General features: G+C 41.4%; 4 protein-coding genes and 1 long non-coding RNA gene across 8 annotated transcripts; all 5 read left to right on the top strand.

Annotated features, from left to right (window-relative positions):
- The first annotated feature begins 28,116 nt into the window (after nt 1-28,116).
- LOC115574379 (uncharacterized) lies at nt 28,117-33,373 on the top strand. Its single transcript, XM_030405871.1, has 2 exons — nt 28,117-28,318; nt 31,131-33,373. The coding sequence occupies exon 2, from the start codon at nt 31,193-31,195 to the stop codon at nt 31,601-31,603; it is 411 nt and encodes a 136-aa protein (XP_030261731.1). The 5' UTR covers nt 28,117-28,318; nt 31,131-31,192; the 3' UTR covers nt 31,604-33,373.
- Nucleotides 33,374-33,714: 341 nt separating this feature from the next.
- Nucleotides 33,715-39,903, top strand: paplnb (papilin b, proteoglycan-like sulfated glycoprotein). Of its 2 annotated transcripts, none has more exons than XM_030405869.1 (13): nt 33,715-33,800; nt 33,970-34,049; nt 34,416-34,525; nt 34,914-34,974; nt 35,086-35,188; nt 35,477-35,607; nt 35,823-36,140; nt 36,574-36,750; nt 36,834-36,984; nt 37,065-37,145; nt 37,594-37,750; nt 37,871-37,958; nt 38,543-39,903. In XM_030405869.1, the coding sequence occupies exons 2-13, from the start codon at nt 33,996-33,998 to the stop codon at nt 38,825-38,827; spliced, it is 1,716 nt and encodes a 571-aa protein (XP_030261729.1). In that variant the 5' UTR covers nt 33,715-33,800; nt 33,970-33,995; the 3' UTR covers nt 38,828-39,903. The 2 variants fall into 2 exon arrangements, with proteins under 2 accessions (XP_030261729.1, XP_030261730.1); XM_030405870.1 differs by having other exon boundaries at nt 33,732-33,800; nt 33,973-34,049.
- A 400-nt stretch (nt 39,904-40,303) lies between these two features.
- Nucleotides 40,304-42,209, top strand: erh (ERH mRNA splicing and mitosis factor). The gene is made up of 4 exons (XM_030404938.1): nt 40,304-40,459; nt 40,862-40,949; nt 41,293-41,413; nt 41,509-42,209. The coding sequence occupies exons 1-4, from the start codon at nt 40,457-40,459 to the stop codon at nt 41,609-41,611; spliced, it is 315 nt and encodes a 104-aa protein (XP_030260798.1). The 5' UTR covers nt 40,304-40,456; the 3' UTR covers nt 41,612-42,209.
- A 138-nt stretch (nt 42,210-42,347) lies between these two features.
- On the top strand, nt 42,348-57,122 carry smek1 (SMEK homolog 1, suppressor of mek1 (Dictyostelium)). 3 transcript variants are annotated; one of them, XM_030404935.1, is made up of 15 exons: nt 42,348-43,685; nt 43,913-43,968; nt 44,074-44,172; nt 44,306-44,923; nt 45,889-45,966; nt 46,056-46,172; nt 47,337-47,453; nt 47,540-47,671; nt 50,476-50,578; nt 50,693-50,851; nt 50,981-51,150; nt 52,930-53,069; nt 53,526-53,734; nt 54,620-54,831; nt 55,935-57,122. In XM_030404935.1, the coding sequence occupies exons 1-15, from the start codon at nt 43,544-43,546 to the stop codon at nt 56,055-56,057; spliced, it is 2,475 nt and encodes an 824-aa protein (XP_030260795.1). In that variant the 5' UTR covers nt 42,348-43,543; the 3' UTR covers nt 56,058-57,122. The 3 variants fall into 3 exon arrangements, with proteins under 3 accessions (XP_030260795.1, XP_030260796.1, XP_030260794.1); XM_030404936.1 differs by having other exon boundaries at nt 52,927-53,069; nt 53,544-53,734; XM_030404934.1 differs by having other exon boundaries at nt 52,927-53,069.
- A 12,523-nt stretch (nt 57,123-69,645) lies between these two features.
- On the top strand, nt 69,646-71,349 carry LOC115574402 (uncharacterized). Its single transcript, XR_003982481.1, has 3 exons — nt 69,646-69,767; nt 70,836-70,915; nt 71,004-71,349. It is a non-coding gene; the product is annotated as an uncharacterized LOC115574402 (long non-coding RNA).
- The last annotated feature ends 39 nt before the right edge of the window (nt 71,350-71,388 follow it).

Below are 71,388 nucleotides of genomic sequence, written 5' to 3'. Positions count from 1 at the left end.
GAGGCTGCGTCATAAATTTACAAGACAATATATCATCATTCCACAGACCCAACACGTTTTTACAGCCTGATGTTGGTTGCCTGACAAACCAATGAAGTATGCAAGCTAGCAGGTATGCAGCAAGGTGCACTTCATACACCCCTCCAAGCACGGACAGTTGGTCTGACCCACAGGTCACACGCCTGATGTTTGAGTTGGTACAACCTCAAATACAGCTGCTCGCTCCACTCAGCCTGCCGCAATAAAACACCAGTCAGCAAATAAAAAGAGTGGAAAACAGATTTGCAACCCGAGGCGCAAAACAGATTTTATTTGGGATATTTTCGGTCCCATGAGGCAAGCTGGTTTAACTCTATTTTAGAACAGAAGCTAAAAAAAGGGTTGTTAATCGCATTTTCGCCCCCACATCCTCACCACAGCGTTTTATTTTTGTTAGAATTTAACAGCCTGCCCCGACTCTCATCTGCTCCTACCCTCTGTATACTCTTCTTCTCCTGCCCTGTGCCTCTTTCACATGTACGTTAAAATGAATGGATGCCAGAAATAGTGCAGTGCATTCGGAGGGGCAGTAGACATAACAAAATCAGGGAGGAAAGAAGCCAGCCATATATACGGGGCCTTGGGGAGTACACTGGGAGGAGGGAGGGAAGCACTGCGGCCAACAATGGCACACATTCACATTCTGGTTCAACCTACAAGTTTCTGGTGGCCTCGTTATTTAGTTGACCTAAGTGGAACAGCGCTCGCTGTAAGGATTCAAATCTGTTATTTAAATAATTGAAAAGGTTATTGCCTACTTTTCTCTTGTATTTCAAAATGCATCCTCACTGAAATCAAGATAATTGGGTCGTATCGACAAATGATCAGACACAACAAACTGCATCCAGTGTTCTTCTTTGCAAATAAGACAGTTCTTCTGAGATCAGAGACGATAAAAACAAAACAAACTACGTTGCCTCTCTTACCAGGAAATGTAACAAGTTTGGCATGTTTACATTTAACAGACTTTTGTTAGTTATGAGTAAATGAAACAGAAAGGATAATCTCCAAACAAAATCCCCCTTGTCACTCCCATACTTCAATCTTCAGTCATCAGAATTTAATCTGTTTTATTTATACCTGATGACATCTCAGGTTTGGGGTGACCCGCCCTGGCTGATGGGAATACAAGGGGAATTCATAACTTGTTCTACTAGGTAAACATTGGAAAGTGGAGGGAGCTTAAATGAAATTGTTCAGGTAAGATACTGACAAGAGAAATCTGAAAAAAAAAAGGTGACTATAAACATTATCAGATGCAGAAAAACTAACAGCAGGTTTTCACAGTGAATTCTGACTGTAGAGAAAAGTAAAAACATACAACGTATATAACAAGGAAATCTATATTAGGGTCATGTATGAAGGGGAACAGCACAGTCATTTAGCACTAAGATATTGTAGTTTTACATAAAGCTACACTAACATGCTAACATGCTAAAAGGCTAACAACAAGCTAAAAGGCCAACATGCTCACACCAGGCTAACAGGCCTACAAGTGGTCCAACAAGATAGGCATGCTAACTGGCAGACAGGCTAAAATGCTTACAAGCAATATGGTAGGTTTATCATAAAAACACAGTAAATCATATTACTGTACATGTACTGTAAATGTGTATATTTACATAACTACAGATGCTTATCACTGCATCATAATATAATTTTACATTTGTATTTTCACAGCACAGTTCTGTCTTTAGAAACACAATATGTTATTATGAAAACATTATGGTGAACTGCTGGGAATTTACTGCAATTATTATCCAGTATTTACTTTAAAATTACAGCATCATTTTCACAGTGAGAAAATCAGTTTATTCCAAACTAGATTAAATATATAAACGTGCAAAGAATGAAGGGACAACCCATCATTCTCAGGGGGACAGTCTTCATGACTTCCTCGCCCTCGCACTTCATCATTCAACAGCAGATTCCCACTGCCGATCCAGGGCTGAGGGGATATTTAAATAAAACCAGAGGAATGTCTTTCCCACCGCAACATTCAACTCCACATAGTTTCCCACTTCAGAGTTCACCAACCTGATAAACTTAGCAAGGAATCCACCCGACTGGCATAAAAATGTCACTTGTTGTCATGGGACATTCACTGGCTATAGTGAGTGGTGACCCCTGACCCATCCTGGCATCCTCCTTCTACGTCTTCTTCCTCTTCATGTCCGTCCCGCCGGTAGGAAACATTCAGTGGATCAGTACAGTTCTATTACACTGATTGACATGATAATGAGAGTCAAAGAAAAGCCCTGTGAGGATCACTTCTCAATTTGGAGCTTGGGAACTTGGCCTAAAGTGGCTCTATCGCGGTTATTGCATTATAATGACTTTACTTGGAGAGAAGACAGACCAGTGAGCGATGTGAAGCTGTGGTGAGGTGGTCATCAAATATAGGCCATATTCACATGGCGGCCATTTTCCTCAGACATCACACTCTCACATCACACATCACATTGCTTTCGTTTCACACAATTTCCTTCCTGATTACTTAGTCACGACAAGACAATGGATAATTTAAATCCAGACATTGTACCATATTTCAAGGTATTAAATTGACCTCTAGCAGCATGGTTAACTGCAGCTATAGTTAACAGCAGTTAGTTTGCAGTTGTGTAGAGTATGAATTCAACAGGTGGCCAATTCTTACATACTGCAACTTTAAAAGTAAATTAATGAAGTTATACTTAAAAGTCCAGTGTGTTGGATTTAGCGTCTCGTGGTATAGTAGTTTATTACAAGTATATAATTATATGTTTAATGCTGTTTTATGTACGGCCTGAATAAGTCTTTGATCCAAGTTATCTTCTCCAATCAGTGTTGGTTGATTTGAATGGAAACTCTGTAATGTCCACAACTCTGTGGATGAAGGAACTGAACTTAGAAACACCAGCAGGGAAAAGCAGACGCATATATAACAACAAACACACACACAGAAAGGACAAAGGGCCACATTTAGCCACTCGATAAGCAGGTGTGTTTACATGTCCTTATTATACAGAATCAACTCTCCATTGTACGGAGCACGGAGCCATCATAGGCCGAATGTTTACAGTCCTCAGTGAGTCCACAGCCACTGTACAATAAGTGAGTGCGTCAACCGACCTGCGCGCCCCATATATAACCACTACTATTAGGATTCCTTTCATACTATCTGGGATTAGCCTGACGCTTTCAAAGCAGGAGTATTTCAGTCTCACCCTGCCCCCTGACCTCCGACCTTTTAGCCTTTAATTTACACGGCCGCAACCTGCAGGTAGCTGAGAGAGCCAAGTGCACGTGCAAAACACTTTTCAAGGCGCCTCGTCTCCTCTCGTATAAGGTCTCCGGTGCAGAACATACCACATATTTCACTTCAGGGTATCAAGTTAAGAGAGAGGTACGTTGTGGTCTTCAAACATTTTTTTTAAAAAATCATCAAAACTGGAGGAGAATGCAGGAAAACAAATGTAATGTATATGTACAGACATCACGTTAAAAGCTTTGCACATTCTGACACTGCTTTAAACATATCTGCCCTGTGAGCATTGTGATTTACAACAATATAAATCTTCGCAGGGCAGCACTAATCTAATTACAAGTAACTCCACAATCTCGGTAATCCCTCAGCTCTTGTTCCACCAGGTGGGTATTAAATTGAGTCTGAGAGCATGCATTAAAATATTTTCTAAGGTTAGCATTTTCGAGCGCTACAGTGAGCGGGGCGAACTTTCCCCTCGCCTCGCCACACACCTTGTAATTAGGTGGAACATGTTTTTACAGCAGATCTCTAAAGTACTTCAAGTAGCGGTTAGTCGTATAGACAGAGATCGAGAAACACACGCGCACTTAAATCGCAGCCTATAGGTACGTCTGCCGGAATGCTTTTACAAATACAGACAGCGTGTTATCAGATGCACAGGGTGGGGTGGGACATATAGTACACATGCACTTATATGCCCGCACACGCTTCACTTCACATGTGAGGTAGGTGACTGAAGTGTGTTTGGGTGTGTGAGGAACAGGCATGTGTCAAATCAGCGGGTTTGACAGCTCAGGTCAAATCCATTGTGCCCTCAGTAATCCAAATGTCTCATCTCATCTGAGACATGTTCACTGATTCAAAGCAGACACACACACTCTAGCAAACTGTTACACATACACACACACACACCTACACACACACACACACACACCAGCACAGACCTAAAAACCTTGGTTGACCTGAGTCATTTCTGCACTGAGCCTGAAAATGACATCAGATTGAAATGCTGCCATCGGCTGCATGAAGTGGTCTATATCTAAGCTATTTTAAATGTTTAAGTCTTTTCTATGTTGTGTGTTTCTATGAATGACAAACAACAGTTGATTTAATAGAACACCTTTTTTGTTCATTCCAGTATGAAGTACAAAGATGAAATGATATTTTACTCAGAAAGGGGAAGTAATGATAGAAAACTATGCAACTCAGGGAAAAACAGTAACCAGAAAAGCATCCTGATGTCAACACAAGCATCAAATGGCATCAAATCATGTTACAGATTTTAAAAAGAAAAACAAGAAAAGAAACTAGAATTACCACGTCATGGCTGTCTGCCTCCGTGCACTGGTCAGGTTACTATTCCTGAGCTGTATCGCTGAATAACAGCCAGATATTTTACAGAATATTATGATTCCAGTTTATTTAACCTCTGACCTTCTGGATATCAAATGTCATGACTTCATAATTTTATCCTATTAGACATATGCATGTCCAATTTTATCATAACTATCGCGTAAATCCCTGAGTCATGGCCCAAAGTGTGTTTTGTATGGTCAAAGTGACCTTGACCTTAAACCTTTGGCCACCTAATTCTGATCAGTTCATCCACGAGTCACATTGGACATTTTGAAGAAATACCCTCGAGGCTTTCTTGAGATATCACATTCCGAAGAATGAGACGGACGTACAGACAACCTGAAAACATAAATGCTTCAGCCATAGCATGGAGGCGTAAGTACCGAAACATGGAGGACGACTGTAGGAAATGTTTTAAATTGTGCTGAGGAGACCTGAAACAAAAGCAGAGTTTGCTGGGTTCGCTGCAGTGCTGCCAAGGTTATTACCATGGAAACAAAACTCATTCATATCTATTCATATTCATCACAACTCTTTCGTTGGTTCGTTATAGCATCTCTTGTATCAGAACTGCAGAATTTATTTAATTGAAAGAATAGCAAATATCGGCACAGAAGGCTTTTTCTCGACTTATTTACTAACAGACTGCACAGGTGGCGCTTTCCTTCTGTTGATCCGATTGGTTAAAGTTAGCCCATGATAGGCTGTGACAAACAGATGGTTCGTCCAATCACCTGCAAAATGCCGTTTTCAAAACGGTTTCTAGCAGCTCGGTTCCAGATGCTGAATACGTAACGTCAGGTCAGAGACTTATATTTTAGGGCTTAAAATGAGGCGTTAGGCGTAACTGATCTTAGTTCATGATCAATAATTAATCCATAGGAGATGAGTATTCTATGACTGTGTCAGCACTAAACTATTGCTTCCTGGCTATATGATCACCTCTGTGTATGTTCAAGTGCGTTTGATGATTCAGTGTGTGTCTGTACTGTAGATCAGGTCAAGGTTCTCTATGTGGGTTATCTGTATTTAGTCCCAAGGTAAGGAGGTCGGGTCAGCTTAACATCTAGATCAAGTCTCCTCTTTCGCTTCAAGAGAATATTTACTCCTCGAATCTGCTTCCCTGCAGGTGTGGGGTCATAACCGCGTGGTTTTATATTTATACGCCATGAATAGAAAGTTACCATCCAGCCTACAAGAAAAAAAAATATCATTTGGTTTTGAAAAGGAAGTTCCTCCAACAGCCTGCCTCTCCGTAACACAACAGTCCAAAAATATCTCTGTGCAGCGCGGAGCAGGTCTCTGCATGTCCGTCTGCTGCTCCAGTCTGGGCCACGGAAATATGGGCTGGACCTGGAGACACACGAGCGACCGCAAACGTGCACGCACACACACGCACGCACACCTGAGTGCAACAGGAAACACATGGCGATCGGCATCAACCTTTTGTCCTCTGACATGCACACACGCTGACATCCACACAGGTGATGACAAACTGTGAAATTTGGAAATTATAACAGGAAGCAGCAGTCGCAGCCGCGCGAGCTCGTCCATCACAACAACAGGGCGTCATTATTAAGAAATATTATATCAGAATATACCAAAAATTACACCACCTGGCATGTTTAACTAAAAAAATCTGAATTAAAAATGTACAAATCTACAGCTTGTGACATAGGTTAATAAATTGAACTCGAATGATGCTGAAACTCTCTGTGACTCATCTTTACTACAACATTTTTTACCAGCGACACCCGGCTGCATCTTGTGGGGCGGCCACACAGCTTTGCATGTGGAAGGGCACACTTTGCATGACAGCCCAGATTGGCAGTATTTGCATCTTCACTCACGGCAAGTAGCATTTAAACGATTGGTGTTTTATTCTCTGCAGGCGGCAGTATGTGTCCTAAAGCTGACATTGCTATGTGGAGGTGAAAAGCTTTTAACCCGGTGAAAACAGACCTACTGGCTGCAAGAGATTGTTGTTTGCATGACCCATTTTAAAATTAGTCTGAAATGTAAACCATAACAGCTAAAGAATTCATTGTTTTTGCAAAAGGAAGCGAAGACTTTCATCTTCCGCCTAATCACGTTGTAGCTGTGTGATGATGTCATGACATGACATAAAACGTGGTGAGGACGTGCGGCGGCAGCAGGGAACCCGGGCGGGGAGCAGGGAGGCAGTTTGATGGCTGTCAGAGAGACATAGTGGTTTTAATCGTAGTGTATTTTGTAGTCGTGGGCATATTGAGCAATTTCAATACTTTTATCATTTATTATTGTTTATCGACTGTCATAACCTTTAAGCTGAGGTGGCAAAGATTTCAGATGACATCACAATAATCTAAAAAAAACACCACAGTGGCACTGGCAGATAATTTCTATTGCAGAGTTCAAATGTTTAACAGGACGATGGCTCTAAGGCTTAAGAATTAACATTTTTCACTAAAGGTTAACAACACTATCACGCTTCACACAATGCAGGCATTTTGTGGAAGAGTGTGCAACCTGCGTGCACCTCTGAAGAAGCTAAATTTAAAGCTGGATGCTCGGCTTGTTAGCACAGCTCATTTCCTTTTCCTGTATGACGGGCAGGAAAGGTCATTCAGCTGCGCAGCTGAAGCCAGCGTTGTCCGGCTGAAACAAAGCTACTCGATGATAGATGTGCGATGATGTGGTGTCTTTTCTCTGGACTGCAAGACCATCGCATTTCGGCTCATCTTACTAGGATCACAGCATTGTGGCATTTCAGACGACTTTGCTTCCATGACCTGTAAACTCTTCCTACACTCACCGGGAACTTTATTAGATGTGTACAATCTAATCCTACACAACTGCTCTGCAACTAACGATAACTTTCACTATCAAAAAATGCTTGTCGCAATTCCCCACAGCCCAAAATAATGTGTTCAAAATGCTCTTTTGTCCAACCACCTGTCCGAAACTGAAAGACTCATAAATGAGAAAAGACTAGTAGAATATTCTTACATTTAAGAAGCTGGAACCAGTAAATCTTTGACATTTTTGCTGGTTATCAGAATAACTGGAAATTCAAGTGTTTCCAACACATGAAGCTCAGTGTAAGTTCAGACAATGACTCTCTCTCCGATTCTGATTGGCTTCATAATCAACAGCTTCCTCCACACGTGGCCCACCTGCTGTTAAGGCAACGGAATCACAGGTGAAAGTTACTAAAGTTCATAAAAAACGTATTGCTGAGGGAGAAAACAAATGACGTCACTGGTAGAGAGAAACAGAAAGACAAGGCAAGCCAATGTGCATGCACGGAGGTGGACGATTAAAGCAACACTATGTAGAACTAATGTCGGCAAACTCTCCCTCCTGCAGAAAGTTGATTTTTGACCCTCATCCTCACGTTGTCAGGTAAAGGTACAACAGCACAGTGATATCTACAATATTTGTGTGTTTCTATTAAATTCTTCCTCTGCCATCTCTCTTCCCATCCTCCTTTGCTGCTCCTCCCTCCCTCCCTTGTCGACTCCTTCACGCCTCAGCTCCTACATGTGACCTCCCAGCAGGGAAGACTGCCAGCAGCAGGTGAAAGATCGTGACCCCCCACACAAAGAATCACTGCCCTCCTCCCGCGGGCAGCTCCAGCCTCGAGCACAGATTAGGAAACACAGGGGGATATCACGTCCATCAACACTAACGGCTTATCAGGGAGGATTTTAAAATACTAACGAAAGCAAGCCCTGTCTAGAAAGTGGAGTTTCAGCAGATCCCACAATCAAACTGCCTTGATACAGCTACAATTCAGGCATGAAGAGCTGATAAGAAAACAATAGAGAGAATCCGGTTTGTTTCTTAAAATAAATCTAACCCTTAATTACTTTCTCATGAACTCTGCTTCTAATCTGTTGTTCTTCTAGTATCAGCCTCCCAAAGAGTACTGTAACTGCTCCGGTCATATAATATGCCCCAGATATGTATCGTGCCTCCTATGGAAGCTCAGTGGGTCTCTTCCGCCTGCAGTTCGTTTGAACTCCACATGCCATCTGGAATTGCTTTAGGCAGGACAGAGATAAAAGTGTTGGATCACACTGGACATCAGGGTAGCAGGTATACAATCATTGAACACGTACGCGCACTCATACACACACACACAACTGTTTTTCCAATAAACCATCAAACACACTGGCGCTGCACACTTGCACATACACACACACACCACCTGGACCTCGGTATAAATAGGGCAGGTTGTGGAGTGATTTAAGATAATCTTCAAGGCAGAGAAACGTGATACAGCGCGGGACCAGAGACATCCTGCGGAGCCATCCGTCTGAAAGACCTCCAGTAAAAACATCAATCAGGAGACACGCAGAGAAAAAGCTACTTGACAGCTGCAGCGCATCATAAACTTGACCGGCCGTCACTATGACGGGTTTGTTTCCATGTGACAAAGAGGAGTACAGTAGGCCCGACAATGGCCTTTTGAGGCGATGAGCAACAAGATATGATCAGAAAATATTTGGATGCATTTGACTAATTCTTTTTGTATTTTCTACTCTTATCATAGTAAGTTAGAGCACAAACACTTAAAGTGGCAATGATCAGGCAAAATGAAACGATTATGTGAAAAGAAAGGGACAATGTGTAAGGTGTCATTCATAATGATAAATCTATGGACATTTATCACTCTGAAGGGGTTAGTTAATAGTTCAAGCTCATTGTTTAGCTGTCCGCGCCAACAATTTTAGTGTTTTTGTTCAGTCTGAAGCAGGCTCATCATATTGTTTTCATTTCATTTTCGTTTTCGTTTTCAGACATTATTAGCAACAGTGGTGTACTCAGGAAGTCTAAGGGGCAGGGGCAAACAAAATAAAAGGGCACCACATGTGTGGGGGGGGCATAATGTAGGCATGTTTTGTCCCTAGAGGGCACTTTCCCATGTTTGAACTACCACAGGAGCATAAAAGAAGACAGGTATGGGACCATTTAGATACTTTAGCAGCAGTCAGATAGAGAGAGACTTAATCAATCAATCAATCAATCAAACACAACTTGTAATTAATGCTTACGTTGCTCTGTAAAAGGAACCAACAAAGGTAAGGTAGTTCTTCATCTGGGGACCATGAATGCCTTCACAAATGTCCATGACAATCCATCCACTAGTTGCTGAGGTATTTTAGTCTGGAAAAAATGTGCGGAGACAGATTCACCAGTGTTACTATCTCTAGAGCCATACTGCCGGCGTGGATAAAAAGCCCCTACAGCCACATGCTAAATAAACCCGGGGCCACAATGTCATTAGAAAACGAGCGGAAGGCAGTAAATCACCACGACCAAACCACTGACAGGACATGAGAGGAGAGGGTCTGTTCTGGGTTAACATTACAGGGTGGCACACAGGTCATCCAATCTCCGATTACATTCTCACGAGACTCAGAAAGGAAGAGGAACACCTGCCATCTTTCTACAGCCAACCTCCTCTCTCTGATCAGGGATGAAGCAGAATAAACACACAAAGCTTAGACTAAGATTTAAAGATAAACAAATCATTTTCTCATAATAGTATGATTGTATATAGACTATATTCACATGGCGGCCAATTTTCACCGACGTCTGGAAAGCTCAGCTGTGTTCCAGACTGCAAGCTGTATAAACATCGGCAGTCTGACAAATCATTATCCTTTCAGTGTTTTCAGATTGATCTGCAACTGAAAAGACAATGGATGCTGAATATCTTGAGGGGCATTAGGTTGTTTTTCAAGGTAAAACTACATATTAGACATTAGTGTTCAACCACTTCCTAGCTAACATTACTGTTTGATAGTGTAACACGATATGATAGCACAGCCATATAGCAGTTCTAAATTATCAACACACATCTTGGACACATTTCGTTAAGTCTAAGAGTGAAACACAGCGGACCTAATCAAACAGTAACGTTAGCTAGGAGGTGGTCGAATGGTAACATTAGCTAATGGGTTATCACATATGTTGTTTTACCATCAAACATGGACCAATTTCCCTCAAGATTTTCATTGTACAGTAACTTTTCAGTTGCTACTCAACCAGCAAGTGTTGAAATGTTAACAGTTTGTCAGATTCACTGTGTTTATATGACCTGCAACACAGCAGCACAGCATTATCCCAGCATTCAAGCAAACAAGAGTGGCGTCAGAGAAAAATGGCCGCCTTGTTACTTCAAAGACAGTTTTCGTAGGGGCAAAACCGTGTGATAACATCGCCACATGATGCACTGGGAATCCAAAAAGACTTCGCAAGCCAACATTGTGAAAGATGCATCTGTAAAATGGTGGATACATTTTTTGGGAGCGTCACAACCCCTGTGAAATAACTCTTTTCACTGTCATGATTTAATCCCCTTGTCAAATAAAATTGGAATGTCTAGAAACGCTGCAGGATTTAATTATTTTATCCCCATTTAAGCTAGCCAAACACTAGACTGGAAGTTAGCCTTTGTTTTATGCATTTCTGATTCATGATGGTTTTATAATTGTAAAACTTACCTCAAGCTGAGAAAAGCAAATTCAAAAATCTGTGACATCCTCACAATATAAAGTCTACGGGCCGAGCGGGAGAAACTCTACTGCACATATGAGATGGGCTGCATACTTTTTTGTACATACACAAGCAATTCCCATTGGTTTGAATGGCCGCCATCTTTCCATCTGGTATCTAGTTTCTTCTATATAAATCTATGGTTCAATGCCAGGCCAATCTGACTGGCTGCAGGCTGCAGCTTCATATACTGTAGGGTATTAATATCAATCTTCTGACGAGGAATACTTCTAAAAATGTCTAACCATGTCTTTAAGTCAGCAGCAACAGCAGGAGCGGATGTGACAGTGATAAAAGGGGCCTTGTCGATCATATATGCAAAACTTCATATGTCACAAAGGGCCACGTTAAAACTTAATCATCACTCATGAAAGCCGAAGTGATTCAGTGTGAAAGTCACCTGTGAAGGGCCAAAAAACTTCACAGTTCCACCCACTTCTTCCATCTGCTGCTCTTACATAACACCCCGATGTCTGTCCAAGTGGAAAAAACATCATCAATGTCTGATCTGAAAGTGTCAGTGTTTGACGTACTGCTCAGTCCAGAGAACAACATCAATCTCAAAGCTGGACGGCTCTTTTGTAAGATCCACTTACGTAAGATCAGTTTGAACAGAAAAAAAAACAAAAAAAAAAAACAGGGTAGGTGTCACAGTTCACCAGGGCTTCATGTTCCTCCTGTCCATCACACACATCTCATAATCAAGGCTGCATCTCACAGCCCCCCTGGTCTTCATTATTCCTCCCTCTTATGCAACCTGTTCCACCGTCAGTCTCTCTATTATCATCTCTCTCCTCCCAGGCTGCAGTCTGGCCTGCAGGCTGCTCTACAGGTAGCACCTGCTCCTGTGGATCACCAGTGTGTTTAACCTGCCTGTGGGCTAAAACCATTACACACATAGAGAGAGAGAGAGAGAGAGAGGGAAAGGGGCTCGGTGTCAGACGACGTTCACTCACCTCTTCTCTTTGGAGATGTCTTTCTTGCAGAGAGCACATGCGCAAATCTTCGGTTTCCTGCTTCGGGCTTCATTTAAAGCGGTTTAAAGGTCTCACACCGGGCAGCTTTCACCTGTTGACACACTCGGCAGGTTCGCCCGCTCACGCACCGGTGTCCTCATACGTCCGTCGGTACAACGTCAATGACGTCACGCGCGTCCCTGTAGCGTTGCGTCCCTACCTCTGACCATCAGCTGACGAAATAGCAGATTCAACTGAGTGGTCTGAAGTTTTAGGTAAAAAAGTATCCTAAGTAAAGATAAGATAAATATTACTTTGGTAATAGTGAAAGTCACCCATATGATTAGTACTTGTGTCAAAGCCTTAAAATATCAAAGTAAAAGTAACTTCACACATATTTGGCTCTGACGTAATAGCATGTAATCTTAACGTAACTCGTAACTAAAGTAATCCATCAGATGTAGTGGAGTAGAAGTATAAAGCAGCAGGGGATGGAAAGTAAATAACTGCTTAAAAATTGTTGTTAGATACAGTACGTGAGTGAAATCTACTCAGTTACACTCCATCAGTGGAAACAGCGACCACTATCACTACATTATCATCATTTATCAGTATCTTTATTCTGCATAGTACATTTAATACTAGTACTGTACAGGTACGAATTCAAGGTGCCTGACTTGAGTATTTTCATTCGATGGAACTTTTTACTTCTACTCCACTACATCTCAGAGTGCAATATTGTACTTTTTACTCCACTACATTTAGTTACTAGTTACTTTTCAGATGACTCTTCCTGCCCAGTGAAAACCACGTCTCTCCAGTTGTGTTGATGTTGAAAGATAAACTTGTGGTGTTGTAAAAAGTTCACAACCGACAGACGCAGGTAAAAGTCTCAGATCATCCAAAGTTAAATGTACTTAAGTATCAAAAGTATTAAATTATATTTTACATGTATGTATATACTGTATACTCTGGGTCAACTGATTATCAGAATGAATCAGAAAAAAAAAAAAAAAAAAAAATGTTGAGTTTGGCTCTTATGCAGTCTGCAAAGTAACCAGTAACTAAAGCATGAGATGTGTGTGATGGACAGGAGGAACAGAACTGAACGTCCTTAGTTTGTGTTGGAAAACAAGTCCGAACACAAATATGGCAGGTATGAGTGGAACTTACTCTTTCGAAAAATGGCACCACGAACGTTTAGCCAACAAACACACATTCTTACATTTTCTTAAAAAACGATCCCCAAAGGATTTGTAAAACATAGAAAACGGTTACCGATGAATGTACCTGTGCGTGCCTGCGCACTGGGCCTATAAAACATGTTGTTTTATGTTTTTAGCTCCTCAGTTTTGTTCTCTTCAGCAGCTGGCTTCAGGCAATCTCAGTCCCCGAAGGTACTTGTAGGATTTACAGACGGTAGCAGAGGTCACATTGTTTTAGTTTATGACAGGTCTGCTGTTTTTTGTTTTTTTTTACCTCTTTGGAGAATTTCTGTGCAAAGCAGTAGTTCGTTTGTTACTCTGTAACTTTTTCATGTGAGCTCAGAGAATAATGAAGAAATGGATATTATTCCCTTTGTTTCTAGACATTTTCTTTAGTTGTACATATATTACTAGTCCCTTCTCATTGCCAGATGAGACAGTGATTTACAGATGAATATTTTCGCCTACGTTGCCGCTTGTAACTTAGAGATCGGAGAAACTGGAACTTTGAACTGCCCACACTCTCATTGGTCTGATAAAGTTTCTTTAAAGTATGTTTGTTTTTTTAACAACTAGATCACATATCTCTGCAGGGATCACGTTGCTTTAAGTGCAAGACCTTGGACGCCAGTTAATACTTTTTTGTTACGTTGACATTTACAGTAGCAGTAATTGATTCCAGCTACTTCCCTGCATGCAGACAGAGTGTAAAGGAAACCCAAAACCAAATTCGGAACCTTTCCTCTGTATTAATAGTCTATCGTTAGGGCACAAAAACACAGCGCTGGGGCAGAACGTGGCTGTGATCACTGAATGGAAACTGGGTCATTGTGAGGAACCCATGGGGAATGAGCAGCACGGTCTGTGTACCTTATTCCTCACATCGCTGCTCCTCCTTCTTATTGAATTCACTGTAATCCATGAGAGGTGCTGAATTAAAACGGATGTTTGCAACTTTTTCTTCAGAGAGAGACACTCTGTCTGGACAGCATTGTTATTAAAAACGACCCTTCCTTCACACTGTGATCTATGCGTCTTGCGCGTTCTGCCGACTGGTGAGTAATACCTCTGGCGCTGGTGAGGTCGTGACCTAAATGGCTTGTCCCAGAAGGGGATAGGCTGCATACAGTATCATCTTTCTCATGGCAAGATGACTTCATTGTCAACTGAAACCGCTGAAATCCTGAAAGTGATAAGGATTTCCCCTCAGGTAGCAGCTGAACAGACACACAGTGCTGTCCCTCTCAACATGTCACTGTCTAGTCCTCCAGTGAAAGAAATTATAGGTTGCTAACAACTGTTTTTCCCCCCCGCACATGTGTCGGCATGCATGGCCATTTTCAGTTAAGTGGAAGTCCCATAGTCCAAATAGTTTTGAGTTCAAGTTAGAAGGTTGCGGTCATGAACTTAGGACGGATTGAAAACAATTTCAATTATACCCGTTTTGACATGTGTTGATGCCTGTTTGATTTTATCATTTGATGGTGAATTCCAAGGAAATTCCGACAAACTTAGTTTCACTTGGCTGTCGCCTTACGACGTCTAAATGGCCTTTTGTGTCGTGTGACACTCTGCAACATCAGGAAATGATGTGCGGCTCAGAAAACAGGCATTTATCTTGGATGACTTGGGCTGTGGGACACACAAAATGACTTCCCGAACTCAAGATAAATATTTCCTGCGTTTAACGATGTTTATGCACGTCTGATAGTGTGTGTGTGGATGGAGTTGTTGTGTTATTTCTTACTTTCACATCGTTTCGTGGACAGTTGTCTATTTTTACCCTCTGTTTTTTGCCCTTTCTTGTTTTTGCCATTTGGAGACACATCAAATATCAACTTTTATTTATCTTTTATTTCAACTTTTATGTAATCTTTTATTTACTAATGGAAAATAAGATAAAAGCTAAGTCTGACATATATATCTAAAAAAAAAAAAGTTCCCCAAGTAAATCCTTAATGAGATAAAAGTTTAAATTGTGAGATTAAATGTTGAAATCAAGACATAAAACATCTGAATTATGAGATAAAAATTCATGATTAGATATAAATATATATATTCATGACATCAAAAAGTCATTGGTGTTGTAACTTTGAAATTTGTATCTCTTAATTAACGTGATAAAGTGCCTTCCTATGGTGCCCTTCTAGTGGAAAAGGTGGTGAAGTCCTCTGTCTTCACTATAAATATATCACAACTCTCGGCGATCTGCTGCCCCTTTTGTTTTTTTCTCCACTGCCCGTCCAACATCTTGAGTACCCCACCGTTGCCAGGAACTGCAGAAGCAACATTTAAATCCCTGCGTTCCATACCCACTATCACCATCAGTTTCCTTGAAAGTGAGACGTGTGCTTGCAAGGTTTTAGAGCAGCAATCAGTGAATTAATGTGTGACTTTGTGACTCATGTAATTGTGAAGGTGTGATGGCTGAGGCAAAGCTTATCTATGGCAGACTGTGAGGGGACTGAACTGTGTCATGCCAGAGATAAACGATGTCTAGTTTTATGGTGTCATAGGGCAATATGACAGAGGAGACGCCAAAAATAGGCTCACCAACACAAGGCTGTGACTGAAGGAAAGATGAGGGCAGTCATAATACAAATCATAATAGACTTGCGTGCGACTGTCTGTGATATCAGATGACACATAAGCATAATGTTGGGTTTTTCGAAAAACGTTTTATTAAGCCATGCAGACACAACAATACAGATGATGGACTACAGGTTCAAATAGGCTGGGACCACCGTAATAAAGAGCCCTCTAGGATGTCCCTCCAGTGAAGAAACTTTATAAAGTGTCTTCCAGTTCCCTATAAATGTATCATGACTTGCTGTTCGCTGGTGCCCCACCACATACAGCAGGTGCCCCCCCTTTTTTAACCAGCCCCTGCCCTTCAAACATCCCAAGTCCGCCACTGCTCATGAACCCATGTCTTTAACGTCAGCTCATCCATTTGGATTAGCAATCGCTTACAGACCTTTTTGACAGATTTTGTACAGCTAGGCATTAGTTTGACAATTTCACAGACAGCCCCCCCCTCCGGCCTGACCTGTACACACTGCAGAACTCTGTCTTCCCTCTTGTACATGCACACACAAGCATGTGTACACCTACACACATCAGAAAGCTTATCTCCACCATCGGCTGTGAAATACTGGGAGCCCGGGTCTGCTGCTTTTAGTCCAGGGTGACAAGTGTAAGACAGAGAGAGAGAGAGAGAGAGAGGCTTTGTGATATCAGAGCCTGAGACAGAGAGAGCTGCTGAGAGCTTGACAGGATTAATGGACATTAGCACATGAAGTCGTGAAGAAAGCAGGAAACGCCACAGGAAATGCCTCAGAGGGTGTGTAATGCTATCTCTGATCACTGCCCCAGTGGCACCCACATTATGTATGCAGACGTGGTGGGAAAATACTGGAGGCTTTTGTAAGCTCGGCACACAAGTGAGATGCTAAATATACTCCGTAATCTGAACGTATTTTAGAAAACGTGATTGTATCGTTGCTGTTGTAGGACATCAGATATTCTGTCGGGACTTATTAGATAAACTATTACAGTTATACTAATCAATGACATTCTTAGAGTTTATATTCTATTGATTTATGTATTAGCACTATATGTCTTTGCAGCACAGTTGGGAAAATAGTTATAATTGCATAAGTGTATAATCATTTCAAACAAATATTTATTTATTTATTAATTTTTATTTATTTTTTACCCCAGAGCCTTTAATGTCGACATAGGGAGTGAGTCCACCATGCTGCGTTGCCATGATGGCCTTTTCCCCTGTTTTTAGCAGCCACCATGGAGGAGGGTGAGATGAGTTGGGTTTAGCTTCATGTAATCTGCGACCCTGACCACCAGATACCACTATATTCTACACACTGTTTTAATAAGATGCATCTGATCAAAATATTATTATGTAAGTTAATAATGTTTACATTTCAGTCCAAAGTTAGAGAAATTAAAGGTGCTTTATGTCAGAATGGGCCAACTGTCGTAACTGCTAACTGCTGCTAGCTGTTGTAGCTAGAAAGCACAGTAAGCTATGCAGCTAGCGGTCCGGACTGGGAGCTCGGGGACTATTCCGTTTGTCTTGTTCAATCACAAAACATTTTTGTGGTGATTTTGTCTTATCTCTTCTAAAAGATTTCAAGAATGTAAATCATTTTTAGAATTGTGTGCAAAATGTCAATAAATAATGTTTCTAACCTATTTTGACAAGCTTGTTTGCGAACTGAGCTAACGAGCTAACAGTCATGGACATACAAACAGAACACAGTTAGCATCGGTGAGGAGTTACTCTGGTGACGTGCTGGCCCTATTTGTTAGGGCATGAATTCAACAGTTGTCCGGTTCTTACGTTTTGCCTACTTTGCCTACTTATGAGATCCAGCTAATAGAAGGTTTGATAAGATCTCCTGCCTGAACAGTCTTGCCCCTCGTGTGTATTTCACACTCAGTGAAACAGAAAGACAGCAGCGAGCGACTTGTCCAGTGAGCACAGGAAGAAACGCCGTCTGTCATTCACGTCATTGAGCTCATACAAAATCAGGTGATACAAGTGTACACTTTGTTATTGCACTCAGTTCACTGATTAACAATGAAACTCTTTTCTTTTGACTCAGCCGTTGTGCAAGGATTAAAATAATGAAGCAGGACATACAAAGCAGGTGGCTGGCAGGTGCCAGCATGAGCTGCATTTCAGAACAGAATGAATGTTATTGTATCCGGACAGTGATCAGATAACATTTAGAACGTGTTTTTTTAAATCCATCATGAGCAGTTTATCCGTATTTATCGGCAGGGTTCAAGTTATGTGGGAGCCAGAGGAAGCAGCTCCCATAAGAAGGGATCTGAGCTCCCATGAAAACAGTCAAATAAAACATCCGTGGGGACATTAATACATAACAAACAACCATTATTGTAATAAAAGATAATGCATTTTTTATGTAATAAGCACTATTTATGTTAATGATCTAAATAGGCTGAAAGAAACTAAAGAGCTGCTTTTTGCTACCAAACCTGACCACCACACATTTCTGACTTTCTATCTCATTATTTTGACTCTCTATCTGGAAATGGGCTTACATAGTTTATGACAGGAGCTGCCAGGATGTGAAAGTTTCTCTCCCTCTTTCTCTCTCACTTAATCTTCATTTGTTTATCTCCATCCCTTATGTTATTATTATTCCTGCAAAGTTAAGATTATAATTCTAACTCAAAAGCTTATGGGACAGAAATCGGAAACAGCGTGTATGTTTTGTCCTGTGTGGCCAACCATAGCATGAGACTGGGTGATGAATTTCAGGCCCCAGAAGAAGGAGTATGACTTGTGGTGTTACGTAAAGGACATGAGTGTAAAAGGGAGCACAGGCACACCTGGAGCCGTGCAGTCCATAAGTGTTCGACCTTCAATAGAGAACATTTCAATGCATTATGTCTGGTGTCCCGGTCCTTTTCCTCTATTTCTAACATGTCATTGTTACATCAGTACCTGGTGTCAAGTTGTCCTCTGATGATGATGTCATTGGGTGAGGTAACTGACTGATCCCAGGAACTCCTTCACACAAGTGCTCATTGTGTTCTAAGTGGAATCTATAATCTGTTGTGTAGTCTGTTAGGAAAGCATTAAAGTGGTAACCGTTGACGAAGGTGGCCAAATATATACTGAATATGAGGGCGGTGTTTTGTCTAGATGTAAGACTTTGGTGCTTATATTTGGTGAGGAATTCTGGTGTCTGCCACCAAGATGCCATTTTACATTTTTCCCTTTTTTTTTATTGTTGCAGTATTGTGATTTTTAATGATTTTGGATCATTATTACCACTGCCACATATGTGCACAATAAGCTGGATAAACATATTGATAAATCTTGCTGAATAAGTCCACAGAGGATTAACAACCAAACCACACCATGACCTCTGATCTAAACCTTTCAATAGCATTTTACTTTGAAATTGGTATTGTCATTTCTCAACCAGGGGCCACTTTAACACCCTCTCTTGTGACTGATACCGTTTTATGTTCCCTTTAAGTAAGGGAAATGTCGAGTCCTGCTGTGCTCCTCCATCTCTTCCGCAGCCACCCTCCGTTCACCCCACATCTCAGCTTCCCAGAAATCTGATCCACTTCCTTGACTTCAAATCCATCCTTCATAATCAAGCTTCATCTTTCCTTCTCCTGTCATCTGTGGGTTGCTTTGCATATCATATTTGTGTCTGCCTTGAGTCCCTCAAACCGCCCACTCAGCCTAGGCCTCAGGAAGCGGTAGGTGGGGGGGGTCTGTTTGAAACAGTTGTCTGTTCTCCTCATCAGCCGCAACTTTGAGGGAGCGATCAGGGGAAGTCTAGGTCATCAAACCCTGAGAGCCTCCGGCTCACCTCAGACAAACTTTGGTTTCACCTGCCACAAAGGGAGCAGTGTTTAAAGCTTTAAACAAGAGCCATCATTATCAAGCTGTGAAAGCGAGAATGTGTGTGAAATCTTTAAGTCTGAATATTTGTCTGTACCTGAGTGTAATCCTATAAGTGGCACTTCTCCTCAGTTAGGACAAAATTCAATAATGATTTTGGAGTACAGCTTGAACGGTTCACAAAAACACAAATACGTGTTTCCTCACTTACATACAATACAACATGTTCTCATATCTAAATGACTGAGTTTATGAGTCGCCGGTTATTCCCAACATGACATATATGACCAGTGACGGCTAGCAGTGACAGGAATAACGGACCAGACCGGAATGGTTAAAGTTCAGTTAAGTTTGGGTTCGAAAGCTACTTAGGTTAGGTTTAGTGCCTGGATAAAGTTCGTAAAAGGTCATGGTTAAACTTAGTCATCGTTGACTTTTGGTTTCACACAGGACACTCACAGCCAGTGGCAGACTCGAGATGTTTTGGGGCTGGGGCAAAAAAAATAATGAGGGCACCCCAGCCTTCCTGATAGGCAACTTTGGTTGCTCTTTATTCTGTGTCACTTGACACCTGCTCCCATCACACGTACTAGTGGCTGCCTAACAGTAAAAATTAATAACAACCAAAACAGCTGTTTGGGTGGTGAAATAGTTGTTAAATATTTAAAATATAATCAAATAGTTATTTTAATATTGTAGCTTTATTAGCTCAGATTTTGATATATCTATATCAGAGATGTCAGAGAGCAGCAGTCGGCCAAAGTTCAACATTTTAGGAAATAAATGTTTACTTTCCTCCCAAGAGTTAGCTTAGAAAATGTACACTATCTTGAATCTACAGCCAGCAGGAAATTAGCATAGCTTAGCATAAAGGAAAAGATGAGGTGAGGGAAATCAGCTATCCAGAACTTGTCCTGTTTGGAAATCAATTAATTGCCCCCCATGGTGCCCTCATATTCGAAAAAACCCAGCGAAAGTGCCCCTTTGGTAGATGAAACATGATAAATTGCCCTTCCAGTGCCCTTTTCTGCATGCTTACAGTTGGTGCCTTTTTTATCATATCTGCCCCTGCCCCTCAAACATCTTGAGTCCACCACTGGCAAGGAGCAAGCCTTTTCATCTTGCCGCTTCCAGTCGGCATGTTAAGCTAAGCTAGTAGGCTGGTGGCCAGCTTCATATTTAGTATACAGACGTGAGATGAGAATGGTAATAAGCGTATTTCAAAAAAATGTCTGACAGTCCGATATATACTCAGAGCAGCTGGACTGACACAATACCATGTTTGTAAACTTCGACAAAGTGTTTGTGGTCATTTGCAAAAGGTTTCAATTTCCTTAAGCATGTTGTCAATATGAGAAAAGGTCATTAGAACCAGGCTGGACCAGCTGACGGGCTTCTGAGGTAATGGTTCTCGCTAGAATTTTCTAAAAGGAGCTTAGATGTCACCAGAAGGCTCTGCTCCATCTCCCTCCCTTCTATATAGATAGCGGACAGATGGAACTAGGCTGTCGCTTTGCTAAAGTTAGCTATGCAATTAGTTCACACACTAATTAGCTGTGAGAGGAGCAGAGGCACACCAGATTTCCCCAGTGTCCAAAACCCGTTTCCCAGCCCTGAATAAGAGTAAATGAGGTCCTGGCAGCAGCAGCAGGAAATATCCAAAAAGAAAAACATGGCAGCTCCTGTGATACAAGACAGGTTGGTCAAATAGTTGAGGCAAGTGTGGTTTGGCTGTGGGAAATGAGAATGGAAATGTCTTCAGGGTTGTAGGACAAGGATATTTTGACATTGCATAATCAGTGGTTCCCAACCAAGGGGGTCAGGACAATGGGTCAAGAGATGAATATAAAGACAGATCAACACAATAGGAAGACCAAAAACAACGTCTTTCCTGCTCCCCAATGTGGTCATTTGTTCGACACACTCAGAGGGACTTGGCTAATAAAAAAATGTATGATATTTTCTTTTTTCCATTTAAGAGCCCTGCTTTAAAGGGTCACAAGCTCCACTTTTAATATATTACATGTAATAAAGTTTCTCAAGTTACAACATCACCACGAAACACATCCATATGGCATTGTAGAGGTATGATTCAGGTGAGCTGGGGTTTTATTTTCACTTACAGTAAGTGTCTCTCATACTGCTGTCTTTACTCAGTACAATGTGGTTTCACTTCCAGAGCCAGTCATTCCTCCGAAAGCCACATTCCCACATGCTCGTATTTGTTGGTACTGCTAGCCAAGTGTAACACTTCATTGGAAAAGAAAAAATAAAGTCCGACGAGTGTTGCTTCAGTCTGTTTATGTACGTACGAACACGTGTTTGTGAGTGTGGGCTGAGGAGAAAACTGAAGCCCAAGAATGCGGAGAGGATATAAAACAATTAAAGCTCTGTTAAGGGAGTGTAGCGCTGGCAGTCGTCTCACATCAGGTGCAACAGAGGCCCCCGACAATGGACTGCTATGGGCCGGCGAGCGGATCAATGTCATATGTATGGCTTATCATGAACGGGGGGCCAAATGCTTCACTTGACTGACACTCTGAACACATTAGGCATTCATAATGGACACGAGTCACGAGAAGGTCAGCTCGATGCATTCCACCTTAAATTACATTCCTGTGATTTGAAAAGAAATACTCCTGCTTATCTTCCCGAGGTCTTCGATCAGGATCACCAGCGTTCGCTCTGATTTTTCTGGCCTTGTCCACTAAGACATTTTTATAGGCCTAACCAATACAACTGATCCCATACCAGTCAGATGAGTCATTTGTAGTTTCTCTCAACAGGTGCCAATGGGAACATAAATCACATATTTTCACCAAGCTGGGTTTGTTCTTCTGGGATGAATCTTGGGGGAAATATCTAAACTTTCCATCTGACTCTGACAAGTGTAGTTTCGTAAGAGCTGGGTTTCTGAGCAGCACCGACTTCAGATTGTTGTTTTACTGACAGTGGAGAGGAAATTCTCTGGCATCAAATAAAAGCAGGGGAGGTCTCGTTTGGAACATTAGCTATTCATGCACTTGTACTCCCCTGGAGGGACGAGATCAGGAATCCCACCCATTTACCAGAAAGAGGCGACGTCTTGAGGAAACTGATCCAGATCTGAGAGCTCGGGGTGGAGCGCAGCTTAGCTGTTTTGTTTTTTTTTCACCTTTTTCTTTTTTTCAACTACAATGCTTTTTTAAAAAAACAAACATTTTTTTCAAAAGGCATTCATCTTTTCTTTTTTAGGGATTTAACTGTCACTCCAGCCCAGAGGGACTGACATTTGAAAGAAACTGTAAACGACACTTTAAATAGAAATACTTTTCAAATCTCCAAGGTAAAAATGTGCACCGTCTGAAGGGCGACTTACTTTTGTGTCATGTTTAATCCACAAAACATTCCTCAAATTGCTTCACAACGCAATTCATCGTTCTATTGATAGACAGAGAATAACAGCAGCAATTGGTCCTTGACACATTAGACAGCGTGTAAAGGCCTACACCAGACACACAGCTTGTCATGTGTTCTTCATCAGTAACTTGTACTTTGCTGGCTTATGTTTTTATCCCATAATGTTTTACTTATTGTGGTGCAGTTGGCAGTTGATATAGCGAGGGCCAATAGTTTGATCAACTAAACTTTGTTCTTGAGCTTTACCCTGACCCTGATCAGGGGCTGTTAAAATAAAGCTGTCTTCACTTTACTCAATAGACCACATTCACAAGGTTTCCCTCTGATATCACACTCAGGGTGGGAATCTCAAATGTTATCATTTCACTGCTTTCTGATTGATTAGCAACTGTAAAAATAATTAATATTTCAAGGTAAAACAACAAGTTTGATAACTAATTAACTTCAATTACACAACAGCTAATGTTAGCATTCAACCACATTCTAGCTTATGTTACTGTTTTGATACAATATGATTCAGAAAAGTGTAAATAATTCAGATATATCAACACACAGCTGGAGACATCTGTCTAAACCTGGAAGTGAAACACACTGGATGTAATCAAACAGTAATTATAGCTAGGAGGTTGTAGAATGATAACATCATCTAATAAAGTTTTCTGCTGTGGGTGTGTCGTCTGAGGATTTTTGGGCCAATTGACGTGCTGAAAAAACATATTAAAAAAAGATATGTGATTATAAAGTTAGTGTTAGATGTTTACACATCCAGCCGACGCATTTCATTTGGACTAGCTAAAAGCTTAAATATGTTCACCAGCTGTCAGTAACTGAGTCTCTGTGCTGTTTGGTGCTGGGCACATCGCCTACATTGGGTTTATGAGAGCTAGATCCAGCCAAAAACTGACACTGATGAAAGAGGTGAGACATAAAACCAAATGAATGAACTGTACAATGCTGAAATGCTGCACAGAGCTGAGGGGAGATGTAGAGCTGAGTGATAATCACATCCGGGCTCATCACTGCTGCCCCCTTTCACATCACTTTACCAATGTTGATGTAGAGGAAACTAAGGTCCCCTGAACACCGTTTGGAGCTAGAAAGTTGGCAGGGTCCATCAAACAAAGTGAAACAGTATGAAAATGCGTTGTCCTTTAAGGTCAGTCTGTCTTCGGGGTTCTGGATTTTAGTGGACTCAAAGGATTCTGAGGTCTCCCAAGATTCATCAGCGGAAAGTACAAGTGCACTTTCTGTTTCTGACAAAATTCACATGTGACTGCACTGAATTTTGTATATAAGTACATCCATCTTACATACTTTGCTGCAATTTCAACACGTTCAACACATGCTTCAAAGGTCATAGTTTTTTGCTTTTATGTTAGTACTTGGGTTTGACATTTGTTTCTGCACTCCTCTTTGTACCGCACTGTCCAGTGGCGGAGTCTGGATGTTAAAGGGGAAGGGGCCAAAATGAGGGTTGTACCAGCGCGTAGAAAGTCATGATTTCTTGAATATATATATATTTGTTATACTGTTATAGTGAAGAAAGAGGGTACTTCAACACATTTTGTTCACTGGAGTGCACTTTTTCATGTTTTATCTACAATAGGGGCATCTGAGAGGGCATTCTTGCAATGTTTTATCTAACATGGGGGCACCAGGTGGAACGATAAGCACTGGTAGTGTCTATCTATATAATGTATTTCAGGCTTTTTCTCTTTCACTGCTTCACCCACCACAGATCTATAATTGCCCAATTGTATGACCCAATGCCCAAACTCCAGTCAAACCACCCACGTGAGACTTACCCCCTTTAACCACATGCTGATCCCCATGATTCAAACCATGACTGTCCCCGCGCAGAGACTCCATCTCCATAGGAGTCCGTGTTCTCAGTATCAACAACAATATCCCCACAGAACCAGATGGAGAGCCATAAATCACAGGCCCATGCACACCCCGGAGAGTCCATAAATAGTGTAAAAGCTCTGAGGGTAAAGACATCGTGGCAAGCCCCTGGTTCCCCCAAGGGTCCCGAGGGCCAAGGCAGCGAGTGAGCCACTGGCCCATAACTCTCCCATTCTCTCGGTGACACGGAGCCTTTTTACGCTCTCATTTACTTGCGAGTAAATCATAGAGGGGAAACATTGCCGTGCACTATTTCTTCAGCTCCGACCAGTGATGATGGTGGGTTGTCTGAAAGCGCTCTGCAGAGACAAACCAGATGTCGGCGTGGAGATATTGTGTGTGAGACAAAGAGAGAAAAAAGAGATAAGGAAAGTTATCAATAACAAAAGTTATCTCCAAGTGATTCCGAGGAATGTTTCTACCCGTACCTACCAGACAACTGGGTTTTGGAGCAAGTGGCAGAAAATAAAAACAAAAACGACCAAAGAAAGGAATTTCACTGTTAGTCATAAAGTTTCATTTGGAGACCAGACTAAACACACTTTTAATACATTGTCTTTTTTTCCTCTGTGATCTAACCCCAATCAGTAACAGCCGACATACAGATGCCAGACCATGACAATTGATACATTTAATCCCTTCATAAAAGGGGTTCAAGCACGGTCACAGTCTGAGGGGTCAGGCACTTGTTGCAAGTTTGTTTCTGCTGAACCCCCCATGAGTGAATCTATTTTCTGAGGCACCTATGACATTCATCTGGACCACAACAATGTCCCCTTTCTCCTCGCCACCTCACGCTCGACTGGCTTCTCTGAATAAGACCCAGGGCGAAATAATCCATACCCCTGAACCCCCACACAGCACTCGCATACATTGAAACACACACATGAATACACATGTCGGCACTTAAATGGTCACACGTGTTGGGGCTCACTGAAATGTAAGTCTATCTACTCTGAGAATTTACAGACACACACCTGGAACCCTTAGCCGAAGGAAACACCTAAAAATGATATACTCATTCACATGGAGGGGCAAGAAAAACACACGCGTGCGAGAGACAATATAGTGCAAGTAAGAACTATAAGGCCCAAATAGCTTCCACACTTTTCAGCTATGCAACACTGCCCCCTTGTGGAAATATTGGGAAAATGCAAAAACCCTTCTTCATTGGTTTTGAAAAATGGTTCACAACTACATTACCTGTCAAAAGTTTGGACACACCTTTTCATTTAGTGTTTTTTCTTTATTTTCATGACTGTTTACATTGTAGATTCTCACTGAAGGCATACAAATTATGAATGAACACATATGGAATTATGCAGTAAAACACAAAGTGTGAAATGACTCAAAACATGCTTTAAATTTTAGATTCCTCAAAATAGCCACCCTTTGCTTTTATTACTGCTTTGCACACTCTTGGCATTCTCTCGGTGAGCTTCATGATGTAGTCACCTGAAATGGTTTTCACTTCACAGGTGTGCCTTGTCAGGGTTCATTTGTGGAATTTCTTGCCTTCTTAATGGGGTTGGGACCATCAGTTTTGTTGTGCAGAAGTCAGGTTGGTACACTGCTGACAGCCCTATTTGACAACTGTTAGAATTCATATTATGGCAAGAACCAATAAGCTAAGTAAAGAGAAATGACAGCCCATCATTACTTTAAGAAGTGAAAGTCAGTCAGTCTGGAAAATTGCAAAAACGTTTGTCCCCAAGTGCAGTTGCAAAAACCATCAAGTGCTACGACGAACTGGCCCACATGAGGAGCGCCCCAGGAAAGGAAGACCAAGAGTCACGTCTGCTGCTGAGGATAAGTTCATCCGAGTCTCTACATGCATGGTTCCCACCGTGAAGCATGGAGGAGGAGGTGTGATGGTGTGGGGCTGCTTTGCTGGTGACACTGTTGGGGTTGTATTCAAAATTGAAGGTACACTGAACCAGCATGGCTACCACAGCATCCTGCAGCGACATGCCATCCCATCTGGTTTGCGTTTAGTGGGACCATCATTTATAGAATCTAAAATATAAAACGAGTTATTTCACACTAATTTGTTTACTACATAATTCCATATGTGTTCATTTATAGTTTTGATGCCTTCAGTGAGAATCTACAATATAAATAGTCATGAAAATAAAGACAAACCATTAAATGAGAAGGTGTGTCCAAAATCACTGGGGAAGAACCCCAAAAAGCAGTGGTGGTAATGCATAAGAACAGAAACTACACTTCCTCGGTGGCAGTGGCCCAACCAGCAGGACAATACGCCCTGACACAACACAAACACTGCTCAGGAACGGCTTGAGGAACGCAACAAAGAGACAAAGGTGTTGACCAGGCCGCCAAATTCCCCAGATCCCAACCCGATGGAGCAGCTGTGGGACGTGCTAGGACAAGTCCGATCCATGGAGGCCCCACATCCAGAAAAATACAGAACCCAAAAGAACCACTACAAACGACCGAGATAAACTGGCATTCAATGGGAGGGCAGAACCCTCTAAGGTACAGCTGTTGTACCACTGACATTAGGTTTTTATTTTTACCCTTGTGGTTTGTACCAGTTTGGTGCTTCTGGTGACAATCTTGCACTTCAATTTGAGGGAACAATATTTTACCCTTGATTAAGTGTATCTTTAGAAAAATTGTTACATATAAATGAACATTTCACTGCTCAAAAACATATGTGTAACTTTTTGACAACCCCAAAAGGTACATGTTGTTACCTTGAGGTCCAATATCCAGCCATAGGGGGATACATTAGTGTAGACTGTACAATGGGGGACAGAAATGGACTCCTACTGTACCCCTATTTCTGTCTGTTTCTCAAAAAAACAGTTTATTTTAGCTATTTATCACTGAATGATCAAAGATTACAGATTCTGCTCATGTGTGTCACATTGCATATTTACTGACCCTCAACACTGGACATTTAGTTGTGAATCCGCATGTCTCTGTGTGAGGGAAAATTCACGTCAAAATACATACACACACTGCTCACACAACTAGAGCTTCTGTGTGACTTGCTGAAAAAGCAGCATTCAGAGTTCAGTCTAAAATAGCAGCACCACCACCATCGTCCTCACCCGGAGTGGATGTAGTTTGTAGCTTCTGTGACGTGGGCCGCGCCTAGATGGGAACCACGCTTCACACACAATCTATCTTATCTTCAGCCTGCATGTTGAGAACATCCCGGATGCTCTGTGAATTACCACAGAAACAAGTAAAAGCTCATCTTCTCACTTCACGCTTAAAGGTAATTATATCAAGAGTAGGTCTTCTTCTGCATTAGTAAAGCCAGATGTTTCTAGTTTTTCCTTTGACTTGCTCTGTTGTGATGCTTGTGTCTGTTGCTGCTAATAACTGACGCCGCTGTATGCTTTGGTAAAGAATCTTGTTGCACTTTTACCTCCAGATATTCTCTTTTAATAGTTTTGCAGAGCTTATTCAATTGAATAAGTCTACATCATGTAATGCAAAGTATTCGTAACATGTTGAGCAATGCAATTTTTCAAACATTACAGATACAAGTAATCAAGTAATGTAATGCATTACTTTTATGTATAATGCTAAATATTGCATCAAGCTAATTTAAGTTGACAAAATTATCTAATCTATTCACCTCGGCTCAGCATGTCATCAGTACTTTTTGCATTCAATTTCATACTTTATGTGGAACTTACACTGCTGAATAACATAGACATTTGTAATATAATTCAGTTGAAATTAGAATACTTTTTCAATGATACCCAAGAGATCAGACATTGTTTGCCATAAGTCTATATGAGTCTATTTGTTTATGTTGTTGTTGTTGTTTTTGTTATACATAAAAACATAACAACATAAGCTCATCTGCTGACCATATTGCCCAAGTATATATTGTCACTTTTTCAATAAGATGTTGTTGCAGCTAACTAATTGATCTGCTCTTCTGGGAGGTTTTACAGTAAATGATCCAACACTTTACTCACAAATGAATAATTCCTTACTGCTCCTCTAATACATCTGATATTACCACTACTGTCAGAAGGAGTGTAGTCTTCCCCTTCACACGGGCCCCCCTGCAACAAGTTGGTTTGTCATGATAAGAGACTGAAGGTGGTGAGGTCACCATTACCACTCCTTATCTTTACAGCCATTCGAAGGGAACGTTCTCTGTGTCGTCTCTTCAACGCGTTGTTAAAACATGTGGATTTTCTTACTGTTTCATTCTGAGAGATGGCCGAAGGAAAAACGTTGGAAATTCTGCTGTCGAACATATCGAAGAAGAGTTCATTAATGCTGCATCTTTATGTCACATTTCACGACCTCTTTCCTCTATAATGAGTGATCATATAAAAATCACTTTTCTTAAGTAACATCTGTAAAGTTTGTATATACTATACATTTGTTAAGGTATGAAAATGTAAAGCATTAATTTCCAAAACCCTCAATACACCCAAAACACTAGCTTTTACCTTTGCTCTAAATGACACTGTGAAATTTTAAACATTGACTTTACTTTAACTAAAAAAAAAAACCCTGGAGCTGCATGTCATCAGCTGAAATGTGGGACCATGTTAAAAGCACTCTGTATATTTTAAAATTGACTTTACTTTTAAAAAAAAAAAAAGGTCAGTAAAGCAATTTCGTAGGTAAAGTAGGCCATTTGACTTAAAATTGTATGAGCGAAAAAGTTTTAACAACTTCTAACTTTTATCAATTATTAGTCTGCTTGGTAATTTTGAGGTTATCAGTTTTATTGAATACTTTTTGGTAAAGTTACTTTGTCAGATTTCACTGCGCAGTATTTCAAACAAAACATGTTCCATAGTGCATAAAAAACTAATTTGTACTGGATAGAAAATTATAATTTGGTTGTTGCTCAGTCAAGGTAGACACAGAAAAATGAAAATGTGTGAAATGTAGAATATGTTAATGAAGATTTAGAAGTTTAGAAGTAAAGTGGACCAATAATTAGAAGTTATTTACACGTTTTTGCTTGTACAACTTAGATTTAATAGTCACTTTGTATTAATGAAAACTCACTGTAAAATCTGCCAGTCTAAATTTCCCACATTTTCTAAACATTTAGTTTGGCTGAGCTACTTCAGCCACATTTTATTATCAGGTTAAAATTTTCTGCCCAATAAAACTTAAAAAATACAATTATTTTAAGATGGAAGTGACCTTGCTTAAAAAAAACTGAGGGAAAACTAATGACCTCAAAGTTACCAAATAATGTAGACTAATATTAGGACTTGTCAAAACTTTTTCTGCCCGTACAACTTAAATTTAATGGTCTACTTTACTTACGTTATGTAAAGTCACTTTTTTACCACTGTGCTTTTAACATGGTTCCATATATCAGCTGATGATTTGTTTCTTAGTGGAGGTTCCTTTACCAAATGAGCCATCAGAGGGTGCCATCTCACTGTCTTCTTTTCTAAAACTCGTTCTGCTTTGAGACACGAGAGCAAGTATCTGTATCGGAGTGTTGCGGACCATTTTATTGACCTTCAAACTGCACGTGGTTGACTGTGCCTTGAGTGAAAGGGAGACAGATAGACGGATCAGAGAGAATGGAAAAGAGATTATATAGTGTGTACCAGTGCGTGCATGTGAGTGTCAAAGCCACACACACACACACATACACACAAGTTAGCGGGGATGGAGTTAATCTGTCTGGCAGTGAATAGGCCAGGCGAAGGGACGTAATCTGATGTCCCGCCTGCCGCTCAGACGAGCCAGCAATGGTCTGGACAGGGGAGGCTGTCGCTCAGGATAGCTGCCCTAAATGGATTACAGGATAGCGCATGTCCGTGAGAGGACACCTGGGCACATAAACACATATACCTACACACACACACACACTGTACACACAGGTGCACAAGTGGAGGAGATTACTGCATGTTTCACCCCCTGCAAGGAGCTTAGACTCCTTACCAGCTGAGAGAGGGAAAGGTGTCGGTGCTGCTCTGCGTTTTTTCACATTTCTCAGCCTTTGCATCACAATATTTGAATTCTTTCCGCTCCTTTTGAACTTCACACTCGTCGGCTGCTAGCTAAATGATTCCCTTTTCTTCCAGATATTGGTTTCACCGAAGTCTGACTTGAGTATCAAGCGCCTAAGAGCTGCTACAGCAGGAGAATGGAGTTAAACTTAGAGCCAGAGTCTGAGGCCCAGGCCCCAGACAACGCCGAGGCCCAGGCCCCAGACAACGCCGAGGCCCAGGCCCCAGACAACACCGAGGCAGGGGCCCTGGCCCTGGACACGTCCGGCTTTGAGGTAACCGCCGGCCGGCTGGAGCAGCTGATGAAGAGCATGGAGGTGCTGCTGTCGGACGTGGAGCAGCTGCGGAGCCACTGCAGCCACCAGACCACCGAGCTGATGCGTGCGGCCGTGGACCTGAGGAAGCAACAGGAGGAGCTGAAGGAGAGCTACGTGGATCTGTCCAAGGAAATGCAGGAGATCATGGATTCAGTGGATGAGCTGTTTAGCACCAAAAGTGCCTTTGAAGCTAAAGAGAAGCAAGCACAGAAACTGAACCGGCAGCTCTGAGGATCGGAAAGCGTCTGACGGACTGTTTCTCAATGAGGAGAAAAACAAAAAAAAAACTGTGGGGGGGGGGGGGTGTGGTTTTGAATTTGGATGTGTGAGTTCTGATTTAAATTTTGGTTTGGATGTGTGGTGAGATGCTGAGGTTTCCATGGCTTTAATTAGATTCTTAAATGGCATTATATAAACTTCTTGTTGTGTGACTTGTACCTTTTAAAGTCTGTATCAGTCAAATTCAATTTTCTATGTTGTGAAAACGCTGTGTTTATGATCAGATTAGGTTTAGGCACAAACACCACTTGGTTAGGATTAGGAACAGCTCACGCTTCGTCTCATCAAAAATATCCAGTGGTTTCAGGCTTTTATATGTTGAGCAGTGAACTCTGGCTTGGCAGTCTCGCACAGCTGTCACCCCCCCGACTGTACCCATCCTGTGGAAGCCCAATTCAGCAAGTTAAAATGAAAAAAATGGATGAAAAGAAAGTTATCAGTGCCGAAAGGACGCTAAGAGACAACACCCAGCCCACAGTCTGCTCAGCCCGCTGCCATCTGACAAAAGCGAGACTCCTCAATTCATCTGAGTTTAAGTCCCTTTTATGGAGCACAACAGACTCAAACTCAGTTAGATTTTGCAACCCTTGTGATGTAAAATGACAATTAAGTGAACATTTAACCATTAACCTTTGTGATTATAAGATAGGAGGTCAAAATGATGAGATCAGAATTCAAAATTATTACACAAAGTCAAAATTATGAGATAGTCATAATTTTGTGAAAAGACGTTTAGTTTTCATTACATTATTTCATTAAAGGTGCACTATGTAGTTGCGATCTAGAAGATTTATTCTCTTTTGATTAAAATGTCATCCCGAAAAACTCCATAATGCACCTTTAACTGGCTGAAATTGGCTTCCACACCATCCCTTCCACGTCCCAACATGAAAGTCAGCTCACCGTGTAATGTGAACATATTGTATTGGTTTGCGATACCAACATTTTACTCTGGTGACTGAAAAGCGCTATAAAACATGTATGATTCTGTGTTACTACTCTTAGTCTAGTAAATATAACAATATGCATTAGAGCACCATCACAAGTTTCAACCTCAAAAATAACCATAAAGTCGGATCAACACCTCTTCTGTCTTAGATTTAATGAAACACACACATTACGAGCTCTCCTAGGGTACAATTTGTTGTACTTTCACACTAGGTTGCCGTGTGCTGCTGTTTTTAACACAGGTGATGACAAGACTACGCAGAGCTATGCTGCGTGTCGACAAACGATTTACTATCACTTCTGCTGTCATTGCATTTTTATTTTTTTTTGTGCCCACCCGCTAACAAACACACACGTCACAGCCATGATTTACCGTCGCCAAAGTATTCTACGTTGACAGTTAAGTATATACGTTCCTCTCATCAGCCCGGATGACTCCTGCAGCTTTAATCACTGTTGGTACATCCTCCATATTCTCGTCCCCTCCAGGCACATGCTCCACTGTGGTTTCTCCCTGAAATAAACCAAAATAGATCCTCAAGGCGATCTTTACCTCACGCCAGCTCCTCTTCTGTGAATTATTGGTCTGTATTTAGTGGTCATGGGATGTGTGAAAGGGACACTCAGTGGCCAGCATCCTAAAAAAACTTCATATTCTCTGTCAACCCTCAAATCTCATTTTAGTGTGTTTCTTATGTAAAGGCTGAATGGATATTATTGCTTTAAAATGTGCAATTCATGTATGGCAACCATTAAATGATGTGTACCAAAATACAATGTTGTCTTCTTCTGTATTGGCGTAAAGCATGACTTTACAAGTTTTTTTGTATTTTTCCTTTTGCTAACTTTATAATTGTTGCACAAAAGCAGGCTCTGTTTTTGATCTTTTGGTTTGACAGATGAGAGAAATAACTACGACATAAATAGTCTGAGGGTGTTAACTGCAAACACCCTGCTCCAGATAGAAGAAATCACAGCTTATATTCAACATCCAAAAAGTCCCAAAATGTTTTTTGGGGGAGGAAAAAAAAAAAAAAACAGTTTCTCTGTGTGGTTGAAACCTGACACTTTAAGGGGTTGTGGTGTTGGTGAGCAGAGAGGGTGAGGAGATAGAAAGCTGGGTGTCAGTGCCTACTTTCACTGCTGAGGCGCACATCTCTCTGGACTGCTGGCCGAGGAGCTGGCGTTTAATTTCGAGAAGGTAAGGCAGAGAGGACCTGAACTTTTGAAACACTTTGCACAGTTAATGCAGGTTTGAATCATTAGCAAAGAAATCACAAAAGGTATCAAGGAATTTTGGTATAATCAGATGTATACATGTAGTAAATGCACGTACTTGGATTGGATTATTTAGTTTCTGTTCTCATCAGAAGGTCTGCAGAAGCTTCTGGCGAACATGAACATCCTGCAGGTCCTGGGTCTCCTCGTGCTATCTGGACCGGCTTTTATTGTGAGTCTCACTTTTAACAAAATTAATGATATTGTGCCAAATATACTTAGAATATACAGAAAATATACTTTACTATGGGTTAAAATTGCATGTACAGTAAGGTACAGCATGTCCAAAATCTCTACATTAAAAAAAAAAAAAAGCAGAGCGTTCACACATGTGCCAGCGGTGATGCTGCTGGTTTACGTTATGCAACATTTAGGGGACGGTTAGTGGTTAAATGTTCCAGCTTCTATTTCTGCGTCTCTAGCATGCCCTTAGTGTGTGTCGGTGGTTCGGTGGTTGTTGGGCTGTGATATGATGTGTGAGAGTACTATGTGTTCCAGAGGCTGACCGAGTAGGAGTGTTGTGTATTTTGTTTTTCAGCTGACGCGGCCAGCCGATGACTACTGGGGAGAGTTTGGAGCCTATGGGCCCTGCAGTCGCACATGCGGCACAGGAGTCGCAATGAGGACCAGAAAATGTATCACATCAAGGTAGGACATTTAGACGCAGGGTGATAGGACGGGGATGATAGTCTCATCTATTAAAGGGGCACTGTGTAGTTTTGGAGAAGAAATTCAAACCCACATTTCTTATATTTACAATAGTAATGAGGTTATAATACAAACTCAGAAGTGTAATTTTTTTTTTCATAACTGAATGAACACGCTGTTCTCAGAGGAATATAAGGTCCTGAGAACACTTTTTGAAGCTAGAAAGTTGGCAGGGTCCGCCACATATCAACAGAGTAAATTCATATGAAATTGTGTTGCATTTTGCTGTTAGGGGATTTGATTTGGAATAACTGCAGCTAAGATTATTTTTCTAAGATGACTGATTACCCAAGATGTGTTCAATATCATTATCTACTCTCTCCTGCAGGACGGACGGAGGACATAACTGCCTAGGATCTTCCAAATCCTATCGAACCTGTAATACACAAGTAATCACCCTTGATTATTATTATTTTCTGTCTTGCTATAAATTACATCCACCCTCAACCTGCACTAATGTACCTTAAAATATGCCAATATTACATTTTGTATCACTGCAGGCATGTCCAGTTGGATCCAAGGACTTCAGGGAGGAGCAGTGCTCCCAGTTTGACAGAATGGACTTTCAGAACAAACGCCATACATGGGTTCCTTATTATGGAGGTATGAGAGCTTTAATATACTGTACATCCACATAATCTGTGTGTAGGTGGAACAGTAATTCTTGGTGTTTTACTCAATCCTGTTAGATTGCCAGAGGTGTGTAAAAGGATTAGGGCCACTGTCAAACTTTTTTCTAACAATTCCAACTTTTTCAAATTTTAAAATCAGAATCACAACTTGAGAAAAAAGCGAGAATTCAGAGTTCTATTTAAGCCAGGTCTGTGTTCACTGTGGATTGTAAATGTATATATCATGAGTTTATTTTTAATGCCTGTATCTGCTCTGTAGGATCCAATCCTTGTGAGTTGAACTGTGTCCCAAGAGGAGAGAACTTCTTCTACCGACACAGACCTGCGGTGGTGGATGGGACTAAATGTTATGTGGGCCGCAGTGATATCTGTGTGGACGGCATCTGCAGGGTGGGAACAAAACTAAGACTAAGATACCCAACTTCAAGAGCTCTACATTGTACTGTATTATACAGAATATCATTGTCTATTTTTCAGTACAGCTCTTTCTCAAACAGCAATCGAGTCTTTCATTGTTGCACACTGAGGATCAGAGCTCCCACTCCTTAAGGCTTTAATACACCACGACCTTTCAAATTAAAAGTCATTTGTCTCTCTCTCTCCAGCTCCTGATCCATGGAGACTTTATGGGCTTGGATGAAGACACCAATTCCGTACACTCTGCTGCCCCTGTCGCCGTCGCTCCTCACCCCAGGGAGACGCTCACATACATGTACAAGGCTGGTGTCTATGGCGAGTGCTCTGCCGCCTGCAATGGAGGCATGCAGTATCGCAGCGTGGCCTGTTGGGTTCAGGACCCAGTGAACCCCCGTGTGGTGGAGGAGACTTACTGCATCACCCAGCGCCTGCAGAGACCAGCAAGCCAGCAGGCCTGCAACATGCACCCCTGTGCTGCTGAGTACAGCGTGTCCAGCTTCAGTGTGGTCAGTACAGCAGAGAACTTCACTTTAGCAATTTGAAGATCATACGGACAGTTGATGTCTTACTGTGTGTGGCAGAAAGTTAAAGGAGCACTATGTAGATTTGGAGAAGAAAATACAACATAATTGTAGCCGTAAAGTACAAATAAGAACATGTAAATACTTTTAGTTATATTCTCTATAATTAAGTACATTTATTTGCAGAAAAGTACATTCACTTTAGTACATTTTACACAATTACTAGTCGTATGGGTGACTTTTACTTTTACCAAAATCATATTCCAACCCAGTGTATTTTACCCAGCATGATTTTTGGTTACTTTTTACAACCCTGGCTACTCGCCCATGTTTTTTATTTATCTGTGACAATGCTCAGTTATTGAAATTGATCTGGTCATGATATATGTCATATTATCTTGTTGCATACGGTGGTCAGTGCTCTGTGACTTGCGGGGAAGGTCAGCAGATGAGGGAGGTGACCTGCATGGGCTCGGGAGGTGAACATCTCCCTGACCACGCCTGTAGTGGACTGGCAAGGCCATCTTCTGTCCAGGCCTGCCGCAGACCTGCCTGTCACACACACATCACCTGGCATGTGACTGACTACGGACTGGTAGGTGAACTGGAGCAACAGCAATATTTATTATCCCTCCTCTACATCCACATTCCTTACCCTCTCCTGTCTTGTCTCTGCAGTGCACTAGAAGCTGCGGTGGTGGTGTGAGGGAGAGGAGAGTGGGCTGCTACGATACAGATTTGAACCCCTACCCAGAGGCCCGCTGTGGAACAGCGAGCAGACCTGTTTCTGTAGAGACATGCAACTCACAGGCCTGCCCTGGAGCACAAAGTGAGCCAAACCTGAACCACTTCCATGGTGTTTTTTTTTATGTTGATTGTTTGTTTTTAAGCAATGTACTTTCTCTTTAGCGGTCCCGAGTGTACAGGACCCAAGGGCACATGAAACCACCATGAGAGGATTTGTGCCCCATGTTCCAGGAGATCCTTCAGGTATGTCGAGCATGCTTACATTATGCGCTCGATCACACTGAATTATTACGTGCATACGTGTAGCCAAAGTAGTCGTAAAGATGATGTAGAAAGTATTTTGAGAATGAATGCGTAGCCTGTTATTTGAGCTCAGGTATTACTCAGAACATTTTTATGGGAATTCATCCTCGGGGCAGTAAAGAGAATGTGCCCTTGTGTTGTAATTACTGATGTCTAGACCTTGATTGCACTGCTTTCTCACTACTTTCTTGTTCTTGCAAAGCCTAAAGTGTTTCTTTTCACACGGAAAGTCACATTTAGATTCTAAAAAAATAAAACAAGCCAAATTTAACTATGACCAAATTTAATCTTAACCTTCAAAAAGAAAGCATAAACATATATTTCTACAGGTCTATGCCATGTATAGAAATAATCTGACCATGTCTGTGTCTGTGTTTACTTACTTTAGCTTCCAGGCCACAAGTAAACACTGCATATGAGTCCTACCCCTCTGTGATTGGTCCTCACTGTGCGCAGTCATTCTATGGCTGCTGTCCTGATGGGTACACCTCCGCCACTGGGCCTAGAAATGAGGGCTGCACCCAAGAGGACTGTGTTCGCACCAGGTAACCCCTCCTGGATCCAAATCTTGTGGCCAGTATATGACACAAATCTGCTGAAACCGATTAACAGAATTTTGGCTTATTAGAAAGTGGTTCAAACATATAAAAAATATTTCTTCTCAGATACGGCTGTTGTTTGGATGGGGTGACTCCAGCTCAAGGATTTGGAAGGGTTGGATGTCCTGAATACCGGACGAGTGTGTCAACTGCGGTAGGAAACACATCCTTTTTCCATCTTTGTTCAGGGGACTTTCCTCTGACAACAACTTGTTAGTTATTGAAAGATATATATATATTAGGGTTTTTATTATTACCTCTTTAATATTGTAAATATTAAAAATTCTGAGTTTGAATTTCTTCTCCAAAACTACATAGTGCCACTTTATATTATGCAGAATTATCAAAGGGGAAACTGCTTTTAACAGCCAAAACCATTTGACTCTTAATGAAAACTACTCCTCAGTTTGTAAAAGTAGTTGTGTAGTGTATGTTTGGATGTAGAGAAGCTTTGACAAGAGAAAGTAACCTGCGTGATGTCACTGTGATGTCATCTTGGATTTCAAAAAGTACTAGTTATAAATCGAGCCCGTGGAGTTTAAAGATTTGGGCTTTCATCAGCTAATAAAAGATGCTATTAAGATAGATTATGGGAAGTGTGTGACCCATATTGGCTACAAAAAACATTTTACAACACAACTTGTGTGCCAACTTTAACGAAGTTCAGCTGTAAATCCTCTTTACCTGAAGACATAAAGATTTACTGTCTTTCTCTTTCTGTCCCTTTTCCCTGAGCAGCGCACACCACCACCACCACCACCACCACCCCCTGTCCAGCCATCCACCGGTACCGTGTGCTCCCTGCCTCGTGATGAGGGCCCCTGCGATACATGGAAGGTCCGCTTCTACTATGACTCAACCATGGGCAAATGTACCGAGTTCTGGTATGGAAGCTGCCAGGGCAATGGCAATAACTTTGGGTCCCTGGAAGCATGCCAGAGAGAGTGTGGGGGTGTGGTGAGGCAGTCCCCACCTGCACCTCGCAGAGGGTCGCCCAGGGTTGCTCTGAGGGCTAGGGCATAACCATGCTCTCCACTAATACCTCCATAATCAAAGGGATAACCAGGGTGAAGCATGGTATTTGTACACTTGTAGTATTAACATATATGAAGACACAAACAGACATGTATTTACCAAATCTCATCTTTCATTTAAACATTTGATGTACACAGTACACTACATTGACAGTTGTCTAGATAACCTAACATTGTAATTGATATGATCCCAGCTCATTGTTCTGATTTTTAAAAAAAATCTTTTTGAGCTTTGGCATTTTGTTCGTAATGCATAATTCTTTCATTTATGTATTTTGCCTGATACATCAGGACTAAAATTTGAAAAATGTCAATGTGATTTACCAACATAAATCCAAAAGCTAATCAATAAATCTCCTATCCGATAACCTTGAAAAAAACTGGTGTGGTTCTTCGTTGTCATGTGAAATGTTGATTTGACATTCCTTCAGTTAAACTATTAGTCAAGTTTTACAAAGCAAAATACAAAGGTTCTGATGTAACATACTACTTGTGAAATTCAGTAGGATAGTTGAGGATTCTCATTTTTTGTTTTTGTTATTTTATGCTTCTTCTTTATACGCCTAATGCATTACATTTCCTAGGAAAGTAATGAATTGACATGCCACTTTGCTGATTAGAATTTTACACACAAAACAAATGATGAGTTAATCAGGCATTGACCACACAAACTACACAACAATCAGTAATAACCAGGGTTGGGAGTGTTCCAATACAGTAACTAATTACCCTTTAAATATGTAGTCAGTAATGTAATTCAAGTTTTACAATATCAAAGTAAGATAACCTGATTACTTTCTGTTAGTTTTCTATTAGCTTGATACCAAACATATGCCAAAAAAAAAGACTAGAGAGAAGAACTATTAATATGATGACTTTAATATAATCCTAATATTGAGTGTATATTCTGTAAGAATACACACACATAAGTGTTTTCAGTTTCTCTCAAGACCAGAGTGATTTCGATGACACTTGTGAAGTGCTATCATGTGTGCACATGTGCATGGTTACAGAATATTATATCGTTTGTTTATCTTAAAATTATAATTCTGTTAGTTATCCTTTTTTTTTTTTTTTACCAAATGTATCTGTAATATAATTACACATCTTTTTTCTGTAACTTTACTGCAATAAAGTCACCTTTTTTTGGTTTCTGGATCATGTACTTTCATTACATGTATTCTATTATTTCCCAAGCCTAGTGTCAACAATCCAGTAAATATATTGCAATATCACTGTGAAAGAAGCGATATGATATAGCACATTAGAAATACTTTTACTTTTGATATATATTTTGCTAACGATTAATTACTTATAATTACAGTTTCCCTTCTGGTAGACTATTCTAAATTTAGATTGCTGCTTTTCATTAAATAATTTATATATTTTTTAAAACAACAGTGATGCTCATTTTTCTGACAAAACTTTTATTCTGAAACGAACATCTTTATTTTGAAAGCACTTCACTGTACAACCGGAAGTCTATTTATTTCATTTCCCGTAATTTTTTTCCTCAGACGGTTACATCGCACGGGGTATTGAAAAAGCACTAAACAGTCATTTCTTATTTGCATTTTTGCATTCCTCATACAAGACAGGGTGTGTGGTCAACACAAACATGGTAAGACTGTTTTGTTTTACGTTTTAAGAGGTCAAACTAGCAGTTTTAGCCATTGCTCCTGTTATACCATCATAGCTAAGCTAACAAGCTAGGACGCTAACGTTTACTACTCTGTCAAACATGTATTTCCTCCAATTCCTTTCTTTTTAAACACATAATTTAAGGTTGACGCGTTTATGATTATTCTCTACCTGTTTGCCTACTCATGGACAAAATATGTGGGATATTTTGTGAAAAACTAACGTTACGTTGGCTGTTTCTATGATAGTGAGTCAGTTGCAGCATTTAGCTACTGTTCGAAATCCCGTAATGCTTGGTGTATGAGAGCAAAACAACAAAACTGCTTGTCAGTAATTGAGCTGATGTGGTGTGTGTATTAAATAATATTAATCGTCTTTACAGTCGCACACAATTTTGCTTGTCCAACCTACCAAGAGACCTGAAGGCCGCACATATGCTGACTACGAGTCAGTGAATGAATGCATGGAAGGTGAGTCTTCAGCTGCTTTAAAGGGATTTTCACTAATAACTCACCTTGTTGTGTCGCTTTTATTTGTGTAATAAGCCTTCAAAAAGCTGAAATCCATACTGTGTTATCTGCAGAACATCATGATTTTGTTCCAACAATGCTCCTCACGGATATAATTGAATTTACTTGACTAAGTGAAGGCCTTCTAATGCACTTGTCAACAAGTATGAACTGTTTTTATATTTATTTGGTATATAAGCTATTGAATGGTAAGTATACTGTACAGCGGAACACAGAACATGCACAGTGAGCTGGAGTTGCACTTGTAAATCAATGTGCTGAAAATCCTGCATCTCTCTTCCAGGTGTTTGCAAAATGTATGAGGAGCATCTTAAGAGGATGAATCCAAACAGTCCCTCCATCACTTATGACATCAGTCAGTTGTTTGACTTTATTGATGACTTGGCAGATCTGAGCTGTCTTGTGTAAGTATGATTTGAATAAAAAAACTCAAGCTTGCATTGAATCTTTTGATAACTTCCAGTGAAAACATAACTGTGATTTTCTTTTTTTTTTATAGGTACAGAGCTGACACTCAAACATACCAACCATACAACAAAGACTGGATCAAGGAGAAGATATATGTTCTGCTGCGGCGTCAGGCTCAGCAAGCAGCAAAGTAAAGGAGTCAGTGGGGAGATCTCCGGCTACATACGCTTTGAAGGAGCTAACTGTACATTGGGAAGAGAAGGGGTTTTGAAAAATGGGGTCAAGTGAGAACTTTTGGGCTTTATATAGAAAAGGAGTCATGCTTGGCAGCATACATGTGTTTTTAAGTTGTTACACTATGATGAGAGTCACACAAATGGCTGCAAGGACTAACTTATTGATGCAGAGGGATTCTGCCTGAAGAAATGTTCGCCAGGCCAGATGAATACTTTTTTATTTTTTTTGGTTTCTCAAATTTTGCGTAATGTGCTTTCAGTTTCCCTTAAATTTATGTGATTCTTTTTAAAATACATCCTTTCTGGGCGGTTCGATTTTTAACATTCTGTGGGGTTTTGAATGCAGGTGACTTGTTTTTAAATCGGATAAATATCTGGAGACTGACTGACATTTATGATCCCAGAAGATTTACTTTCCATATTGCATCTGTTGTTACTATTGTTGCCATTGCCTACCATCGTGTTTGTAAAATGCTGTTCTTGTAAACATTTCATTTTGCGTAGATTTCAACTGTCCCTGATGCTGTTTTCTTTTGATTAAAAATAATAAAATAAACTCGTTTTTTTTTGTTTTTTTTTTTACTGGTTTCCACTATTGCGTAAATGAGCATATATAACCATGATGAATACATTTCTCTTTGTATAGAAATTGGTTGTTGTCAAGGATCTACAACTTTGGATCAAAGTATGTGTTTAATATGATGCAGAGTGGCTAAAGTTATATAAAGGGTGTGAGGTAGAATGATTTTGGATGTTGCTGAAGCCTGTCAATAAGTTATTTTTGCTGATCACCGTCAGAAATGGAAGTTGTAGCCTGTGATGTTACTGTCTCTTTAAATGTGGCGGGCTGCCCTGTTGTTGCTGTGCTGGAAACCCCGTACTGACTCTGAAGGGACCCAAGATGGCTGATTACTCACGGGGGGGGCAGTTAGCAATTATCTGAGCAAGACGTCGTGAATGAATGGCAAATAGCTTTATAATGTAAAGCGTAACCTTTGAGTGATTACACGACTACAGTTTGTTGGTTTGCATAATTTTTGGGATGCATGAATACCAGTAAGGGGAGAGTGGTCTCTCCGCGGCCCCGAGCCAGAACATGGCGGAACACTTGGGAAGAAATAGCAGCTAACGCTAGCTAGCTGGCGTATTATTCAGACACAATTAGAAACATTGGTCGGGGGTAAACACGGTGTCTGCGGTCCGCAAGGGTGAAATAATGTTATCGGTGCACAGCTGTGGTCTCTTTGCTTCAAAGAATTGTTTAACATTGAATATGTGGAGCGTTGGCAGTTAGCATACGCGCTAGCTAGTTAACGTGTTAGGTTCGCTAGCTAACGTAACTGGCAAACGTTGCCCGCAAGCGTACACACTGTACTAATAAGCAGGCTGTGTGTTTTGCGAGCCACCGACTGTAACAGTGGGGCTTATTCTGAATACTGTCCTCTCAGCTGTGTGCTAGGACTTTGCATTGTCTGTCAGTCCTTGTTTTGTAGATTATCACGCTAGCTAACGTTAATGCCACCCGCACTGTAAATTTGACTGTCGCTAGCTTGCTACAATGGTCTGTAAGCTGATTTTGTGTGGCGTGTCGCCTGTAACCCTGGCGAAATAAGTTTTGAGGCAGCTCGTAAATGAAATAATCAGATATTGTAGTTGAAACTGCAGGATTGATTCGGGACATCTTCCTGGATACACGTCCAGGGGTTTCACTTTTAAGCCCCTTCAAAGAACTGGTACCCTGGTTGACCCCCGGCACTAGTTTGTACTGCATTGTAGAAGTGAACAGGTGTAAAAAGTAAATTGAAGCTGTGGCGTTACTGGGTGAAGCATAGACTCTGTAAAAGCAAAGAAGGTCCGGGTGAGAGAAACCGGTCACAGCTACCTGCCAGGATGACGGACACTCGTCGACGAGTCAAAGTCTACACCCTCAATGAGGAGAGACAGTGGGATGACCGTGGGACAGGGCACGTCTCCTCGGGCTATGTTGAGCGTTTTAAAGGCACGTCTCTACTGGTGCGAGCAGAGAGCGATGGTAAGTCGAGCTAACTAAGGCCACACGGATGGCTAATATACCAATTTCGAGATCACCTGCAGTAAATTGCCCACTGTAATTTTTGTCCATTAAGTAATATGTAAACAATACCTTCCACACAGTCTTATTTTGATCAGCTGTATCACCTGTATGTACCAATATCGTACCCTCCTCACGTTAGTCATTTTGCCAGCACTCATGAGCCACTTTTGTTTTTAACCTGACAGGATCTCTACTGCTGGAATCCAAAATCAATCCAAACACAGCCTACCAGAAACAGCAGGTCAGCACATAACATGTTGCAGTATGCTCATGTCGAATGAGGATTTTTCTTTCTCTGTTTACTGATTGTAAATTGGCTTTATCTTTCTCTTTTTTTATTGGAAAGGATACATTGATAGTATGGTCAGAGGCTGAAAATTATGATCTGGCACTGAGCTTCCAGGAGAAGGCAGGCTGTGATGAAATCTGGGAGAAAATATGCCAGGTAACTGCACTTCTCTCTGTGTGGGTGTGTGTTTGTCTGCTCTATCTGTGTATGTATTTGATTTCAAGCATGTTTGGGTGTTCCTGGTTTCTGATAGTTAATACCTCTTTTATGTGTTTGCCTCATTGTAAAGGTGCAGGGAAAGGACCCATCAGTGGACATCACCCAGGATGTAGTGGATGAGTCTGAGGAGGAGCGCTTTGACGACATGTCCTCACCAGGTCTGGAGTTACCACCATGTGAACTGAACCGCTTGGAGGACCTGGCTGAGCTGGTGGCCTCCTCACTGCCATCACCACTACGGCGCGAGAAACTGGCACTAGCTGTTGAGAACGAGGGCTATATTCGCAAGCTCCTGGAGCTATTCCGTGTTTGTGAGGATTTGGAGAACAGAGAGGGACTGCACCACATGTATGAAATCATTAAAGGCATCTTCTTGCTCAATCGTACTGCACTGTTTGAGGTTATGTTCTCTGACGAGTGCATCATGGACGTCATTGGTTGTTTGGAGTTTGACCCAGCACTCCCTCAGCCACGGCGGCATCGGGAGTTTCTAACTAAGACAGCCCGCTTTAAGGAGGTGATTCCCATCTCTGACCCCGAACTGCGTCAGAAAATACACCAGACGTATCGGGTGCAGTATATTCAGGACATGGTGCTGCCCACGCCCTCTGTTTTTGAGGAAAACATGCTGTCCACCCTGCACTCCTTCATCTTCTTCAACAAGGTGGAGATTGTGGGCATGCTACAGGTGAGATAGGCAGACACATAAGGTTTTTTAGAGGTGCATATGCTCTACATTGGCATTTTAAATTGAGCTTATTGCAGAAACAAATCATACAACATTTGTATGAGCTTTATACAAATAAGCCTCACAAATAGTCAACCGTCTCGGGATATAACACCAAAGGGCACGCATAAGAGAACAGTTCTTGTGCAGTGAGGACTGGGAATTATAGTAATTGTAGGATTGTACAAAGGTTTTATTTTTGGCTGATTGTGCTTTAGCTGGTCTGAGTTTGTCTGCTAGTCTTTTATGGTCATGTGATCTTTGTGTTTTTGTACTGTGTCAACTCAGCAGTGTTTATGTATGGCTGTCTCCATAGAGATGGAGAAGTGTTGTGTAAATCAGTTATGCTGCGCTAGAGGAAAACTGAAACTAGCACACTGTTGACTCTGTTACACTGTACTGTGTGAAATTCTGAAGTCAAACACTACTGATATGGACCTTTTTCTTCCTCACTTACCTCGAGGCAGACTTTCTGAATGTTACATTCATTCAAACCAGAATCGGATTCACTGGATCACACATATCATTGAATGGAAGTTGGTTGGCATAGTAAAAAACTTTAAACATGTACCCTATCAGGGAAATGCACAAAAATGTTAGGATGTAGTTATTCAGACTCATATACAGCAGATAACAACTGTAATAGTTTTTGATTTCAGGTTGTGAATTGAATTTAATGAGGTGTTTTATAATGGCAGTATTTTTCACACTTACATAAGTCACTGGTAAATATGGTGAATGTTAATTTTTGTTTCCTGGTTATTTCCATCTGAATCATACAGTCCTAGATGAACAACAACATTGTTGCCAGCGGGGTGCACGATTGGCCCTCATGTTAGGGCCACTGGTGCAACCCCCCCTCCCTTCTTTTTAGCTTGTATGTGATATTCACTCCCTCCTTATCTCCCCTTCCCTTTTGATGTCAGGACGATGAGAAGTTCCTGACAGACCTCTTTGCACAGCTAACAGATGAGGCTACAGATGACGACAAAAGACATGAACTGGTATGCCAGACCTTCATCAGACGTAATTTATCAAATACTGTTCTCATTTTCTCCTCGTTTGATCGAGCTGTGTTTATTTCTCCTCGTAGGTGAACTTCCTAAAGGAATTCTGTGCATTCTCACAAACATTACAACCTCAAAACAGAGATGCCTTTTTCAAGACATTGTCAAACATGGGCATTCTACCTGCACTAGAGGTCATACTGGTGAGTGCAGCAATCTTGTTATGAGTGGTAATTCAGTTTATTGGTATCAGTAGCTTTGGTGGTGGGGTGACACTTTTTGGCAGGAGGATCATAGAATGGGACTTAAATTGGACATTGAAATGGCATACCCCTATAAGAAATACATGAAGCAAAGTCAGTTAGTAATCATCATACGCTATGATGGTATGAGTGTTTGCAGTATGTCAGTCCAACTCTTCATCTTTTCTGTACAATGCTACCGTGGTGTATTGTATAACATTGTGATGTGACTGAGGAGGCAGTTTTTTTTTATTTTTGCCTTTGTGTGTGTGTGCAGCTCTTGTTCAAGTTTAGTGATTAAAAAGTTTGAGCCTGTAACTAGTTTAATGGTATTTCAGCACTTCTCGTAAGGGGCCATGGCTCGGCATTTGTTCATGTACAAGCAAATTAATTCCACAAGAAAACAAACTATTTCTGTTGTCTCTATGAGGTTAAACCTTGAGGCTATACGTGCATTGAGCAAACAAACAAAACCGTTCAAAAAATACCCAAACAATGCATCACCACTGTCATGATATGCATCTTTTCATACAAACATCCCACCTTTTTCTGTGATTTTTAAATGAGCAATGATTATTTTGACATCCTGTCAAAGTTACTTTTACTACACCAGTGACAGCCGAAGAATGTCTCAGAGGATAGATTAGTCAACCAAATACACTTTGTTCACTGACAAAGTAAACCAGCTTGTTTACCAGCTAGCAAGTTTTCCTGCATTTAGCCAGCCCCTGAGCATACAATAGGTGATGTGTTTGTACCCTGCAGTACCACCCACTACACTGTTTAATTAAATTTTATGAAAACGTACCTTGGAAGAGGCATCACATGTATGTGGGGAAAAAAACAAAAACAAATGCATAAAGCATATTAAAACCTCAAATAGTAGACTACTCATGACACATGTACACCTTTGCACATACAGACATTTGTGAGAGTAATGCTTCCAACCTCCTTCCTGTCCACACACACCCTTAGAAGTAAACTGAGAAAAATGATCTGTGAAAGTAGATGTTGGTCATTTTATTTTAGTGATGCCTTTTGTTTTCATAACAGGCTTATATTTTATTGATTCCCAAGGTGAAATTCCCAATCCACTAACAAATGTAATGTGTGTTCATATAACAGGGAATGGATGACGTTCAGGTGCGTGGGGCAGCCACAGATATTTTCTCTTATCTGGTGGAGTACAACCCCTCCATGGTACGAGAGTTCGTTATGCAGGAATCTCAGCAGAATGATGATGTGAGTATATGATCACAGTCAAATGCGTCTCACAGGTGGATATACACAAGTGCTGGGTTACCGATGATTGTTTATTGGCCTTCCAGGACATCCTCCTAATCAACCTGATCATAGAGCATATGATCTGTGATACAGACCCAGAGCTAGGTGGTGCGGTGCAGCTGATGGGCCTACTACGGACTCTGGTGGACCCTGAGAACATGCTGGCTACTGCAAATGTGAGTTTGTACACTACTCTGAAACACGTCGACTTATCAGGGCTCTACACTGACATTTTCCGAACAAGCACATGTGCTCCTAAAGTAAAATATCTGGGAGCACAAAGACATATATGGGAGCACAAAAAATATTTATTTATCTATTTTATCGAACACTTCACACTTAAATAGGCAGCACAAACAAAATGATTTACAGTGTTTGATTTAATTTTTTTCATTTCAGGCAGTTTCAGGCAATTAAATTTATAGTGATTTCATTATTGTCATTTAATTTTGTATCCAATGTGTACTAAAAACAAAGGATGTCAGTTGTTCAATTGCATATTAATATTCATATAAAATAGAGGAAGTACTGAAATACAATAAAAAGAGGTGTGTCTTATTTGGCCTACTTAGGAACATGATTTGATGCTGGTTTGGAGTCACTGGGTCACATGACATGGAAGCTATTGAGAAAAAAAAAAATAATTCCTACATATTGATATAGTTTTTTTTTGTCTTTTTCTTTTTTTCCGCTGTTACATATTAATATTCATATGAAATAAAGGAAGCACTCAAATATGATAGAAAGAGATGTGTCTCATTTCTCTAGCTTACTAATACAATCTGCTGCTTGTTTGGAGTCACTGGGTCACATGACATGAAAGATATTGAAAAAAACGCCCCGCTGGACAGCCGCGCCTCCGTCCTCGGTAATAACGCCTCCGCTTGCTCCTCTGTCGGCTTGTGATGCTAGGAGCGGCGTCCATAGCAACTGGGTCTTGTCGGCGTAGGTCCCTAAATCAGTTTCAAGCGATTCAGCACGAGGCTCTGGGAGGTGAGCTAACCGTCCTCCTGCTGCTAAGACTGGGCAAACCCCTCAGTATTGTCACAGTTGGACCTGAGTGAATATCCGAATATCTGACCTGAAACTAACTTCACCACAGTCCGTTGACCTGTCACTTCTCGCGTGACGCTGGTTACTTCATTACAGAAAACTACTGTGATTGGTGCGTTGTGGCCAGAGGATTGTAGTTTTTGAACGATCGCGGACAAAGTAGGTTGTGTAACTTGTGACCTTAGCTCGCACGCCTCGCACCCACGTTTTTTTAGGGGCAAATGTGAGTGAAATGCTTGCACTGTAGAGCCCTGCTTATACAGATGCTGAGTACTTGATATGCAGGATTTCCCTTTTGTATCAAGTGGAAGTGTATCCTGATAAATTCGGTCCAGTCAGACTTGATCAAACAAAAACATTTTCATAGTCCTTCAATTTTCTTTAGATAAAACAGAAACTGTGTTCACAGTTCTGTAGCCAAGAGTTAGACAGCATTGGAAAGAGAGTATTACAGTTAGCAAAGAGAGGTGGTGTTTTAAATATGAAACTGCCACATTTGCTTCTAAACATGCAGAAGAGAAAAATGTGATGTGTGGATATTGGCTGTTGAACAGAGTACAGATAGGATAACTGTATCAGGGAAAAAATGAAAATTCCAGCCCAGAAAGCTGGATTTTCCTGTGGAACAAATTTGTCTTGATAAGTGCTGCTTAGTGCCAGCAGTGTAACAGGCTGGACCAGAGTTCTACACCTTCACCACTGTTGTTAACAATGGGGTTCTGTGAAAACATTCATTAGACTAGCACAGGGGTACTCAAATACAAATCTTAAAGGGCCACAAAGATTTTTTTTGAATGACTCAGAGGTCCATGTATTGAGGTCGGTCAGGCCATATGCAATAATTCTGTAATATTCAAAACAAAATGTCCTTTTCATTCTAAACAACAAAATATGAACTAAAATAAAATGTAATTTCCATTTTAACATAAATTAAAATACGTAGTTGAATATTTCCTCTTTTGGTTTGCCTTCAAACATTGTGTCCATCACTTCAGTCATGCATTATTTTATTTCATTGTGACATAGATGTGACAAGAATCCTGCTTGCAGCTTGATATGACGATTTCAGTGCATTTATTTGTGTTGTACTTATCTCTGAATTTTGAGGAAATGTCTCTTCAAAATTCCTATGCTTCGTCTCATAATGCCGTTTCAAATTGGAAATATTCATCACAGCTTCTCCTGGCATATTGTAACGCCACTTGTGGACTGTGGCGCAATGGATCTTGGGTATTCTGTTGTTGTTGGTGTAATTATGGTTCGTGAATGTGTTTGTGAATAAGATGATATGTAAGATGGTTGTGGGTTATTTCACGTCATTTGTTCTGTGATTAAATGGTGTTTTAACAAGGATGATACAAATTTTGGCACCGTGAGTGAAAGGGTGTTTGCCGGGAGAAACTCCCCGTCCGTTACATTCTATGCAACATTGCATATACATGAGATCGCTAACGTTAGCTGAAATTTGTCAAACTGCGCGAGTGGTAAAGTAAGATGAAGGATTTAAAACCGCTGCACTGACAGGTACGTGGAGATTGTCCCGGTTGGAGGCAGAATAAATGCAACTTTGAAGATCGTATTTCTGCGAGTTGCCGATTATCATTGTCCACTTTGTCATAACAGTTTACTTGGAAACACGCCATATTCAATCTCTTACCACCAGCAAAATGTGAATACGCGAAGTGCTCCGAAAACGAAAGTGAAAGTTAAAAGTTGCGCTCTGTCTGTGTATCGTTGGCATGGAGACAAGTCCCGGTATACACGTGCTGACCCAACCAAAACTCATAGTGAAGGAATGATAGTTCGGGGGCCACAAACAGGAGGCCGGCGGGCCGGACGCGGCCCGGGGGCCGCCTATTGAGGACCGCTGGACTAGCATGTCGTGCAGCTTGGCAAAAAATGTGTTCTTCAACTTTTTCCTCTCCAGAAAACAGAAAAGACAGAGTTCCTGAGCTTCTTCTACAAGCACTGTATGCACGTCCTCTCAGCTCCACTACTGGCCAACACCACGGAAGAAAAACCTAGCAAAGGTACTGAATACCTCTGAGGTAAAATTGTGTACCTGTGTGTTGATTTTGTAAATGGAACGGTGAGATAAATGCACAAGTATTTCATGTTACTTACTACCTTTATTCTTCTATTAGATGATTTTCAAACATCCCAGTTGCTAGCCTTGATTCTGGAGTTGCTGACATTCTGTGTTGAGCACCACACCTACCACATCAAGAACTACATCATCAACAAGGACATTCTCAGGAGGGTACTGGTGCTCACTGCCTCTCAGCACGCCTTCCTGGCACTATGTAAGTCTCACATAATCACGATGACATCTCTAATTCTTAGCACCTGTCACATTTAAAAGCTCATTTTGAATATAAATTACTTTGTTTTAAGCTCAATATGATTTTTTTTTTTTTTTATCTCCATGCCAGGTGCCCTGCGCTTCATGCGGAGGATAATTGGTCTGAAAGATGAATTCTACAATCGCTATATCATGAGAAATTTTCTCTTTGAGCCCGTCATTAAGGCCTTCCTCAACAACGGCTCACGCTACAATCTCATGAACTCAGCCATCATTGAGATGTTTGAGTATGTCCGTGTGGTGAGTGTTTCTTTTTTCCCATAAAATGTGTGTTTTAATGTCACTTTTGATTCTGTTGTTGACATTGGCCACAGTGACTTGGTGCTATACAAATACAGATTGATTAGAATGACAGTTACACCATCAGATTTGAGTATCCTCTTGGTTCATGTAGAGCTCCACCAAAGAGCCTGCAATCGTTGCGGAAGGTTATCTGATGTGTTCTTAGAATTTGGGACGTGTGGGCCGAACTGTTTCTTTCTTAGCTGAAGCCGACAACGGGACAAAATAAATGTAAAGAGAGACATAGTGGAGTTCCTATTTTAGTATCATAAATAAGTCTACCCCTTACATGACCTGCAAGTGACATTATTCTAAAACGCATAAGAATAACTCCCCCGACATGGTTAGAAAATCCTGCCTCTAGAGCCAGCTGCACAACAAGAAAATGTCATAGCTTGATCAGAATAGCCTGACCTGACAAGGCAACTGAGAAATTAATTGTATTTAAAATTTGGACAGTTGCCGCATCATGGTAGATGCACTGTATATTTTCCTGCTTTTTTGGCCTTTGCCACTCACACCTATGGATTTTTATGCCCTCACAAATCTTGATTTACCGTAATTCAGTATTTATGCTAATGATGACAAAATAGGATGACGTGAAACTTTACTTTGGCGTCATAATCCTCTGCAAAAAACCTTCCTGGTTGGTACTCATGCCACAACTCAGGAACAGAAGGGAAGGTTGTTACCATATTTCACGTACAGTTGGATACTGAATTTGTGACTTATCTTGGCTTGCTATCTTAAATCTGTGCTGATTATAGAGATCTTTTCTGCCAATGGCTTGAAGATGTGTGTGAAGCATCCACGTTTTTAGAATGTGTTACCTTTTCATGTCCTATCAGAATAGACATACAGCAGATGCCTACGATAAGCTCTTTGATTGTCGTTGACTGTCGTTAAATGTGATGAAGCTCTCTACTTGTACTTGAAGACAGCACTTTTCTCCCTGGAAATTACTCAGTTGAAACGAACATGTCAGTACACCTGTGACTCTGTAATTCTAGTTTTTCCTGTTCTGTTGCTTTTGTCCTCAGAGTTCAGCAGTCTGCTAAACCTGTACAACAGAAACATTTTTAAGAATCAGGCATTGTCTTGTAGCATCATAATGGCTCACTCCTACATAGACTGATTTCACCTCAATTGAAAGAAAACTTTGTCTTATTTGGTTGGTTTTCATTTGGGCAAGTGATGAGGTGAATTGATTATCAACCAGCCAGTGGTAAAAAGTAAAAAATCCATACATACATATTACATACATACTTGTTTTTAGGCTGTTGAGTGAAGCAGGTCTCCCAGCCACCTGCATGATTTACCAGCCTTTGGCTAGTGGCAAGTACTAATTTTGTGCCCAGCATTCATACATATGATTTTTTTAAATGAATTTTATATTTGGTCATGTTTACGCTGATAAATGCAAGTTGGTCTGAAGTGAATTTAAATGCATTTCTGATTACGTTTCCCAATCAGATCTGAAAACAGGAAATGATATTTGCAGCTTGTGATATATCACTTTACCAAAAGTCCAAAGTAGTGAAGTAGTGATGCATGTTTTATTGATTATTTTAACTTGTTTGGTGTTTTCTCTCTCCCTCTCTCATTTTCACACTTCTGCTCTGCCTCTGTCCTCAATTCTAAACTACACACCTTACCTCTTCTTTCTTTCTCTATCAATCTTCTCTACTACTGGGTCTCTACACCCCTCTTTTTCCCCCCTCCCATTGCTCCCAGGAGGATGTGAAATCTCTTACAGCTCATATAGTAGAGAACTACTGGAAGGCTCTGGAGGATGTGGACTACGTCCAGACGTTCAAGGGGCTAAAGCTGCGATATGAACAGCAGCGAGAGAGGCAAGACAACCCCAAACTGGATAGGTGAGAAAACCAATCTAAACTACTACTCCAACTATTACACTGTCACTGATGATTTAATGAACGAGGCAATCCCTGTGAGTCTGTAATAAATGGATTAAACAACTCAATGTGAAATCCCAGTTGGGGAGCTCACATTGGTAAGCTCTTGAAGTGACCAATATATAATTATATGTGCATCAGGTGTTTGTTGGAGTCAATTGCAGTGTTTTAGATGGTTTGTAAATGTGTAGTAGTGTGTGGTTTACATTGAAAGCCAATGTATTATATACTCACAAGAATATGTAAAAAATAAAATATGTAGCATATGTTAAAATTGTTAATTGCATGACTAGCAGATTACCCCAGTTGTCAAGACTTGTTACTCACATTAAGTACAACGTTCTGGTTTAAGAAACACTTCTTTGTTATACTCTTTGAACATACAGTGTGTGCATTTTCTGTTTTGACCACTAAAAGGTGCATTGTCTTCTCCAGCATGCGTTCCATCCTGAGGAACCACCGCTTCCGCCGTGATGCACGAACACTGGAGGATGAAGAGGAGATGTGGTTCAACACAGATGAGGATGACCTTGAGGATGGTGAAGCAGTGGTTCCTCCCTCTGACAAGATGAAAGCAGAGGAGGACCTCATGGAACCTATAAGCAAGTTCATGGAGAGAAAGAAATGTATGTATGAAATGCAGTGGTTCTATTCTTGGCAAATATGTTTGTCATCATGGTGGTTAATGGCTAATAGTTTGTAAAATGATAATGATGTATACTGAATGTGGTGTTTCTAAATCATCCTGTAACCTTACAGTTTCAAAAAAAGGACTGAGGAGAGAGGTCTGTCAAAAGACTTGCATTGTTATTCCCAGGGGATGATGATGTGATAAGAAACAACAAACTAATAAGGATGTGAATAAATCTGAAGTTTTATACAATTAAATTTGGTGCATTTCACAGGCAAAAGAACAGATCCGGGGGTAAAAAAAACAACAACATTGTGATTAGATTTTATCGAAGTCCTGGATTGCTGGCAGACCATGCTGTAATTCTCAGAGACTGCAGAGTTTTATTTACTGGCCCCAAGTTGTCATCCACACTTAGTCAAAGTGCCATTTTGATAGACAAACTTTTTGCATGCTATTTGCCAGATGCTTCCTGATGGTTCAGTGCTGCTGGAGTTTTAGTCATGATAAATTTCCTGTCATTATACATTTCTGTACAGTTAATCTACAGCGGTGCCTGAATGGACATTTTTCTGCATTGTACAGTACCATACAGGGAACATAAAACTGGTTGCATGTATGCTTGATTGGACATGGCACGACCTGAACAGTCACTCAGAAACAACACACAGTGTTGAAAAACTTTACAGACATGCATGTTAACAGCTGTTCGCAGAGCTAGGTATTTTTCTAGAAAAACAGTCATTTGAGATTCTATGAAGGCGTATTATTTTTACAGTAGATACATTTTGTTCACTTATCAAATGTTTTTTAGAATTTAAAAAAAAAAAAAAAAGAGCGAGAAGGGAAATGACTAATGAGGTGCCCTCTCTACCCCCAGTGAAAGACCCAGAGGACAAAGAAGTACTGGGGAAGTCAAGCTTATCAGGCAGGCAGAACCCCAGCTTTAAGCTCGCCTTCTCTGGCTCCACTAAAACCAGCCTGTCCAGCCCTCCGTCATCTGCCTCATTGAACCCAGGTTCTCCTGGATCACCGGGTTCTCCGGGCTCAGGGGCACGTAGCTCACCCTCCACCACAACCGTAACCACAAAGGTACCTGTCAGCATATTAATGTTGCTCTCTGTGGAGAGAATGCATATATTGTCAGTGTTATTGAGCAGCAATGTGTTTAAAGATGAGGACAAACATTTTTTGCACAATGTCTGTTCTGTATCCAGCACTACTTAACTGAAAGGAAAAAAGAATTTGGTGAAAATTGAGATTTAACTTTGAGTCTTCACACTTTGACTGTCAATTTTCACACAACTCCCACACCTTGTTGTTTATTGTACGTAGAATGGTCATCACTACCACTGTGTCATTGGACAGAATTTCTACTTGTTAGTTTGATTTAGAAGGAGTTACGAACTGAGGGGAAAAGACTAATATAGGACCCTGGTGCAAGGGTCTGCGCACCAAAAATGACATCACTTCTTGCATTGGGCACGGAGAGAGTGCTGCGCTATTGATCTCAAGATTGAAGCATTTAAAGAAACAGTTGCTGGATGTTACTCCAGTTATACCAGTACATGCTTAGCCCTCGAACAGGCTTTGCTATTGGTTCGTTTAAACTCATTTCTCAAACACTTAGATTCTGGCACATTGCCTGTGTGGCTGTTTAGTCATTAAGAGATCAATGCATCCTCAGCCTAGAGGAGCTGCATGGCAGCGCATGTAGCAATATTCCTCTGGTAAACAGTCATTGACTTCCTGATGCGTCACAGAACGTTCTGGGTTGTGGTAATAGCCATGAGCCATGACTGAACTGAAGTGATCATTTTGAGTGTAATGTAATGTTTGAGTGATGTAAGCAAGAGTAATCACAGTACACAAATGGCTGTGTTTGCTGTGCAATTTGAGACAGCATTTTGACCATTACCAGGTGTGGGTATTTTAATTTTTATTCGTTTTTATTTTTTTATTATTGAAATTTTGAAAGGTTTCTTTGATATAGTTTTGCAGTACAGAAATTGGAAGTAGTTAAAGTTGAAAACATAACAGAGCTGCTAATTATAGTTGCCCATCTGCTAAATTTGGTAGTGTAGGCAAACAAGCCAAAACCAAAGTCAATGAGATGGTTTGTAGTATTATCTTGATAAAATAACACTATGAAGTGTCCGACCAATTTTTTGATTTGTGCCTCTTGTCTTCTTCAGGGAGGTTTAGTAGGACTGGTTGACTATCCTGATGACGACGATGAGGAAGAAGACGACGAGGAGGATGGGGAGAGTAAAGAGGACCCTCTGCCCCCTTCAAAGAAGTCCAAACTGAGCTCCTAAAGAAGCTCCACTGTCTTAGCTTGTGCTATGCTCAGACAGTTTCAGCGCATAGACATTACACAGGAATGATCAAACTTGTAAACAAAATGAATGAATGAAAGCCACACCTCGCCGTCAGCGGGTGGCCAAAAGAGGAGTGGACTGTGATCGGACACAAAGCCTCCTCAGACTCGCCCACTTCATACAAGTGCCAATCAGGAAAGCAGGAGTGAAAAAACGTCAGAACAGACGTGTGAAAGTTGGGGGAGAAAAGGTGACACTCAGCAGATTGTCATCAGACTTGGACACCATGAGACCGGTTAGAGTTTGGTGACCAAGCAACTGGAGGAAAAGACGGCATACAAAAACACATGTACACGCAGAGTGAAATCCCAGAGAGCCCGCGGGCTCGGACCATAACCCACTGCCCCCCGCCCCCCACTCAGGGAAGGACATCACAGCGGCCCAAATGGGTCGGCCAATTAAGACCCAGAACCACCACTCGCATCCCCATACCCTCTTCCTCAGACTTCACCTTCCTCCTTGTTTCTTTCTACTTCTTTTCTCCTCTGCTCTTTCTCCCTCTTTGTCTGTTGCTTTTTTGTCTATTTTTTTTTTTAAGTTAGTATATAGGACCAGACGGGAGGCAGCATGTGGCAAAGAGCTGTCCTTGTTGTCGTTTGATGATGTCAACAGTGTCGTTGTTCCTCAGCGGACGTTCTTTCTCTGAAGAGAAAAAAAGCCAGCAGTTTCTTCATTATTTTCTTTTTGTTCTCTATTTGTCTCTCAATCGTTCTCCTGTTTTTTGTATATGACAACAAAAAAGACCTGCCTTTAAATGTTCAGGACGTTTTCAGTCACACTTGAACAGGTTTTTAAAGACCTCAGTAGGTGAGCTAGTTTTACCCTTTTTGCCCTTTGAAACTGCAGATTTTTTGGAGAATTTGTAATCCCGTCTTGATTAAAGATTGAGTGGAATTCTAGATGTGATGAATTTTGTCATATCTTCTCATTTTTTTCCTTTTACATGAGTGTACACTTAGTTGTTCAGAATATTTGGGACCATTAAAATGATCTTTGCTGTAAGATGTCCTACTGCCCTTTGTCCTAATAACTCAAGTGTTTCCTCGCTGCATCCTGCTGTTATTTATCAGTCTGGGTTTCCTCAGCACCACAAGTATTTGACCGTTTGAAGCACAGACAATGCTGTTCGGTTCAACATGGTTCCACACAGTGTTATTGGGCAACTCGACTCTAATCTGTGGAGATCAAGGAAAGCTCTCCAATTCCACCCCGTAAACTGTAACTAAAGATTTGACTCTCATTTTATCAAAACATGTGGACTACAAAATGTGTGGTCAGATGTTCTTGTTCTAGGAAAAACACGATTTATTTTGTACCTTTTTAGTTTGAGTTCTTCAGGAATCAAAACGCTGCCAATATGTTGTGAAAATTAAGTGCTTCATTTTATGGGCAGACCTCAGCTGCTGATGCCCTCGTGATCCACCAGGTGGCAGCCGTAGTCCATAAAAAAATTGTTTGAGGCTCGCGCGCTGTCCTCAACAGTCATGTCATCTGTACTTTGAAATCACAGTAAATTTGTTTGGGGTGGTGTCAGCTAAGCACAGGTTCACACTGCAAATAGATTGAGACCACTTGATGCAACTATTGCCAAAAATACTGACTTGGCACTGTTGATACAGTACCATGGTATTGCAATTATTTTGCTACGGGTGTTTTTTAATGGGCCACTTTTATGAGGATGAAGTGTAGTACTTATGACAGCATCCCAACAAATGTGATCAGAGTGACTATTTTTAACAGGGTTCCCTTTTTAAAAAGTTTGATTACCTCACATCCTGGAAGGAAAAAAGATTGTGTTGAAGTGAAGGTTAATACCTATGTGTGTGCTATTTATTTAGATGTCTATTAACAGCTTTCTATGCAAGTATGCTTGATTTCACCAGCAGTTGTACCTGACTGACATTGTTTTGGTTGTAATTACTATTTAGGTACTAGAAAATTAGTAACGGTAGTGTTGACATACTTTTGCTGGCCCAAACTGTCAGTGTAATAACTGAAAGCCACAGAGCTCCAGTAGACCTTAAAGTGTGTTTTTCTTACAATGAGTGAAAATAGTTTAGGAAAAAAGTCAGCGCCTCCCAGCCTATGTGGTCACCTCAGTGGGAGTTTGAGTACGACTCAAAAACAAACAGCATCAAGGGCCACCAAGGAGTCACTGTGTTGTCCCTCCAAGTGCAGTGCAGCCTTCAAACATTGCTTATTAATTAAAACCCAACAGAAGAGGATCACTCCGTGCTCAGCGTGCAGCGAGAGCCGTCACACAACGCCTATTAAGGCTCCCATTCACATGAAAGCCATCTCCAGACAACGGCAGCTTTTCAGGAGCAGCCCTCCCTGCCAGCCTCCGTTTGCTCCTCAGCAGGAGTGTGGCAGAGTGTGTGTATGTGTGTGTGATCTCCCTCTCTGCCACCGGAGAGGCCAGCCCGGTCCCGGTGCCAGCCACTGCCCCACCAGAACGCCGGCTCCACTCCCAGTGCCAAGGCGCTCACCCAGCTCTGCCCGCCTGTATGTCTGCCAGACTGAAGAGTCCCCGTCGGTGACACTGCTGTCCAGCTTCCTGCTGGGCCAATGAAAAGCCTCTTTGACAGCTCTCTTGATTGGCTCGGCTCCCTCGGCACCCAGGCTGCCAGTTATCAGCTCTCTCCGGATTGATCACATCAGTACACATCCAACACTCGTGCAGCAGTGTACGAATGATGATGCACTGCATACAGCGTTATGCTGTGTCGGGGCTGACTTGTATCCATATTTTCATGAGACACCACCATAATTGCACATTGCAAGAAAGAGTGAAACTAGGAATTATCCCGCCGCCATCCTCCTCAACACTTTGAGTAAACTCAAACACACCTCCAAATGTTTCATGGACATTGCCCTGTCAACACAGAGAGGTTTTAAGCAGCGGTCAGTTGTTTAAAGTCAGTCTGTTTTGGGGTTGTATAAGAAATACTAAGCACAATTGTTGTTGCATACTTGAGCTTGACAGTTCAGTCCTACTTTGAAAAAGGCAGTTGACAACAGTTTCAACTCAGTCACTTTTTTTTTCTGGCGCTCACAGCCATTTTTATGACAACCAAATGAATCAAAGCTCCAGGTCAAGCAAGTGTACGGTTTTTGATTAAGCTTTTCATCTGTGTACATTTTAATCTGATCCTGTCTGATAATGGTGCACAAAGTTAATCACCCACAGCACCTGAAGACCACCAGAGATATTCAAGCCAGTCTCTGCAAGACTTAAGTTTGGGGGGCTTTCATAATCACCACAAACCACTTTCCAGTTCCAATTCATCAAATTGGACATCTTGTACTCAACTTAAATGTGGTTCTTCATTATTTAAAATTTTTTCTACTTGTCTGTCACATTAAAGGAGTCATATTATACCCTATTTCTACAAGTTAATCACAGCATTTTGTGTTTATTATGTTTTCGGGTTGTGCCTCCGTCTGTCCCATTGAGAGAATTTCCTCAAATTTGGTCCAAATGTTGACTTGGACTCAAAGATGAACTGAGTAGATTTTGGTAGCCAAAGGTCTGAGGTCGAGTTCACTTTGACCTCACAAAACACATTTTTGGCCTTTACTCAAGAATTTATACAGCAACTACAATACAATTTTACATATAAATGTCTAAGAGGATTAAATGATGACGTTATGGCATTTACTTAGGAATTAATGCACTGTGGAACCATAATATCATAATAATAATCGTAATAAAAAGGTTCAGACCATTATTCAACACCACAGCTCTGGAACATCGACTTGATTAGTGCACAGAAGCAAACAACCATTTCATGAATCTTATTGTCTGTCTCTAGTGGTGAAATGAAATGAAGTACACTTGCTCAGGTACTGTTGTCAGTATCGTTTTGAGCTACTTTAACTTGAGTTACTTTTCAGATTAGTTTGACAAATTAACCAAAATGAAGTTTCTGCAAGTTTCTCAAATGCAATAAATGGAAAGATTAACATGTTCAAGATGTCTGTGAGTTGTTAGAAGTTCCTCCAGACTTCTCACATTGTTTCATTCAAATTAAACGTTTGAGGTCCGAAGAGGCAGAAGGACAAATCTGAAAAAAAGCATCCAAATTTATGAAGCGGCACTGTGTATTTTCTTCCTTTCACCTCGTAACCCCCTGGATGTATCATTGATCCCTTTGTGAGGGGCCCTGACACCTCACTTGACTTAATTACCTAACTGTACATAAAGAATTTAAAACTTTTATGTCGAGGATACTTACTCTGGATAAAGAATCTCAGTAGTGTTTCCACCACTGTGAAGAAAGGTGTTTGTAGATTTTTTCCCTTGCAGTCTACATCATTTGTTTTTAAAATACCTCAGAATTGTATTTTTTTTAATGTTTCAATTGTAATAAACATTGCTATACCAAGCCTCTGGGTTTTATTTCTATGTTGTTTTGTAATATACAGTGTTTCAGGTTGTTTCTTCTTATTTTGTTTACAAGTGTTACAGCTCTATTTTTAAGTCTCAGCTGTACAGGATGTCACACACTACTAGAGCCTGCAGAGACAGCCTGTGGGGGGCGCTAGAGACCACTTCTGGAGATAAACTGCAGCATATTAATTGAGCAAGTAAATAAGTCATTAAGTAAATGACATTTCCTATTAGCCAACAGGCTATCCTGTAGTTAGCTCACAAACCTAATGATGCCTATTGTTTATGACGTAGCTCATCAAAGCTGGAGTAATATGACAACACAGTGATCTATTATATTAATCCCGTGTAATCCTGCTAACCAGGCCAGGATATGAAATAGGAAATGAGGCACACATGCGGTTTTCGGAAACCTAGCCGAGGTTGTCAAAACAGCCGCACACAGTCCAGCCTCATGTCTCCCCACCGAGCCGGGCGTCGCGGCGGACAATGACCTGTGTTCCCCCGGCACAAAGTGCTCTCTGTGTCGGCCGAAAGCTGCCCCGCTTTAATGGAGGTGATTGGCCGTGTTCAGCACAGCACGTCCGCCGCCGTGTGAGTGATTAATCACCGTGTTAAAAACGGTGGAGGAGCCGGGCGTCCCCCAGGTGGAGAGAGGGCGGCGGGCCGACAGGGACCCCGGGCAGCCATGACGCCCCGGGTCAGCATCCGTCGGTAGCAAATGAAAGAGTTGGGGGGGGGGGAGTCATCATCCGTCACATCTGGTTGACATTAAGGCAGAGGTGAGATACAGTGAAGAGGACAAGTCTGACTTACTTTTCATGAGCTCCCCTGTTAATGTCTGACAGAAACATTAAGTCAAGAGGTTAGCACAACGGACGTCCTCATTTTCAACATATCCTAGGCTAGGCTCATTATAAAGGTTTTATAGTTAGCTGTATGCTAGCCTAACTAGTACCCCTTTTCAACTGGTCAAAAATCAACAATGGGAATTTTTAAACGCTCCATTTACAACTGGGTCATTAGAACCTGCAGTAGAGACGAGTTTTTATCACCTCGCCCGGCTTTGGTCTAAACCCGGGTAAACACGCAAAATTCCCCCATGCTAAGTGATGACCGTTATGGTGGCCAGCGTAAATAAATAAGGGATTTTGGATGCTGTCTGTGAAGGACGTTGTATTACTGAACACATTGTTAGAGGTGGAGCCCCGTTTATTCCTATGAAAGCTGCACAGAGTTGTTTTGAAGCCAGAAAAGCTGAACATCCCCACTTCATCCCTAACTTCAGGGGGGATAAAACCCGGAAATAAATGAGCATTTTTGCACTTCCGGTTGCCTCATCTCAAAGTCAATGGGTTTTTAAAATGGGTTTTCAGTTATATGGCTGAAATATGGCCCATTGTTACCACAGCCTTAAGATAATTACACATTTTGCTCTATGACATGAAATACATCAATAAATGTCCCACAACTGTTGCCGGTTGCTAACAAGTGGCTAAATGAAACTACAAAGGTTGTCACAGATGATCAACAACCCATCAATCGATTACAAAAGTAGTTAGCGATTAATTTAACTTAATTCTTTGAGTTGACAACTAATCAATTAAAGTGTTTCGTTTCAGATTAACAGTTGTTGGGACATAATTAGTTTTCCCCCAATTAATAGAAAAACAGCAACAAAGTAATCAGTAATGAAACAGTATAGTTTAGTATTTTCACAAAAGTAGCCAAAAGCCAGAAGAGTAAATGTAATTTGATTTTACAGAAACATGTTTTTTTTCTTGTGAACCCTCGGATTTATCTTGGGAGCCTTTAGAGTGGTCTCAATCCCCCATACCCACATTGGGAACCCCTCTCTGCAAATATGCCTTTTGGCTCCGCTCCTAACTTGCATTCACTGCAGCTCAACACTAAAGTTCAGGCAGATACAACTGTTCCTAAATGTGCACCATAAACCCAGCAGTGAGCCCATATGCTTCCTTTGTTTCTTGGTAGCAGGCCGTGGTCCCTTCATAACTCTTGTCGCTCTAAATCAAAGATAAATAATGAGCTTTCCCAGGGAAGCGCTGGGAAGGGGAAGAATTTGGGGGCTGATCTGCCATTGCTAAATGTTAAGTGGTTGGTATTGTGCCTCAGCATGGGGCACAGGAAACATGGATGTGAATGCAAGAGCTCTTGGGCTGCGTGTTAAATGAAAATGTCACAGTGATAAAGAGCGCACCTTCCGCACCCGGGAGTGTGTGAGCGAATGCGCGTACATGTGTGCGAGATGGGTCGGAAGTATACTCAGGAGGCACGCTGTAAATCCACACCATGAGCTGCAGATAGCTGGTCGCACAGGCACACATTGCACACACACTTGGATCTATTCCTAGAAACAGCGCACTTTCCAGGAGTTTAAATTTAATGGTGCTCCAGTAATGTGGAGTCACACATCGGGACCTAGCAGATACAGTATATATACACCAGTATAAATTTCTGTGCCTATTAAAAGCACGTAAAACTCACACTGAATAAAATAAAACCAACTTCAGCGGCCCTCTGGGAACCTATAGCGGCCTGAGCTGGAGGTGTTGTCTGAAATGAGCCTGTGTAGCAGAGCGCTGGGAAACAGAGCGGCTTCTGTGAAGGGATACGCAGTTAGAGGCAGACATCCAACATGTAAAAATCACCCAGGGCAAGAAGGGGAATGACCAAACCATGATGCCTGGGCTATTGAATTTACCTCACGTAATGTAGCATGAATGAAGCCCTTAAAGGTATCAGTTTCCAGTCAATAAACAGGGGAATCGGACGCATGGTTCAGCAGGAGTTGAACATGTGGGACCAGTCACACACATACACACACGCGCACATACACACACGTGTAGTGCCTCGGTCATCCAGTCAGGATACTACTGTGTACATTAAACTCACTATTCAACTTAACAAATCAAACCCCTAGCTATATGTTAATGTCAAGGCGGGCTTCACCAGCCTGGTAACACAAAACTAACCAAACAGAGCTTTCCCCAGATACAGTAGCGGTCAAAAATGGTGTTTGACAGTCACAATTTGTGTCCACTTTTGTTTCAAGGGAGTGAATGCCTGTGTATAATCAAAACTGTTTGATATTTTTTTCTTCTTCCACGCAGCCGTGCCTGATGGCTCCCGCTGCTGGAGTGTCTGAGGCTTTGACGGCGGCTCTGTGTCGTGTGGCGTTGGCGTCCGCGCTGTGCCAGGCGGCGTGTGTGGTCAACAGGCGACTGGGAAGCTGTAGGGGAGCGAAGAGAGGGCTGCTGGTCAAGGCAGAAGCCCCCTTTCGGTTCAAGTAAGCGCCTCACCATGTATCTGTTCAGTGTCCGCTATTCATTTCTCTCCGCCTTTATATTTCTGCCTGGATTGCTGCCTGACCTTGAATAACTTTTACATACAGTACGCATGGCATGTGTCTCTTTTATGATCTTCTGCATGCTGCAAAGACATATTTTAATCGACGCCCACGCTCCCCCCCACACACACTTACACCTCATCTTTCTCCCCTCCCTCCCCTTGTGGCCTAGGGGCATATGGTTTGGCTGGGCAAGAGATAAGAGAGATGTGTCAGCCTGTGGTACTGAACAAACACATCTTTCATTTCCCCCCTTTCTTCTCTTCTCCTTTGACTCTTCTTCCCGGCCTCTCTCCTCTCCTCTCCTCTCCTCTCCTCTCCTCTCCTCTCCTCTCCTCTCCTCGCCCGGTCCGCTCACCTCTTTCGTCTCTGTGACGGCTGGGTACAATTAGGAGCAAAGAGTCTTTCGTCTTTTTCACGGTGAGAGACGTTGTTATATTTGCGGGTGATGGAGAGGGGAAGCGAGGGAGAGAATGGGCTTCAGATGCTCTCCAGGAGTGAAGGCGAGGGGGGAAATGAAGCGGCCGAAGGAGAAGAGACAGATCTCCTCACGGTGAATGAAAGGCCCTCTTTCCTCTCTTTCCTCTCTGGTAGGGCACATCAGAGACATGCGCTCCTCGCTTTATGGAGGGAAAAGTGGTTTCCACGGAACTCTGCTTCCATTTATCTTTTGCTCACTCGCACATGCACACTCGTGTGCACACGCTCACATTTGTATGGCACATGCACGCTCATGCACATACTGTACACAGGCTGGATTTGCTTTGATTTCTGATTGCTTTGGTTTCTGCGGCGGCTTGATCAGGTTACTGCTCAAACTACGTGCCAAGCCAGCGTGTGTGTGCGTGTCGGTCTGAGGCTCTGTGTGTAGAAGTGTGATGATGGATCCTCAGCCAGTGGTGGGAATAGCACAGTTTCAGCTGCTATTATTAGCCCTCTGTTCCACAGGCCTGATTTTTTTTTCCCCCACCGTCTCCTGTCTGACACCAGTGTTTCATTATTATCTGGCTCCTGCGCAGGAAGGGCTACGCTATTGCAGCTAGCAACAGGGAGGACAGCCCCGCTTTCATTCCAACAAGGCTTTTTATAGGCTCCGCTACTCCAGCATACATAGTGTTACTTAGTCAGTATGTCAAGGACTAGAGGTAAAATAGTTCCAAGAGCCAGGCGACACACTTTCATTGTGCGCTGCAACACTCGCGCCAGCACACAGTTGGCAGACGCACCCTTGACCGGTGAGTATTTCAAGGGCGATCCTCGCATTTCACACTTCAATCATGTGAGCACACAGCCTCAATGACGAATACATACACACATGTGCATAGCACACAGTCCGCGACCCCCCACCTGACTATCAGCTCACAAAGTGTCTTCCATTACAGATAAGTGCAGCAGTGATATTGACAGGGTCACGGTGGACCACAGCTGACTTGACCTTTGGGACAACTATCCATTTGACCAGCCAGATGGTCGGAGAGAGAGAGAGAGAGAGAGTTGACTTCTTAGCAGGCTCATTTCCATGAAAAACACGTTCTTTAAAACCAATTACACTTACTGTAAGACAACATTAGAAATGCTGTGGAGGCTACAGGAAGGAAATGGTTGTGCAGATCTTCGTAATGAAAGGTCTTTTGTCTGCTGCCGGGGGGGAAAAAAAAGTATAAATAAACACAATTTCAAGGATTGTAGAGGACGCCAGCACGGCAGCGAGTGAGGGTCAAAGGAATTTCCATGTCAATCACTAATGTGTGTGTTTATGTTTGAAAGTGTGCATGTGCAGTTATGTACATGGATGTTTTGATTGCATGTGAGTCGTACGGCTCTGAACAATAATAAACTTCCAGTGATCAGTTGTCCGTCACAGGCCCACATCTTACTGTAGCCCCTCGTTTCCCCTGTGTTTAATTTCTGACCTGAGACCAGGGAGATGTTAGTTTAGCAATGTTCTAGATGTGTCCCTCGAGCTCTCCGAAAACCGACCTGGGACAAGAGGACTGTGAGTTTTGGGATCTTGTGTGACGGGTCCTTTGTGGTTTTTAGCTCTGACCTTGGATCAGCGCAAGTTCAAAAGTTCAGGCTGTGGAGTGTAGGAAATTAACTCTGAAACTGTCTCGAAATAGTGAGGATTAAAAGATATATTTTTGTTATTGTGCCTTTGAGCTTTTTCAAGCATTATTTTTTTTTCATTCCTATTATAAATCAATGAATAATTCATATCTAAATATACTGTGTATGTGATAATGTCTCAATTTGTTTCTCCCTGGTGGGGCATGTGGGTCTTTCTTTGTTTAGCGTGCACACACACAGACACACACACACACACACACACACACACACACCCTCTCATTTAGAGGATGTGAGCTGTTAGCCACAGTTTCCCTGTGTCATCTCATCGGCCTTGATTTCTGGTGTGAATTTATGTGAAATAGTAGCAGGAATAACAGCAGGAAAGAATCCGTAGGGAACCGTATTTCCTCTTCCTGTTACAGTACCGAGCTTTTATTGTTCCAGCAGAAAGCAGAAGAGGTGGTGACGGTGGTGTTGGGGTTCAGTTAAATCCTGGACCCGCTGGTCATGTCGCTCACGAGGTGCCGCAGCGTGAGGATCTGATGCTGGGTAATGGGCTGAAACGGCTCACTGTAAATGTCACCGGCCTGCTGGGTGGTCATGTTTGTCAGGTGGGGTATAAACCCAACTGGTGCTGAAAAGGTTTTGGGCCCGGTCCAGAAAACAGTCCTCAGTTGGCTCTCCAGCTTCTTCTGAAAAAGGTTATGAATAGACTGGCCGAAGAGGTTGTAGCTTTTGCCGAACTTTATGGTTATTGATATGGGTAACTTGTTTACAATCGCTTATAAGCCATAAGCATCAATACTTTGGACTTTTGGTAAAGGAAGAATTAACAAGAAGTTTTAAAGGATTTAAATGTTTTCCCTCGTCCTCACTTCACTACAGTTTGTTCAGCCTGTCATGCAGAAGTCTAAAGCTGCCATAATGCAGTATTCAAGATATAATTGCTAACTAAGCATTGATTTCCTCAGAAAAGGCCTCAAAAGGTGTTAGGCGATGTTCTGTGAAATTCATATATGGATATTAATGTTAAAATACTGCTGAGACAAAAATTGGATATAAATGTTTGTAAATTGACACACTTTATCATCCCTACTGGTTTTTATTGATATTTTTTTCATTTTTTGGACTGGGACTGTCACGCTTTCAATTCTAAATCGAAAATTGATCAAAGAGAGCTTCTTGAAGATTCTCATTCATCCAGCTCATGGTAATTCTGTGGTAATTTCATGGTAATGAGCTTCGGCTTCCAATTCTGATTAAGGAAATCAAATCAGGATCGGAGATTCTCACAGTTTTTCTTTTTCTCTCCAACCTCACCTACTACTAACATCTGAAGATATAAACAAAACAAAAACACAACACAACAAGACTGACTGGTTACCCCGACAGCATAAGAGATGTTGGGTTTATTGATTTGTTTAGGAAGATGCTTTACTCGGTACCAATTTGAGAAACCAAACATTGTAACAATCGCAATTTCTGTCTTTTGTTGTTTACTGCAGAACGCCACCAGGATAAAGTCTAGCTGTTGATGTAAAATACCCCGGTCTTTGTAAAGTAGAATGAGAAAGTAAGAATGAGAGTTGTCAGGGCATAAAACCAGGGAGTTGTTGATCTTTACAAACCCAGATGCTATAATCCAACGGTGGCATAGCTGTCACTGCTGAAAAAAAGGTTTGAATCAAATAAGGGAAAGTCAAACCATTGGATTTGGAGAATCGTGAAACCCCTTCTTTCAACAGCCTCGAAAAGGGACCCGGGAGTTGCTGGGCTAATCTGGACTTAAAACACTTAGCAAGAAAGTGGGATGCACATGTTGTCCTTGGTTGGTAAAGTATATCAAAGCTTTGCTAAGAGTTGTTTTTACAGTTTTATCTCTGCTTAATCACCTTAGCGGTCAAATTAAAGTGTTTAATACAGTTTTGACTTTAAGTAAGCCAGTAGATACCGTACAGTGTACAGGAAATGAAAGTTATCAGCTTGATAAGAAATGGCTTGCTGAAAGTGATTCTGGTTTGGTTTTCATTGTACCCATTGTACTTTTATCGTGTCTGTGTGGTCTGTTTTCATACTTCTCATTACAAACTGTTGTATCAGTCGTATCTGTCAACTGTCTGCGAGTCTTGATCTTATCAATGCTGCTACACACCCTTTCCCAAATACCACAACCTACGGCCTGTAGCGAAGGGGTCAAAGTTCACCTGTTTCTGATCTGATCCCAGCCTGACCTTTTCTGATGTGATTGACCACTCGCACAAAAGAGCCCCAGTGGCCAGTGGTCACTGGGGTTCTGGGCCATCCGTTAGCCACAGCAGGGGCAGATAGGGGAAAGGTTTCCAGGTCAGGGGGTCAGCGAGATGCCACATGCTCGGTCGTCTGTCACATGGCTCGGCCGTCTCGGATGACAGTGGATGGCTTTGAGAGTGGAGGCCAGTCCCCCTCACGGCCCTCCACTTGTGGGTGGATGCGATTCATTCAGGCTATCAGTTCCCCTTGACGAGGACTGCATGTGACTTAGGAGACAGTCCAAATTGGACGGTGTTTTGATGCCATGTGACGGTAGAGCAGTGCAATAAAAAACCAACTGCTTGCAATTCCTTGGCTGGGATTCAGTGTAAATTAGCAGTGACGTGTGTCATCGCCTGTCATACGAAGATATGATTTATCATCTAGTTCCTGAAATAAAACAACTGGATGTACAATGGAAGCAGGTGAAAGTATTTGTATTACACAAGAAGAATTTAAAAAATGTAAGCCTGAATATCACAAATGTATCTTTTCCGGATATGTTTTCCTGTGTCAGTCTCACACACACACACACACACACACAAAGACAGACATATATATAGTGGAGGTGACCCTGTCCAGACGGGATATAGGGCTCAGTTGCATGGCAAAGCGCCGTTGTTAGTGCTGAGGAGGTGAAATGTGAGCTGGCTCACTGTCCTGGATCGATGGACTCGCCTCTGCTGCTGTCCCGGGAGTCCGCTCGCTCTCTATCACTGTCACCGCGCCCCGTCTCTGTCTCTTCCCCCCTTTCTACGCTCCCAGTCTTTTTCTCTTCTCAGCTTCATTCATTCTCATCTGTACTTCTCTTTCTGTGTTTATCTACAGTACATCTCCTTCAATGTTGCCAAAGCAAGCAATTACACTGCTAGTAACACGACACAAACACACACATAGAACACACTATTAACAAACACCACTCAAATAATAATTTCTCCCCTTTCCAGATCCGGCCTCTAATTTCTAGCCCCCACCTCCTCTCTTCTTCTTGTCTTTCCCCCTGTCTCTATTTTTTCCTTCTGCTACTCTACTCTCAGCGTTCGTATTCCTCTCCTATCGATCCACTGCGGAAACAACTGGTCTGTCTCCCTGCTGCTCAGGAGGAATGTGACTGTGGACATCATGACTGGCATACAAGAAGTTCACTGGGGAGAATTGCTGCATCACACACTCAAAAAAATGATTCTTGCCCCCAATAACCATAAAGCAATACGTTTAATTAAAATGTAACTGAAATATGAAAATGTAAAGTTTATTTATTCAAACAAATATACATAAAGTAAAAATGGTTAGTTTAAACTGAATGTTAACAAATTGAGTAAACCTTATTTGACTTGATCACGGATGTATGGACTCGATCCTAAAAGGCAGCTATGCGCATGTGCGAGAGTAAAAGGAAACGTCATTTCGTCAAAGTAGTCAACCGATGTGAAGAGTCTGAACCCTGACCCCGGACTTGGCATACTGAGCAGGACCAGAACACATTCAGCGGGTCTGAGCGGGACAAATGTGGAGTGAAAGCTAGGAGGTAAGTAATGTTATTTATGAAGTATGCTTAGTTTAAATGTGATGAAGACAAAGCTAGCAGCACTGCTTCGACACTGGTGAACATAACGTTAGTCATGCTAGTTGTGAAATGCGCCAATAGCTACATTAGCATTAGATAGCAACACAGCAAAAAAACATTGGTTGTGGTACTCTGCGGTACTGTTAATGTCAGGCTAATGGCTGCTGCCGCTCAGGCTGCATCATTACCTTGCACACCTTATACATCACCTTATACATCTTAGTCGCTGCTGTATTAATGTGATCATCGCTTAAATGTTGCAGCTGGTAAATGTGGAGCTAATTAGAAATGTGTATATATATATATATATATATATATATATATATGTATATATATATATATATATATATATATATATATATATATATATATATATATATATATATACATATATATATTATACTTTACTTAAGACACTGCTGGGTAGCTTGTGAATTTACTCCTGGGGACCAATAAAGTCTTATTGATATAATATATCACAATATATTTATTAATCATATTTTGTATTGTTAATCTGAATCTGCAAAGTAACTTGAACTAAAGCAATACTTCCTACTAAGATATAGTTGAGTAGAAGTATAAAGTAGCAGACAATAAGTATATAAATATGTACAAGTACCTCAAATTTGTATTTAAGTACAATACTAGAGTAAATGTACTTCACTCGCTGGCTTGTTCTACAGCAGGCAAGCCAAACTACATCCAGACTATGACAACGTTAGAATTTATTTAATATAGTAAATGTAAGAACTTAATGTTAACTTAAGATCATATTAAGACAGTTACACAATCACACACACATCCCTGTTTCTCATCCTGGTTGGAAACTAACCTTGTAATATATTTCCATTACTTCCAGGTACAACATCATAAGGCCAAATCAACAAAGTAGCTCACGTCTTGTATGGGGCAATCTTTAGTGAAGTGTCAATAAAGTAACTACAGGGGTGAAAATAAGAGGGCTATGAACAATGTCCTGGAAAATGTTTTGAAAAGTGGAGACTTGTTATATTATGCCTTCTTTTGCAGAGTGAGGACATTGACTGCATTCTAGAGGTCTGTGTGTCTACCTCAATGAAGACAGCGACACTGTCATTAAAGAGTACTTGGTTAGTAATGGCATTTTACTGTGAGCTTTCAGTAATTAACTTGTAATGTTTTCAATTTCAAACTGGTAAATATGTTTTTCACCATTAGAATGCCAATCATGAGGAAGCTGAGAGAGGGATTGCACAGACCACCATGGGGCTTTATGTGATTAGCAAAGATGGTGCTGATGCAGTGGACAAGCCAGAGGATGTTGGAATAGTCATCGAGGGTGTGGAACTGCTACGCAATCTGCAAAGTGTCTCTTTTGGATGTGCCATGCTTTTCAGCCTGATTTACACACTCAACCTAAGCTATCTGCAAAAACTCAAATTCACATTACCTTTTTATTTATTTTTTGATCCAACAGATTTTTTTGATTTTTTGGGATGTGTGCACCCTGTTGGAATTGTTAATGGAACAATTGCATTTAAAGTGTTCATAATTTGGGACTTACTAAAAATGGATTGGATTTGTATGGCACTTTTCAAGACAC

The sequence above is a fragment of the Sparus aurata genome, chromosome 22, assembly GCF_900880675.1.
Source record: "Sparus aurata chromosome 22, fSpaAur1.1, whole genome shotgun sequence".
Classification (NCBI taxonomy): Eukaryota; Metazoa; Chordata; class Actinopteri; order Spariformes; family Sparidae; genus Sparus; species Sparus aurata.
This window is presented reverse-complemented; position numbering and strand designations above follow the sequence as displayed.

Excerpts from the sequence above, each read along its gene's own strand:
- LOC115574379 (XM_030405871.1), top strand. The coding sequence starts at position 31,193 with ATGGAGTTAAACTTAGAGCCAGAGTCTGAGGCCCAGGCCCCAGACAAC.
- paplnb (XM_030405869.1), top strand. The coding sequence starts at position 33,996 with ATGAACATCCTGCAGGTCCTGGGTCTCCTCGTGCTATCTGGACCGGCT. Across the intron at positions 35,189-35,476 it reads ATGGGTTCCTTATTATGGAG|GATCCAATCCTTGTGAGTTG; the intron begins GTATGAGAGCTT and ends TCTGCTCTGTAG. Across the intron at positions 37,146-37,593 it reads TGTTCCAGGAGATCCTTCAG|CTTCCAGGCCACAAGTAAAC; the intron begins GTATGTCGAGCA and ends TACTTACTTTAG.
- erh (XM_030404938.1), top strand. Across the intron at positions 40,950-41,292 it reads AGTGAATGAATGCATGGAAG|GTGTTTGCAAAATGTATGAG; the intron begins GTGAGTCTTCAG and ends TCTCTCTTCCAG. Across the intron at positions 41,414-41,508 it reads GCAGATCTGAGCTGTCTTGT|GTACAGAGCTGACACTCAAA; the intron begins GTAAGTATGATT and ends TTTTTTTTATAG.
- smek1 (XM_030404934.1), top strand. The coding sequence starts at position 43,544 with ATGACGGACACTCGTCGACGAGTCAAAGTCTACACCCTCAATGAGGAG. Across the intron at positions 44,924-45,888 it reads AGATTGTGGGCATGCTACAG|GACGATGAGAAGTTCCTGAC; the intron begins GTGAGATAGGCA and ends TTTTGATGTCAG. Across the intron at positions 54,832-55,934 it reads CCACAACCGTAACCACAAAG|GGAGGTTTAGTAGGACTGGT; the intron begins GTACCTGTCAGC and ends TGTCTTCTTCAG.